This window comes from Salmo trutta, chromosome 15, assembly GCF_901001165.1.
Source record: "Salmo trutta chromosome 15, fSalTru1.1, whole genome shotgun sequence".
Lineage (NCBI taxonomy): Eukaryota > Metazoa > Chordata > Actinopteri > Salmoniformes > Salmonidae > Salmo > Salmo trutta.
In genome coordinates, this window is record NC_042971.1 from 37,521,544 (window position 1) to 37,593,632 (window position 72,089).

At 42.8% G+C, this 72,089-nt stretch overlaps 2 protein-coding genes and 2 pseudogenes across 3 annotated transcripts; all 4 read right to left on the reverse strand.

The window, feature by feature from the left end:
• Positions 1-433: 433 nt before the first annotated feature.
• Positions 434-14,637, reverse strand: LOC115148932 (olfactory receptor 5B17). 2 transcript variants are annotated; one of them, XM_029691262.1, is made up of 2 exons: positions 14,548-14,637; positions 434-2,133 (listed from the first exon to the last, which is right to left on the reverse strand). In XM_029691262.1, the coding sequence occupies exon 2, from the start codon at positions 2,105-2,107 to the stop codon at positions 1,169-1,171; it is 939 nt and encodes a 312-aa protein (XP_029547122.1). In that variant the 5' UTR covers positions 2,108-2,133; positions 14,548-14,637; the 3' UTR covers positions 434-1,168. The 2 variants fall into 2 exon arrangements, with proteins under 2 accessions (XP_029547122.1, XP_029547121.1); XM_029691261.1 differs by lacking the exon at positions 14,548-14,637 and adding an exon at positions 2,666-2,727.
• Positions 14,638-38,551: 23,914 nt separating this feature from the next.
• LOC115148285 (olfactory receptor 51I2-like) lies at positions 38,552-39,490 on the reverse strand. The gene has a single exon (XM_029690227.1). The coding sequence runs from the start codon at positions 39,488-39,490 to the stop codon at positions 38,552-38,554; it is 939 nt and encodes a 312-aa protein (XP_029546087.1).
• Positions 39,491-48,855: 9,365 nt separating this feature from the next.
• Positions 48,856-50,006, reverse strand: LOC115148286 (uncharacterized; annotated as a pseudogene).
• Positions 50,007-64,816: 14,810 nt separating this feature from the next.
• On the reverse strand, positions 64,817-69,807 carry LOC115148287 (olfactory receptor 11-like; annotated as a pseudogene).
• Positions 69,808-72,089: the final 2,282 nt, after the last annotated feature.

Below are 72,089 nucleotides of genomic sequence, written 5' to 3' on the forward strand. Positions count from 1 at the left end.
GTAGCCGCAACGCAGTGGTTTTTTATTCTCGCCAAACATAAACCTTAAAACAAAGGCTTTTACATTTTTTTACACTAAATGAGAGTGTCTTGTTCATTCTTGAAGTTTGTTTGCACAAAGGCTTTCCTGGCATTGTTTACTATTCAGCACCAACATTTTTTATATATATAGTATCCCTTGATCAAAGAGCACCTCATTGATTAACTATAAACCAAAGAAGTGCTCCTCTCCTGTGCCTCTACTTTTAAAATAGTTTAGTATGGGCTAAAAAAGGTAAACATTTTCAGATTCCAAAATAATACCAAGTCACTACTCTCAATTATTGATTGTTTTTTGGGAAGGCAGAAAAACTAAATGTTTAACGCTCTTAGAAACTAAACCGAACAACATTATTGTTCACCATTTGGTTCATGATGTACATTGCACAACTGTATACATTTGATTTAATAGTTTATTGATAAGGAACATAAAAAGAATAACAACTGTACATTCCTGTTAATTTGCATTGTACAGACTACCAGATACACAGTACTATATGTTTTGTAATTATACATGTTTTTAATTAATCTAAAAGAAACCAAAGAGTAATCGTTAGGTGATTTCTTGTGTACCTACAATCTGACAATGTTCTTTCTAAATATCAGGGAAATAGCACACTGTAAAATAAAGTATCCACACATTTCATTTTTGTGCCTCTGCCTTTTCTGTAAGCGTCACAAATGAAAATAAAACTTTGCACAATAAAAAAGACCTCTTGATGGAATAATTGAAAGTAATACTCGTGTATGATGGTTTGCATGTGGACATTTCATCTGTAAATGATTCATGGGACACTCCCCAAAAACCATGCGCCAGATAAAAATAAATGTCAATTTGAAAACCACATAGAGCTCTTCCTAGTTTTATATTTGCTTTATAGCAGGAATGAGGATATTTCTCAGTAGTACTAACACATACAAGGGTGGCTATATGTTATACATTTTAAAACATATTTTTAATGTGAAATATCATCGTAGAAATCATGGTTTTCAATTAATTTTAGCATCCAATTCAAGAAAACTGGTCCCTCAGGTGGTGGCTGAGAAGACACCCCACCCTTGTTTCATGAATGCCACACACAGTTCTCATCATATGATATATCATATATTTTCCTGTCAGATTTAACACATCATGTGGACACCTTGGCTCTGTGAAACACTCTAAATATCCTCTGTTTAATCTCTTTAGTCTGTAAACCATATATTATGGGGTTGAGACAAGTAGGGACCACACTACCCAGAACACTGCTCACTTTGCGCAGGTCTGCAAAGGCTGGGAAGCGGTGGAGGACGATAATGGTAAACCCACATCCCAGCACGATGAGGTAGACCAGTAAGTGTGTGCTGCAGGTTGTCAGGGCCTTGCTGTTTAAAGAGCTGTTTTTACTGCTCAGACATACAATGGCGATCTTGAGATAGGTGAGACTGATGCTGCCTATGGACGAGACAAATAGCACAACAGTAAAGATTAAGCCATATATGTTATTTATAAGCACACTCTCACAGGAGAGCTTGAATAAGGAGGGGTTGTCGCAGTAAGGGTTAAATATGTTAGACCTGCAGCGTGACAGGCGGATGGTGAGGCCCAGCAGAATCCCCACTAAGACTATGGCCACCCCCCAGGCAGACACAGACAGCCTGATAACCATTTTGTTTGTCATGATGGTAGCATACCGCAGGGGGTTGCAGATGGCCACATACCTGTCAAAGGCCATGATCATGAGAACGGTGTGTGATGTCGTAGCATAAACATGAGTATAGAAAGCCTGAATGACACACTCCATGTAAGTGATATATCGCTCAGGCGCTGCGGTCAAAATGTCCCATAACAGACGAGGTATCATCGCTGTAGCCCCGACTATGTCATTAAGAGGCAGGTTGCAGAAGAGGATGTACATGGGCTGGTGCAGGCTCCTCTCCATGGAGATCAATACTATGAGTCCGATGTTGGTCACCATTGTGAAGATGTAGATAATGAGGAAGAGGCTGAAGGCAGGGTACGAGGACTGTTGTGTGACCTTTAACCCCTCCAGGAGGAGAACGTGGTTAGGGTAGGTGTGGTTCTCCATTCGTCAGTCAGGGGGTAGCTCAGAATCTTGAGAGGAGAATTTGAAAAGATTAGTTGTACAACTTGGGGAATCAGTTTCAAAACACAAACTGTAAAAGCATCTAATGTTTTTGTGGTAGCAGTAGCAGATAAACAGTTTTCTTAAAGGGGCAGACTGTGGGGCAGCTGCCCTGCCAGTTCATTTGGAAAACAGCTGAGATATGGGGCTTTTCCGGGGTTAGCTTCTATCCAGCTCCACAGCTGGTAGCTGTATAGCTATCATCAGTCAGCGAGATGTAGCTAGCTTGCAAAGAAAGTTATACATTGTTATGGAAGGTTTACATGACACAAGTGATCTCAGCTATTTAGCTAAATAGCTATATTCTGCAAACAGCTGACCTAAGTAAGTTAATGTCCTTTCTTGATAGCCAGATAACTAAACATTACCCAAATAAGATTGTATGTACGGACATTTCATACATCAAAACATATTAAATTATATATATGAATCACTCGATTCCACACTAGATAGCAAAATAATAACTGTCCTTGACATGAAGAGTTGAAGTTAAGCACTAACATAAGCAAGTAGGTCTTCTACAGCTTTCTTCAGTGTTCCAAGTTGATTCCTGTGTTCTATCCCACCTCTCCAGACTTACTACAGAAACAACATCACAGCCTTTTATTTACAACAAAACCCACAATGTGATGACGAATATGTCAGTCAAGATGTAAACATGTACGTCATGACTCCATTGACACAAATTGCCAGTAGAAGCTAATGAGGAAAGTAACAAACATGGCTTGTGGGATGTTGTCCACTTGGGCTTTGCAAATTACAAAATATTACAAGGTAATTTGTCTTCAAGAGATTAAAAGGGGAAGTTCAGTAGTTTACAACTTGATGTTAGATGGTTCGTCACCCTGACCAGGAGGAACTGTAATCCATGGTTTAGTTTTCTTTAAACAGCCACAAATGTCAGCTAGCTTTAGCCACCACCATCTAACAATCAATCAAAGTAATAGGGGCATGTGTGAATTATTTTTATTTTTTAAGGTCCATTATGTAGCTTTGTGGGTGACCTCACCAAATTCACATAGAAGTGTGAGTTATAGATCTGTCATTCTTATTGAAAGCAAGTCTGATAAGTGGTAGATCCGTTCTCTGCCCCAGCAAACAGGGGACGTCTAAGGATATTAGGCAACGTTCCCTTTAGGTCCCTTTAAAGATTTTCTGAAACGTTCTGAAAATGATTTAGGAACATTAAGACATCATGTTAACCTCAGGATCATAAGAAGACATTCAGTACAGGTCCCGGTTTGGTCAAGGTATAATTTTATAATAAGGTATTTTGATGTCCATTAGGGAACCTTATGAAAAGGTTCCTCTTTGGTTCTGATAGGACGTTATCCATTGGACATTCAATGACCACAAGCGGAAATTTCATGATGGTCAAAGGGGACATCGCATGATGGTCCCATGGGAACATTCAGGACCTTTTTAGGACATTCTTTCACAAAATGTCCTTGGGGATGTCGCTGGAACAAACCAAGAATTAGATAAAAACCTCCAGGGGATCATGACACAATGTTCCGAGAATGTCCTAAAAACGTCCTTGGGGATGTTGCTGGAACAAACCGTAAACTAGAAAAGAACTCAAGGAGACCATGACACAATGTTCTGAGAACCTCCTAAGGATGTCACTGGAACAAACCGGGAACTAGAAAAAACCTCCAGGGGACCATGGCACAACGTCCTGACCACTTTAGGAAACCATTTCGTGAAGTTCCCGGTGATGTCCTAATGTCAAATTTAGGTTTGCAGGGGTGGTATTTCTATGCTTCTCCTTCTTAAGTCTCGCTTTTGTCTCTTTTTACTTTTGTTTTTTTCACCAGCAAGTATTGGATACAGCCTATTTTTTGATACTATGTTGAAATTGTTTCATACATAATGGCCCTGTGATTTGACATATTGCACTCTACACCGTGTTGCTTTTTGTACTGATTTACAGTACCAGTCAAAAGTTTGGACGCACCTGCTCATTCCAGGGTTTTCTTTATTTTTACTATTTTCTACATTGTATAATAATAGTGAAGACATCAAAACTATGAAATAACACATATGGAATCATGTACTAACCAAAAAAGGGTTAAACAAATCAAAATATATTTTATATTTGACATTCTTTAAAGTAGCCACCCTTTGCCTTGATGACAACTTGCACACACTTAGCATTCTCTCAACCAGCTTCATGAGGTAGTCACCTGGAATGCATTTCAATTAACAGGTGTGCCTTGTTAAAAGTACATTTGTGGAGCCAATTGGTTGTCTTGGGACAAGGTAGGGGTGGTATACAGAAGATAACCCTTTTTGGTAAAAGACCAAGCCCATATTATGGCAAGAACAGGTCAAATAAGCAAAGAGAAACAACAGTCCATTACATTTACATTTTACAATTAAGTCATTTAGCAGACGCTCTTATCCAGAGCGACTTACAAATTGGTGCATTCACCTTATGATATCCAGTGGAACAACCACTTTACAATAGTGCATCTAAATCTTTTAAGGGGGGGGGTTAGAAGGATTACTTTATGCTATCCTAGGTATTCCTTGAAGAGGTGGGGTTTCAGGTGTCTCCGGAAGGTGGTGATTGACTCCGCTTTCCTGGCGTCATGAGGGAGCTTGTTCCACCATTGGGGTGCCAGAGCAGCGAACAGTTTTGACTGGGCTGAGCGGGAACTGTGCTTCCTCAGAGGTAGGGAGGCGAGCAGGCCAGAGGTGGATGAACGCAGTGCCCTTGTTTGGGTGTAGGGCCTGATCAGAGTCCTTCATTACTTTAAGACATGAAGGTCAGTCAATCCGGAATATTTCAAGAACTTTTAAAGTTTCCTCAAGTGCAGTCGCATAAACCATCAAGCGCTATGATGAAACTGGCTCTCATGAGGACCGCCACAGGAAAGGAAGACCCAGAGTTACCTCTGCTGCAGAGGATACGTTCATTAGAGTTACAAGCCTCAGAAATTGCAGTCCAAATAAATGCTTCACAGAGTTCAAGTAACAGACACATCTCAAGAGCAACTGTTCAGAGGAGACTGTGTTAATCAAGCCTTCATGGTCAAATTGCTGCAAAGAAACCACTACTAAAGGACACCAATTAGAAGAAGAGACTTGCTTGGGCCAAGAAACACAAGCAACGGACATTTGACCGGTGGAAATCTTTCCTTTTGGTCTGATGAGTCCAAATTTGAGATTTTTGGTTCCAACTGCCATGTCTTTGTGAGAGGCAGAGTAGGTGAACGGATGATCTCTGCATGTGTGGTTGAAGCATGGAGGAGGAGGTGTGATGGTGTGGGGGTGCTTTGCTGGTGACACTGTCAGTGATTTATTTAGAATTTAAGGCACACTTTTAACCAGCATGGCTACCACAGCATTCTGCAGCGATACACAATCCCATCTGGTTTGGGCTTAGTAGGACTATCATTCGTTTTTTAACAGGACAATGAACCAACACATCTCCAGGCTGTGTAAGGGCTATTTGACCAAGAAGGAGAGTGATGGAGTGTTGCATCAGATGACCTGGCCTCCATAATTACTGACACACTGTGTACCGATACACACATGCAACATGGCGCCAACAGAGATGGTCGCCTTGATTCACGTTCTTAGGAAACTATTGTTGTGTCTTTGGCTATGCCGGATTAAGTGATATGACATACTATTCTATAAAATAATTTCTCTGTCATTAAAATTACTTGATTAAGCAAATAAGGTAAATGTAATTAACTAGAAAGTCGGGGAACCGTGAAAGAATGTTTATAGAGCTGTTATCTTCTGAATAAACTCTTAAAGACCTGGTAATCTTTTACCTCAATAGCAGTCAATATTTAAATCGTCACCTTATTTAGTCTCATCTGAAAGTTGTAAATTCTTGGTTATCTTCACGAACCCTGGCTAACAAGTTGAATCAGCAATACAAAATTTGGTTTAATTTATTTACTAAAAACCTACATAATCACACAGAATTACATCTACACAGAATGGATCATACATTGATTACAAATTATGTCATAAAGTAAAACATCCCTAGCGGACGGAACAGATATGATGGTTGGTTACACAAAGAAAGGGGGTTGGGTTTTGAATGAAAGAGCGGGAAGACTGAGGAACAAAAAGATTTGGTGTCTCTATCGGTCCGTAGGTAGCTACTCTATCGTAAATACAGAATCTTATGCATTCTAAATAACCTCCCATTTGGAAAAGAAAAATGCAATAAATATTTACTCTGAGCTGCACTTCGATCGGTTGGTCGTAGATGTAAGGGAACAAATGGACAAAACAACATGGCAACATATTGGCACCGCACGAATCATACACCCTAATGCCAATACCACCCAATTTGGTCCACATTTATCCAAATCATATTGCAAATTTCATATTGCAAATGCCAAGTGTAACACCCCAAAAATCCTATAGATGGCGAGCGCGCTCCACCGTGGATTTTCATATTGCAAATGTAACACAAGTCAACACCCAAGTGTCAAATTTTGATAAAATGAAAAAAAAAATGGAAAACTTATCACCCCCTTAAAAAAGTGCTTTCTGGACCGTTTTTCATTTTTTTTCAATTTTTATGTCAATTACACATGTATAAGAGCTGTATAAACATACTTTTGACATATTTTATTGACATAATTTTTGGGGTTGTTTTTGCTTGTGCATAAGGCATATGTTTTGTGCATTTGGAATATGATTTCATAGGAAGTCAAAAGTGACTTTTTTCTTTTTTTTGCCAAATGCCATTAGAAATGTCCAATTCTTTTTTTGTCAATTATGAAAGTATTGAATGTGCCAAATCACAGCAAATATCCAATAGATGGCGAACGCTCTCCACAGTGAATTTTCTTATTGCAAATGTAACACAAGTCAAGACCCAAGAGTCAAATTTTGAAAAAAATATTTTTTTCCCGAAAACTTATCACCCGCTTAAAAAAGTGCTTTCTGGACCGTTTTTCGATCAATTACACATGTATAAGAGCTGTATGAACATACTTTTGACATATTTTATTGACATAATGTTTTTGGTTGTTTTTGCTTGTTGTTTTTGCTGAGATACAGCACTCACTTTATTCTCTTTGAATTACATGGTGTCATGAAGACATCCATAATGTTTTTCCATACTAGTCCCAGTTCCAAAAAGTCAAATGTTTTGTGCATTTGGAATATGATTTCATAGGAAGTAAAAAGTTACTTTTTTTTCTTTTTTTGCCAAATGCCATTAGAAATGTCCTAATGAAATGTCCAATTGTTTTTTGTCAATTATGAAAGTATTGAATGTGCCAAATCACAGCAAATATCAAATAGATGGCGAGCGCTCTCCACAGTGAATTTTCTTATTGCAAATGTTACCATTTTTTTTGTCAATTATACATGTATGAAAGTATTGAATGTGCCAAATCAGGATGTTTGTCCGTTTGCCATGTACGATCATAGGAAGTTGGTTTCCAAACCCAAAAGTCAGTGAACCATGTCCAAATGGCATTTATACTGCCCAAATGATATATAGCCCTATGTTAAGCCATGAATCAACCTAGATGGTCTATTTGTCATGTATGATGAGGGAGAAGTGGGATTTTTTTGAAAAATGTCCAAAATGATCATTACCATCACGAATTTGACATGCTCAAAAATACTGCAGAAATGCAAAATTGACTGGCCCGATGAACTCAGGATGGCCGGGCAGTGACTGTGGTCCCTCTCCATCGCTTGTTGTGGTGTTTTCATCATGTCCATTTGGTGATGTTTTTCACTATTAAATCATATTGCAAATGTAACATATGTTGCAATTTGTTGCAATATTTTTCAATGGGCATTTACCACCACAAATTTGACATGCTCAAAAATACTGCAGAAATGCAAAATTGACTGGCCCAATGAACTCGGGATGGCCGGGCAGTGACTCTGGTTCCTCTCCATTGCTCGTCACCCAGCAAGTCAGCGTCCATCAGTCAATTAGATGTCATTCTGACACCAAACTGATACCATCTGACACCAAATCCACTTTTTCCAACTCGTTTAGAAGCCAACTATCACATATATCAGAGCAGGCCCATAATTCACAGCGCCTTCAGTTTTAACCATAAAAAAACCATAAAACACGTAGTTACGTTCTAGCTGCGGGTCCAGCTCTGACATTATGTGTAGGCCTATGTGAGGCAACCCCGAATCCCAAGTTTCAGCTTGATAGGTCATTCAGTGCCCGAGCAACGGCCTTAATTGGTGCTGAAAATCCACTTTTTCAGGGCGTTGCTACGGGGTCCTTGAATGACCTATCGGACAGAAACGTTGGGGTCCGTCTCTATGGGCCGAGGCAGTTTCAATGCACCTAGTCTTGCGACTCTGGGTCATTTCTAAATGTCACCATTTTCATGATGGTCAAAATGAATTGAAGATATTGCAAATGTACAAGGCTGTTTCTCGGTCTGAGAACCTTCTAGAGCCACATAACTCACCGTGGACTATCAACTTCAGCTCTAGGACAGGTTTCTAAAGTTTCAGAGCTCTACGTCTGACGGTTCTTGAATCGTTCGAATGAAGGTAACTATTGCAGGTACTGTAAGCCTCTCAGCCCCACACTATGTCACTATGTCCTAGCTGTGTGTGTGTGTGTTATTTTTTTTGCAAATCTGATGGGATAAATTACTGATTTACAGTTCATGAGGGTTACCTAGTCACACATATGAAGTTTTGGAAATATGTTACTTTTTTAACCCTTCAAAACAGCTACTGTGACCCCAATTTAACCTGTTGAGGATCTTATCCCGATCTTATCCCGGTATTGGGATTCATTGTCATGTGACCATGGCGGGGAATTCAAAACTGCAAGAGTAATCATTTCAAAAAATCAAATAATCAACTATTTTCCTCCATTTGAAAGATATATCTCCTAAATCTAACCACGCTGTCCGATTTTCAGAGGCATTACGGAGAATGCATAAAGTTAGGTTATGTGAGGAGAGTACATTGACAATAGCTGCGTGTAATGTTTAGCCAATTCAAAGAAGGGCATCAACAGACAGAAAACTAGCTAGAATTATGCACTTACCTTTGACAATCTGCATCAGATGACACTCATAGGACATTATGTTATACAATACATGCATTTTTAGTTCCATCAAGTTCATATTTATATCCAAAAACAGCATTTACAGTCGCGGTGAAATTCAGAATTTTTTTCGGCTCGAATGCACCCAGTGAATCCAGCATTACAAATCACGGAATTACTATTCGAAAACATTGGTAAATTATAATATTGTCATTCAAAGAATAATATATTATCATCTCGTAATTGCTACCGAAGGGCCAGATCTCAAAATAACTTTACTGGGAAATCACATTTTGTATAAACTGGGTACTATGCTAACAACAATAAGCTATATGCTAAGCTAAGCTAAGCTATACCGTTAGCATTAGCATCATCTAATATCGATAATAACATTCTAAATATCCCCTTACCTTTGATTATCTCCATCAGAAGGCGCTGCCAGAGATCCCAGGTCCAGAACAAATGTGGTTTCTTTTGACAAAGTTCATAATTTATGTCCAAATAGTTAGCGTTCAGTAGGCTCCCACAAAATGAGGTGGGCAGTGTAAAGTCACGTCGAAAAACTAAAGAAAACCTAGTAAATAATCTATTTACGTTTGTTTAAACATGTCAAACGTTGTTTAGCACTAATCTTTTGTTCCATTTTTAACGTGAAACATCAGTAAACATCAGTAATATTTTCACACAACCTATCAAGTGTCTAGAATAAACGATAATGACAAAGGCACTCTTCTCAGATTCATGCGCAGGCGCAAAAAATGAAGTGATGACGTGTCAACTTGTAAGCTTTCTAATTCGGTGTGTATTTATCACAGATGCTTCAAACAACTTTCTAAAGATCGTTGACATCTAGTGGAAGCAGTAGGAGTTGCGAACTGAATCCTTTCTCACTGTGGTATCTTTAAAACAATGACACTAAATAGTACAGTCACAAAATTCTCTTTTTTTTTTATCTATTTTTCACAGGTTTTTGCCTGCAATATGAGTTTTGTTATACTTACAGACACCATTCAAACTGTTTTAGAAAATTCAGAGTGTTTTCTATCCGAATGTGTTAATAATATGCATATCCTAGCTTCTGAGTTGGTGTAGGAGGCAGTTAAAACTGGGCACATATTTCTTTCAAAATTCTCAATACTGCCCCCGTGGCCCGTAGAGGTTAAGGCACTTCCGGTTGGCACAAGAATCTTAGAATCGACACACGTTGTCATTGGGGTAAGCTTTCACAGAATCCTGAGTTGTAAGTCTTTACGTTAAGAATTGACTGATTTACACAGGGTTGATTGAGTAATTTTCACAATCTGCAGGTTGGTTATATCAAAACAGCTTTAGGGTGTTTAACAACTTCCGGTTGCTCCAGGAAGCTTAAAATCGACACACCTTGTCATTGGGGTAGGCTTTCACAGAATCCTGAGAAAAGAAGGACACGCCCCCATTCTCATCGACTGGGCTGTAGTGGAGAAGGTTGAGAGCTTCAAGTTCCTTGGTGTCCACATCAACAACAAACTAGAATGGTCCAAACACACCAAGACAGTCGAGAAGAGGGCACGACAAAGCCTATTCCCCCTCAGGAAACTAAAAAGACTTGGCATGGGTCCTGAGATCCTCAAAAGGTTCTACAGCTGCAACATCGAGAGCATCCTGACTGATTGCATCACTGCCTGGTACGGCAATTGCTCAGCCTCTGACCGCAAGGCACTACAGATAGAAACCACTCTAAAGTTTCTAAAACTGTTTGAATGGTGTCTGAGTATAACAGAACTCATATGGCAGGCCAAAACCTGAGAAGATTCTATACAAGAAGTGCCCTGTCTGACCATTTCTTGTCCTTCTAGGGCATCTCTATCAAAAATACAGCATCTCTGCTGTAACGTGACATTTTCTAAGGCTTCCATTGGCTCTAGGAAGGCGCCAGAAAGTGGAATGATAGCTCTGCAGTCTCTGGGCGAAAAACAGCAGGGGTTTTTGTGAGTGGTCCTTCTGAGGACAATGACACTGGTGCGCGCATGTACGAGATGACTCCATTTTTTTCTTTCACTGTTTGAACGAATACAACGTCTCCCGGTTGGAATATTATCGCTATTTTACGAGAAAAATCGCATCAAAATTTATTTTAAACAGCGTTTGACATGCTTCGAAGTACGGTAATGGAATATTTTGAATTTTTTTGTCATGAAACACGCTGGCGCGTCACCCTTCGGATAGTTACCTGAACGCATGAACAAAACAGAGCTATTTGAATATAACTATGGATTATTTCGAACCAAAACAACATTTGTTGTTGAAGTAGAAGTCCTGGGAGTGCATTCTGATGAAGAACAGCAAAGGTAATCCAATTTTTCTTATAGTAAATCTGAGTTTGGTGAGTGCCAAACTTGATGGGTGTCAAAATAGCTAGCCGAGATGGCCGGGCTATGTACTCAGAATATTGCAAAATGTGCTTTCACCGAAAAGCTATTTTAAAATCGGACACCGCGATTGCATAAAGGAGTTTTGTATCTATAATTCTTAAAATAATTGTTATGTATTTTGTGAACGTTAATCGTGAGTAATTTAGTAAATTCACTGGAAGTTTGCGGTGGGTATGCTAGTTCTGAGCATCACATGCTAATGTAAAAAGCTGGTTTTTGATAGAAATATGAACTTGATTGAACAAAACATGCATGTATTCTATAACATAATGTCCTAGGAGTGTCATCTGATGAAGATCATCAAAGGCTAGTGCTGCATTTAGCTGTGGTTTTGGTTTTTGTGACATATATGCTTGCTTTGAAAATGGCTGTATGATTATTTTTGGGAGGGTACTCTCCTGACATAATCTAATGTTTTGCTTTCGCTGTGAAGCCTTTTTGAAATCGGACAGTGTGGTTAGATTAACGAGAGTCTTATCTTTAAAATGGTGTAAAATTGTCATATGTTTGAGAAATTGAAGTTATAGCATTTTTTAGGTGTTTGTATTTCGCGCCACGCTGTACTATTGGATATTGGTGAGGTGTTCCGCTAGCGGAACATCTGTCCCTAACAGGTTTTAACCAACATAGAGCATTGCCAAATTCACAGGCTGTTTCGTTATGCAGTCTCATCTTAGCCAGGAAGTTCCCATTGTGACTGTCACAAGGGTCAAAACATTTCCCCATAGCATTTTTCAAGTGTGTGTAGTCACTTCCACCCTCAATGTAGAGAACGCTATAAATGTTCGAGCCCGCCCTGTTAGCAACAAAGACATAATTTTGAACTTGAGCCCATCATTCCAATTGTTTACCTCTGTGGTCATTTCAAACTGTCCAGCCGAATCAGACCATTCCTGCCTCATACCGATAAAGGTTTCTGGCATAAAGACAGAGAACACAGACGGAATATTGAAAGGGGCGGGGGCTGCCATCTGGGCCGCACTTGTGCCGAAGTTTGGTGAGTCCTCATCGTTTGACATCCCACCGCTGCCACCAGTGTAATAAAGCTAGCTAGACCACCAGAGAGGTGGGGAAAGTACTGGATTGAGCAGAGTAGCGTGACGCTGCCACCACCTTTGTTTGACTGGTATGGTCCGGCATCAGAGGATAAGGCACCAAAACTCATCACAGCTATAGCAAACAATCATCTTTATTAACTACACAATTAACTACACTAGACAGAGTGCATGCAATACTAGGCCACCTACTAAATTCCTGCAGTCTCTGTGACCTAATCAGAAGTGCTGCAATGATCCGAAGGTGTAAGGCACACAAGCTATTAAGTGCGATAAAACGCTAAAACGTGACACTACACACACTAGTTAGGTATACAGTTAAGGAGAACTGATCATCCAAGGTTCTACTACTACTTCTCTGCAAACCGGGCCTCGCCCAATGAAATGCAATTCTACAAACATGCAAATTAGAAGTACACTTAGCTCTCCCAGCTGACTGGATTCCGCCCATGGGGTCTGGGCGTGTGCACCACTGTTGGGCCAGTTGGCATGGCTAAAGGCAGACCGGCAGTGGATACATATCCACGGTGTACTGAATAGGCTTCAAACTGGACAGGAACAACAACTAGGCTATACTCAAATTCAGGTTGATCAATGTACGTTTTAGCCTGATTAATTACGTAGAATTGAGGAGCGCACTACACTTGCAGCGTGCTCTGTTTACAAACATTGATAAAGCCTAGCTAAATAATTTGCATGTCCAAGAACACACTACAACACGCAGTGTGGTCTGTTCCCAAAAGCCGGGGAGATGGCTCACACTCCTAGCAACCCCACTATCTTATCTGGTTCTCTAAATTCCCCCTCACTACCTGTCTCCGTTGCCAGCTGCCCGAGCCAGCAGCGAACGTCAACCTCTCCCTGTTAAAACCTCTTAGATGCAAAGTCCCCTGTTTTGAGGACCTGCATGGTTCTGGTACTGGTTCCGACATTTTCACTTAGAAATTGATATGTAGACACCATAGATCGAGCGGTAGCCCTGATTCTCACGAACACAGGAGTATGTATCTTCTGCCTGTGTGAAGCAGGATGTGAAATCTGACACTACTTTAAGATGGCATATCCATCCTACCATTTCATTTGCTCTTCCGACTTTCCATCAACTCCTGGGGGAACCCTACTTCACAGCCACTAACAACGCATTTGCCTGGGGGTGATTACGGTCATCTATTGTATTTCATGAACATGTGTACATGTCTAGACGATAGTGACACATCCACTTAGCTAGATGTGGCTAGGGGGTGGTTATAGAATTTATTTCACATGACCCATCAATTTAGACAAGTGTGTCTGGGTAAGAATCATCTAATTATTCTAAAATATTTATCTGGACACTTTCTATTTTGCTACTATTGCAAGTAACCATTTTACTGTACTGTTTCCACCTTCTGTATCCTGTGCATGTGACAAATAAACATTGATTTTATTTAATATAGTGTGTGTTTACCAGAGAAGGTTATGTGAAGAACAACATGCAACCTGAACCAAAGTCAGATTAGGATATAGGCCAAGGACTAGATAAAGTGTATTTTTGCTACTACTTTCACCACTTCTAGTATTAAAATCTTTGGTTGTTTACTACATTACCTTACACACTCTGTTGAGCACATGGCCTCATTTGTAAATCCTTAAAGAGATGGGTGGGGATAAGGATTAAGAGGTTGTGAATGATTCTGAATTGGTGTAGACAAAGAAGAGCTCTCCAGTAGGTACCAAATCATTGAAGGAAAGTTCTCAAAAGTGGGGCTACAAGTTTATCAACTGTTTAAGCAGAATTATTTTCCCATGGTTCCTGCAGTGTGTGCCCCTACAACCCCTCTTTTTACGCTGCTGCTACTCTCTGTTTATCATATATGCATAGTCACTTTAACTATACATTCATGTACATACTACCTCAATTGGGCCGACCAACCAGTGCTCCTGCACATTGGCTAACCGGACTATCTGCAGTGTTGTGACGGTCGTCGTAAAGAGGAGACCAAGGTGCAGCGTGGTGAGTGCTCATGATAAATGTATTTTAACTCAGAACACTAAATCAAAACAGGAAACAAACGTCACGTTCTGCAGGCTAAACTGAGCTGTACAAAAACAAGATCCCATAACTGAAAGTGGGAAAAAGGGCTGCCTAAATATGATTCCCAATCAGAGACAACGATAGACAGCTGCCTCTGATTAGGAACCATACTGGCCAAACAACAAAGAAATAGAAAGCATAGAATGGAACATAGAACTACAAAATCTAGAATGCCCACCCAAATCACACCATGACCTAACCAAAATAGAGAAATAAAAGGGCTCTCTATGGTCAGGGCGTGACAAGTGTATGATATTCAATTTTCTAGCTCAGAGTCTCTACTTTTATCCACTGCAAAAAACACAATTTCAAATTTTGCTACATAGAGCTGAATCAAGCGGGTAGGTCACATACGGGGCTGCCCGCTGGCCAGTCGATCATCTCTGTGAGTGGCCCACGTAGGCCAGTGGAAAAATATTGTAATAATTCTATTTTTAATCTAGGCTATATAATTGATTTTTTTTTTTAAGTACATTCAGTCTAGGCAGTTTGTCCTTGAAAAGTCCTTGAAGTTATGGTAGCCGATTTAGAAGTTCTACTGCTCCAATATAATTATTCTTGGTTTTCCATGCAAAGGGTTCCATTACAAAGGAAACCCAGTTTACAAAGGGAAAACTTTCTTCTCCTTCTGTGTTCCTCCTCATTAACATCCCCTGGACACCTTACCTCTTTCAATTTCTACTGTACCCATGTTAAAACACTTAAAATGAGTTTATATGGTCGCTGACAGTGTACTATAATGGTCTCCCACCATTGAAAAGTACAATTAAGTGCTCAAAAAAGTCCTTGAAAGTCCTTCAACCCTGTATAGTCTACTTGCTCAGCCTGCTAATTAACGATAAAATATCACTGACATCAACTTTACATAGTGGCAATTTGGTGGCCAATGATGGTTGCAATTGAGATCAACTGTGCGGGTGATTTACGCATGTTGATGGTTTAACAAGAGATCAGCTGACAATAATCTGGTGGCCCTTGATGGTTGTAATAGACCCCTTATGTTTACTTATCTTGCTTTTAGAACCTACTGTAAGCCGAACAACATTCTTCTTTAACATTTGGTTCATGGTGTGCGTTGCACAACTGTACACATTTGATTTCAGTTTGAGGATAATTGATAAGGAACACAAAAATAAATGTATTTGCCTTTCACGCCAGTGACTTGGGTTTGCTTCCCTGAATCCCTGTCCCTCTGTTTGCTACATTGGTGTTAGAAGTGGGATGGTGGCTGTGAGGCCATCAAAACACACAGCCTGGATGTGTGAGGGGGCTGATGTGGTCGAAGCACTGGGACATGCCTTCCCATTCTGAGAGGACAGTGTAAGTAATTTTTTCTTATTTATAATTTTTATTTTAGATTTACATTACACAAACAACAGCACAGTGACAAACCAACATTGAAACATGATAACAACACAATATAAGGGGGAGGGGTAGCCTGGGTCCTATAGTAACAGGACACACAGGACACACAGAGAGCCCTGCCAAAGCATCCCAGGCATCCTGTGTGACCTGGCAGGAGTCAAGTCTTGGGGGGAGAGGGAGGGGAGGTACTGTACATAAATGAATACAGACAAATTGATACATTAGGCTATGCTCTACGGTTTACATGTGTTCTTATAGTGTCCCAGAGACCCTCTAGTCCATTTTCATCTCCCTGTAGGGCTAATGCTGCTCGTTCCATAGTCAATAAGCATGAAGCCCCTGAACCAGAGGTTTACGCACTTTCTAATTCACAAGTATTGTCCATTTTGACTGATAGAAAGGCCAATGCAATGATGCGTTCTAGGTTGGATATTGGCACACAAAGGACAAAGTGGGATACATACTGCTTCAGTTTAAAATCTGACAGTTCCAGAAAAGATGCATTAGTGTACTGACCAAACAGTGATTGAACAGTGATTATATTATTAGCCTAAATTATGACTATCCAATCTATTCATCACATTAACCTGTTTGGTATAGGGGGCAGTATTGAGAATTTTGGAAAAAATATGTTCCCATTTTTAACTGCCTCCTACACCAACTCAGAAGCTAGAATATGCATATTATTGTTCAGGTTTGGATAGAAAACACTCTGAATTTTCTAAAACTGTTTGAATGGTGTCTGTGAGTATAACAGAACTCCTATGGCAGGCAAAAACCTGACAAGGCTTCAAGCAGGAAGTACCCTGTCTGACAAGGAGTCGTGCGTCTTACCTCTTTTTATTGAAAAGTAAGGATCTTAGCTGTAACGTGACAATTCCCAGGGCTCCAATAGGCTCTCAGAGCCCGCGAAATAACTGAAGGTTTACGAGGGAGCCTCAGGTTGAAACATATTATCGCCTTTTGTAAGTGGATGCTCGGAGGACCTTTCAATGATGCGCGTGCATGAGTCGCTTCTGAGGAGAAATTTTATTCGGCTGTTTAGGCTCAATGCATACTCCCGGTCGGAATATTATCACTTCTCTACGACATAAATGGCATAAAAATTGGTTTTAAACAGCGGTTGACATGCTTCGAAGTACGGTAATGGAATATTTAGACATTTTTGACAAGCCAACGCGCCATGCGCGGGACCGTGAGGAAGCATTCTGATAGTGTCTAGAACTCACGAACAAAACGTCGCTGTTGGAATATAACGATGGATTATTTGGGACCAAACCAACATTTGTTATTGAAGTAGAAGTCCTGGCAGTGTATTCTGATGAAGAACAAGCAAGGTAAGAACATTTTTCTTATAGGAAATGTGATTTTGGTGGAGGCTGAACTGGGTGGGTATCTAAATAGCTAGCCCTGTAATGCCGGGCTATGTACTTAGATTATTGCAAAATGTGCTTCATCCGAAAAGCTATTTTAAAATCGGACATATCGAGTGCATAGAGGGGTAATGTATCTATAATTCTTAAAATAATTGTTATGCTTTTTGTGAACGTTTATCGTGAGTAATTTAGCAAACTGTTAGTAAATTCACCGGAAGTTTGCGGTGGTTATGCTTTTTCTGAACGTCACATGCTAATGTAAAAAGCTGGTTTTTGATATAAATATGAACTTGATTGAACAGACATGCATGTATTGTATAACACAATGTCCTAGGTGTGTCATCTGATGAAGATCATAAAAGGTTAGTGCTGCATTTAGCTGTGGTTTGGGTTTATGTGACATGATATGCTAGCTTGAAAAATGGGTGTCAGATTTTTTCTGGCTGGGTACTCTGCTAACATAATCTAATGTTTTGCTTTTGTTGTAAAGCCTTTTTGAAATCGGACAGTGGGGTTAGATTAACGAGATTCTTGTCTTTAAATAGCTGTGAAATAGTCATATGTTTGAGAAATTGAAGTTATAGCATTTCTAACGATTCAAAAATCGCGCCACTGGATTGAAGTGGCTGTTACGTAGGTGGGACGAAATCGTCCCACATACCCCAGAGAGGAATAGTAGGCTATCTTACATACGTCTGCAAATGCCATGATGCATGGAAAGCTTTATTATAAATGTGCATTTTCATGGTGAAAATTTGCTTCCACAAACTTGAAATGTATGCCAGGTGGGCTGCACCGGTTGCAAATCAGATTAATGTGCTTAACTTTAAGAATTGACCAATAAATATGGCAGCATGAGAAAGCTGGGATCCTCTTTTAAATAGTGGCCAGGAAAAACTCTGTTTTCGCACGCGATTGAGTGGCCTTATAAGAACATGTTTCACTAGGCTCTGTAGGCTATGTGCTCTCTAACCGTCTTCCAGAGCTCCTAGGCCTGTAGGCTATGTGCTCTCTAACCGTCTTCCAGAGCTCCTAGGCCTGTAGGCTACGTTTGGAGTTATTTGGCCACTTTAGTTGTGATACAAACCTTATCAAAACATATAAGCCCATGGTTTGGCTACATGGTGTGTGCAACTATAATTTGAAAAAAGTCACAAAAAAAAGGCATGAGCTGTTTCTTGGCTTGGACTGCACCATCAGACTATTCTTAATTTAATCTTGTCTTCACATATACTAAATCATATAGGCTATGTGTGAAGTTAGTTTGATTTAGAATGGACTATTATCATGCACCTATCAGAACAGGGGCAAGGGGAAAAAATACATGTCATGTATGCACTTAAATAGCGAATGGAGGACACTTTTTCCGGAGTTCATTTTCATGCCAGCCAGGTTGGCTATACACCTGTAGTAAAACGAAGCAATGTGCTTAATATTAGGAAAGTTGATAAATAAATATACTAGGCCTAGCCCATAGAAAGCTGATTGGATCCTCCTTTTTTTAATAGAGGCAATACAAACTCTGTTTTCTCACGCAATTGCATAGCCTATAGAAATATTGCGCAACATGACCTCATGGGCTCTCTCTCATGATTTTAGTTTGTCAGAGTGATTAGAGGGACAATAGAGAACTGAGTACCAGGCCATTAGTGGCTGGCAGTTAACAAGTTTGGTAGGCTTATTAGCTACTAAAGACCATTAGCAGCATCAGAGCACTGTTTTGGAAAAGCCTAGTTACCATGACTAAATGGTACGCTAGGTGAAATTTGACTGCCTCATGACTCATGACCGCCTGTGGGGCAGAAAATACGGTCACCATAACAGCCCCAATACAGTACATGTGATGTATTCCCATATTGGATGTCTCCATTCTATGAAGACAACATCAAATCTGTCTGTGTGATCTTATCCTGTTGTTACATGGTACCAGCTTCACACTTACAGGGTACATGTAACTGCCAAAATAATAATAACACTTGAGTAAATAATGGACACAAAGTATATTGAAAGCAGGTGCTTCCACACAGGTGTTGTTTCTGAGTTATTTAGACAATTAACCTTTCTGGAGAAGTACCTGAGGCAGCGTTTTCAACACCATCAACAAAACATAAAATGTTGTAATTTCTCATGGAAGAATGGTGTCGCATCCCTCCTAAAGAGTTCCAGACACTATCTATGCCAAGGTGAATTGAAGCTGTTCTGGCTCCTGGTGGACCAACACCCTATTAGGACACTTTATGTTAATGTTTCCTTTTTTTTGACAGTTACCTGGAGATACGAGGTAAGAGTGCTATAAAATGAAGCTGTAGCTAATACCATGTAAATACTAGATACTTTCAAGTTTACTAGAGTACAATATAACAAAGTGATCCAGTTTGTCAAAGTAGGAAACATTTTCACAATTTAAGACAGGCACACTATGTGAATATGTGAAAATAATTTTTACATTAATTACAGTGCCTTGACTTTTTCCACATTTTGTTGTGTTACAGCCTTCATTTTAAATGAATGAAATAGAGATTTTTTTGTGTCACTGGCCTACACACAATACCCCATAATGTCAAAGTGGAATTATGCTTTTTGAAATTTTTACAAATGAATTAAAAATGAAAAGCTGAAATGTCTTGAGTCAGTAAGTATTCAACCCCTTTGTTATGGCAAGCCTAAATAAGTTCAGGAGTAAACATGTGCGTAACAAGTCACATAATAAGTTGCATGGACTCACTCCGTGTACAATAATAGTGTTTATCATGATTTTTGAATGATTGCCTCATCTATGTACCACACACATACAATTATCTGTAAGGTCCCTCAGTCAAGCAGTGAATTTTAAACACAGATTCAACCACAAAGACCAGGGAGGTTTTTCAATGCCTCGCAAAGAAGGGCGCCAATTGGTAGATATGTAAATAAAATAAAAAAACAGACATTGAATATCCCACAATACTAACCTAAATAACAGAGTGAAAAGAAGGAAGCTTGTACAGAATAAAAATATTCCAAAACATGCATCCTGAGTACAAAGCGTTATGTTTGGGGCACTGTTCATATTTTAAAGCATGGTGGTGGCTGCATCATGTTATGGATATGCTTGTCATCGGCAAGGACTAGGGATTGTTTTAGGGTAAAAAGAAACGTAATACAGCTATGAGCACAGTCAAAATCCTAGAGGAAAACCTGGTTCAGTCTGTTTTCCAACAGAAACTAGGAGACAAATTCACCTTTCAGCAGGATAACCTAAAACACAAGGCCAAATCTACACTTAAATTGGCTTGAAAAACTATGACAAGACTTGAAAATGTCTGTCTAGCAATGATCAACAATCAACTTGACAGTGCTTGAAGAATTTTTCAGAGTAATGGGCAAATATTGTACAATCCAGGTGTGCAAAGCTCTTAGAGACCAACCAAAAAGCTTATAGCTGTAATCTCCACCAAAGGTGCTTTTACAAAGTATTGACTCAGGCAAGGGCTGTCCCCCTCACATTCTGAAATTGCATTTTTGTCCCCCCCAGTTTTATAATTGGAAGGTGATATAAAACGAGGCAACGAGTGGTCGGCAGGCTGTTTGAAGTGTTTATCCGAATAGATAAAAAATTTAAAAGTATAATAAAAAAATATGTCCCCCCCTTCTAAAACCAAAGTTTCACCCCTGTACTCAGTGGTGTGAATACTTATGTAAATTAGTGTTTCTATATTTCATTTTCAATAAATTAGCAAACATTTCTAAAAACAAGTTTTACTTTGTCATTATGGGGTATTGTGTGTAGATGGGTGAGAATTTTTATTTATTTATTCTATTTGGAATCCAGGGTGGCCGACTCCAACCACGGTGAAGGAGGTGCAGCGATTTTTAGAGTTTGCCAATTACTACCAGAGGTTTATCCGGAGTTTTGGTCAGGTAGCGGCTCCCAATACCTCACTATTGAAGGGGGGTCCGGTGCGTTTGCAATGGTCGGCTGGGGCAGACAGGGCTTTTAGGAAACTGAAGGCTCTGTTTACCTCGGTTCCTGTGTTGGCTCATCCGGATCTGTCTTTGCAATTCACAGTGGAGGTGGACCCGTCTGAGGCTGAGATAGGAGCTGTGCTCTCTCAGCGCTTGGGTACGCCATCTAAGCTCCGCCCCTGTGCCTTCTTTTCTAAGAAGCTCTGCACGGCGGAGCGAAACTATGATGTGGGGGACCGGGAGTTGTTGGCTGTCGTCAAGGCTTTGAAGGTGTGGAGACATTGGCTTGAGGGGGCTAAACACCCTTTTCTCATCTGGACTGACCACCGCAATCTGGAGTACATCTGGGAAGCGAGGAGACTGAATCCTCGCCAGGCAAGGTGGGCCATGTTTTTCACCCGTTTTGTGTTTACCCTCTCTTACAGACCAGGTTCCCAGAACGTTAAGGCAGACACATTGTCCCGGCTGTATGACACAGAGGAGCGGTCCATGGATCCCATAATTCCAGCTTCTTGTTTGGCGGCACCGGTAGTGTGGGAGCTGGACGCGGACATTGAACGGGCGTCACGTGCAGAGCCTGTTCCCCCTGAGTGTCCAGCTGGGCGTCGGTACGTTCCGTCTGCTGTCCGAGACCGATTGATCACCGGACTCACACGTCACCCTCTTCTGGTCATCCTGGGATTGATCGGACGATGCGCTCTTAGTGAGAGGTACTGGTGGCCCACTTTAGCTAAAGACGTGAGGGTTTATGTTTCCTCCTGCTCAGTGTGCGCTCAGTGCAAGGCTCCTAGACACCTACCCAGGGGTAAGTTACAACCCTTACCCATTCCACAACGGCCGTGGTCGCACTTGTCAGTGGATTTTATAACCAATCTTCCACCTTCACAAGGTAACACCACGATCCTGGTCGTTGTGGATCGTTTTTCTTAGTCCTGTTGTCTCCTCCCTTTGCCCGGTCTCCCTACGGCCCTACAAACGGCGGAGGCTCTGTTTACACACGTCTTCCGGCACTACAGGGTGCCTGAGGATATAGTGTCTGATCGAGGTCCCCAGTTCGCTTCTAGAGTCTGGAAGGCGTTCATGGAACATCTGGGGGTCTTCGTCAGCCTTACCTCTGTTTTTCACCCTGAGAGTAATGGGCAGGTGGAGAGAGTTAACCAGGATGTGGGTAGGTTTCTGAGGTCTTATTGCCAGAACCGGCCGGGGAAGTGGGCGGAGTTTGTGCCCTGGGCAGAGATGGCTCAGAACTCGCTCCGCCACTCCTCCACTAACCTCTCTCTCCGTTTCAGTGTGTGTTGGGGTATCAGCCGGTTCTGGCCCCTTGGCATCAGAGTCAGACCGAGGCTCCTGTGGTGGATGACTGGTACCGGCAGCGTGGAGGAAATCTGGGACGCCGCTCATGTCTGCCTTCAGCGTGCCGTGCGGCGCCAGAAAATTGCCGTAGACCGTCGCCGCAGTGAGGCCCCGGTGTTCGCACCGGGGGACAGGGTCTGGCTCTCGACCAGAAACCTGCCCCTCCGCCTGCCCTGCCGAAAGCTGGGTCCGCGGTTTGTGGGGCCATTTAAAGTCCTGAGGAGAGTGAACGAGGTATGTTATAGGTTAAAGCTCCCCTCCTATTATCGCATTAACCCCTCATTCCATGTGTCTCTCCTCAGGCTGGTGGTGGCTGGCCCAATCCAGGAGGCTGAGGTGCGGGAGGTTCCTCTGCCCCCTCTGGACATTGAGGGGGCCCCGGCGTACTCCGTTTGATCCATCCTGGATTCGAGAGGTCGGGCGAGGGGTCTTCAGTATCTTGTGGACTGGGAGGGGTACGGTCCGGAGGAGAGATGTTGGGTTCTGGTGGAGGATGTGTTAGATCTTTCCCTGCTTCAAGAGTTCCATCGTCTCCATCTGGATCGCCCTGCACCTCATCCTCCGGGTCGTCCCCGAGGCCGGTGTCGACGCGCAGCTGGAGCCGCGCGTCGGGGGGGGGGGGGGGGGGGGGGGGGTACTGTCATGAGTTCTGCCGAAGTCCATGCCCCTCCTTGCTCGGGTGGTGCTCGGCGGTCGACAAGCCATCATTGATCAGTTTTTCATTTTGGTCTTGTCTTGTTTTCCTACACACCTGTTTCCAATCCCATTAATTACATGTTGTGTATTTAACCCTGATTGTTTGATTGTTTTTGTGATGTTATGTTACGTGTGTATTTGTATCGGTGTGCGACGGGTATATGTTACCCATGTTATTTTGTACTTTGGTTTTGGAGTTTGTTTTTTAATTAAATACTCCAGATTAACCAATTTGGTTTCTCCTGCGCCTGACTTCCCTGCCACCTACATACACGAATATGACAGAAAAGAGTGGTTCCATGACATCAATGTAATGTCTATTCTCACATGGGCGTGGCCATTGATTTTGTTAACTTTATATGAAAAACCAATACTCTCATTTAGAAGGTTAACATCACATTACATCTTTTGACAAATAGTTTCATGTTTAATCACATAATTTCACAATATTTAGATGTAAACCTGATAGCTGGGAAATATTGTTTAATTCTCCCATTTTGGAATTAGGAGTTTGGCCAAGGGAGGTTATTTGTTCTCTCTCCCTCAACACTGCATGGCAGTTTCTACCAGGTATTTATGACCTGTCATAAAGTCATACAACTGTGGAGAGAGAGGAAGAGAGAGGGGGCTATGATCCTCCCCCCAGGGCTCATCATGACAGTGTCTTAGGTATTACTTTGAAAGAGAGTGGCGTGACTACATATTTACATAGTAATAAGCTGGTTCTTACTTGTACTTACCTTTGGGACAAAAATGTTTTACTATATAATTACATTTAGTGACTATGTTCCTTGGTGTTTCTTATATTTTACATTGAAATAGTGTGGCTATGTATTCACATAGTTTTTAGCTGGTGTTTAGTTGTACCTAGCTTCTTACTTATTTATTTTAACTTAGAGTGCATTCGGAAACTAATCAGACCCCTTGACTTTTTCCACAATTTGTTACGTTACAGCCTCATTCTAAAATTGATGAGGATTTAATTTTATTTAATCAATCTACACACAATACCCCGTAATGACAAATCGAAAACAACGTTTTAAGAATCTTTTGCAAATCTATGAAAAAAACTCGGAAATACCTTATTTTCACAAGTATTCAGACCCTTTGTATGAGACTCAAAATTGAGCTCAGGTGTATCTTGTTTCCATTGATCATCTTTGAGATGTTTCTACAACTTCATTGGAGTCCACCTGTGGTAAATTCAATTGATTGGAAATGATTTGAAATGGCACACATGGTCTATATAAGGTCCCACAGTTGACAATGCATGTCAGAGCAAAAACCAAGTCATGAGGTCGAAGGAATTGTCTGCAGAGCTCTGAAACAGGATTCTGTCGAGGCACAGATCTGGGGAAGGGTACCAAAAAAATTCTGCAGCATTGAAGGTCCCCAAGAACACTGTGGCCTCCATCATTCTTAAATGGAAGAAGTTTGGAACCACCAAGACTCTTCCTAGAGCTGGCCCGCCTGCCAAACTGAGCAATTGTGGGAGAAGTGCCTTGGTCAGGGAGGTGACCAAGAACCCGATGATCACTCTGACAGAGCTCCAAGGTTCCTCTGTGGAGATGGGAGAACATTACAGAAGGACTCCACCAATCAGGCCTTTATGGTAGTGTCCAGATGGAAGCCACTCCTCAGTGAAAGGCCCAAGACAGCCCACTTGGAGTTTACCAAAAGGCACCTACAGGACCCTCAGACCATGAGAAACAAGATTCTCTGGTCTGATGAAACCAATATTAAACTCTGGCCTGAATGCCAAGCGTAACGTGTGGAGAAAACCTGGCACCATCCCTACGGGGAAGCATGGTGGTGCCATCATCACGCTGTGGGAATGTTTTTCAGTGGCAGGAACTGGGAGACTAGTCAGGATCGAGGGAAAGATGAACAGAGAAAAGTACAGAGAGATCCTTGATGAAAACCTGCTCCAGAGCACTCAGGACCTCAGACTGGGGCGAAGGTTCACCTTTCAACAGGACAACAACCCTAAGAACACAGCCAAGACAACGCACCAGTGGCTTCGGGACAAGTCTCTGAATGTCCTTGAGTGGCCCAGCCAGAGCCCGGACTTGAACCCGATCTAACATCTCTGGTGAGACCGGAAAAAACTGTGCAGCGATGCTCCCCATCCAACCTGACAGAACTTGAGAGGATCTGCAGAGAAGAATAGGAGAAACTCCCCAAATACAGGTGTGCCAAGCATGTAGCATCATACCCAAGAAGACGTGAGGCTGTATTTGCTTGCAAAGGTGCTTCAACAAAGTACTGAGTAAAGGGTCTGAATACTTATGTAAATGTGATATTTCCGTTTATTTATTTGTTTATACATTTGCAAACATTCTAAAAACCTGTTTTTGCTTTGTCATTATGGGCTATTTGTATGTAGATTGATGAGAGAAAAAAACAATTTAATACATTTTAGAATAAGACTGTAATGTAACAAAATGTGGTCAAGGGGTCTGAATACTTTCCAAATGCTCTGTACCTACTGTATATAATTACCTTTCAATTTTAGACATTAAGTATGTAGTACTTACTTGTTTGGTTCCTAGTAAGTATGTTTAAGTTTAGTTTGTTACTATGTACTTACATTAAAGGTCTGTAACATGAAAGGTTACCCAATATTCTCCTCCAGCCACTTCCAGCTGCCTACTGTTCTCACATTTTTATAGCCCCATGAAAATGCTTATCTTGCAGTATATGATAAGTAATAAAGATAAACATCAGGAACATGGGCAGTTTTTTATGGTAAATTCTTGTGTCTTTCCACAAGAAGCCTGAAAATATTCAGTATATCTCTTTAAATCAATGCTGAGGGAATTGAAGTGATATAACTGACATGAGAAAAGAAAGTCTATGGAGTATGTTCATCTTTATCACCTCTGCTCTACCGCATAGTGATAAAGGTAAAACTGTCCATCTCTTAATGTCAATCATTCCTGATGTTTTTTAAAATATCTTATTGATTAGTGACCTGATATTTATCCCAAGGTATTTCAAACCATTTGATTTCAATACGAAATGAGCAGTACCAAGTTGGGCTGGAAAAGTGTGGTGGGTCAGAGGAATAGCCTCTCTTACTCCAACCCAGCTGACAACAAACGTTCCCACACCATTATAGAACATTCTCTTAAGTCTCATTTGGTCATTACCTAATGTTTTCATAGCAATGTTACAGTGATCTGCAAGGACTGTTTCCAAGAGACCATTCCCTTAATGTCAAACAGAACTTACCCGTGGTTACCATGTTCTCTGAATATTCAATATTCATGTTCTAGACATGTTTTGTTGTTACGTTTCAAGAATATTCCTGTTTCCAGTTTTCTAAGGGTTAGGAGAATATTCTGTCAACCTCATACCAAATATACACAGACCATTTCTTTGGGAAAGTCAGGTGACATCCTGACGACTGATACACAAGAATGTTCTTGCAAAGTTTCCATGAAACGTTTTTGGAACATTAATATCTTATATTCTGAGAACATGGTAACCAAGTTCTGGGTAAGTTTTATATGATCTCCTAACTGATCCCCTTTTTAAATTTTTAAATTTTTTAAAATTTAATTTCTTTATTTTTATTTATTTTTGTAAAAAAAAAATTGACTTCCGGTTTGGAGCGAGCAGTCGCACTTTGCTTCGCTCCACAGGTAATATTACACTTCATTACATTACAACGGTTTGATTTGTTTGATCTGAGCAATTTTTCTTAGCTAGCTACATAGCCGTCTTTGTATCAAAGATAATTGTGTAGTTTAGAGTAATTAGAGTATTATCGAGGTTAGCTATTTTCGTCCTAACGTAGTCAACACTGCTAGCTAGCTAGTCAACACTGCTAGCTAGCTAACTTCTACCGACCAGCAGCACTGTAGAAACTATTACATTACAACGGAACGACTTGATTAGTTTAGTGTTAGTGTTAGTGTTAGTTAGCTAGCTACATAGTTGTCTTTGCTGTCTTTGTATCTAAGATAATTGTGTAGTTTAGAGTAATTATCGAGGTTAGCTAGCCAGCCGCGACGCCGTTGTCCAGACTCCAGACTTAGTCATCATCAAACCCACTGCTAGCTAGCCAACCGTTACCGACTAGCAGCGCTGTAGATACTAATACATTACAACGGAACGATTTGACTAGTGCAGTGTCAGCTAGCTAGCTACATAGTTGTCTTTGTCATAGCTTGATAATTGTGTAGTTTAGTAATTATCGAGGTTAGCTAGCCAGCTATTTCCGTCCCCTGCGACGCCATTTTTCCAAAAGTAGCCAACTATTACCGACGAGCAGCACTGTAGAAACTAAATACATTACAAAGGAACGTCTTGATTAGTGTTATGTTAGCTAGCTACAAAGTTGCTTTTGTATCATGACAAGGTGTAGTACTGAAACTATCGAGGTTACCTAGCCAGCTACACGTTCTAACAAAGTCAACAACGCAGCCACTGCTAGCTAGCCTACTCCACCATCCAGCAGTACTGTATCATTTTCGTCATTTTAGTCAATAAGATTTTTGCAACGTAAGCTTAACTTTCTGAACATTCGAGACGTGTAGTCCACTTGTCATTCCAATCTCCTTTGCATTAGCGTAGCCTCTTCTGTAGCTTGTCAACTATGTGTCTGTCTATCCCTGTTCTCTCCCCTCTGCACAGGCCATACATACGCTTCACACCGCGTGGCCGCTGCCACTCTAACCTGGTGGTCCCAGTGCGCACGACCCACGTGGAGTTCCAGGTCTCCGGCAGCCTCTGGAACTGCCGGTCTGCGGCCAACAAGGCTGAGTTCATCTCAGCCTATGCTACCCTCCAGTCCCTAGACTTCCTGGCGCTGACGGAAACATGGATTACCACAGATAACACTGCTACTCCTACTGCTCTCTCCTCGTCTGCCCACGTGTTCTCGCATACCCCTAGAGCATCGAGCCAGCGGGGTGGTGGCACTGGAATCCTCATCTCTCCCAAGTGGACATTCTCTCTTTCTCCCCTGACCCATCTGTCTATCTCCTCATTTAAATTCCATGCTGTCACAGTTACCAGCCCTTTCAAGCTTAACATCCTTATCATTTATCGCCCTCCAGGTTCCCTTGGAGAGTTCATCAATGAGCTTGACACCTTGATAAGTTCCTTTCCTGAGGATGGCTCACCTCTCACAGTTCTGGGTGACTTTAACCTCCCCACGTCTACCTTTGACTCATTCCTCTCTGCCTCCTTTCCACTCCTCTCCTCTTTTGACCTCACCCTCTCACCTTCCCCCCCTACTCACAAGGCAGGCAATACGCTTGACCTCATCTTTACTAGATGCTGTTCTTCCACTAATCTCATTGCAACTCCCCGCCAAGTCTCCGACCACTACCTTGTATCCTTTTCCCTCTCGCTCTCATCCAACACTTCTCACTCTGCCCCTACTCGGATGTTATTGCGCCGTCCCAACCTTCGCTCTCTCTCTCCCGCTACTCTCTCCTCTTCCATCCTATCATCTCTTCCCTCTGCTCAAACCTTCTCCAACCTATCTCCTGATTCTGCCTCCTCAACCCTCCTCTCCTCCCTTTCTGCATCCTTTGATTTTCTCTGTCCCCTATCCTCCAGGCCGGCTCGGTCCTCCCCTCCTGCTCCGTGGCTCGACGACTCACTGCGAGCTCACAGAACAGGGCTCCGGGCAGCCGAGCGGAAATGGAGGAAAACTCGCCTCCCTGCGGACCTGGCATCCTTTCACTCCCTCCTCTCTACATTCTCCTCTTCTGTCTCTGCTGCTAAAGCCACTTTCTACCACTCTAAATTCCAAGCATCTGCCTCTAACCCTAGGAAGCTCTTTGCTACCTTCTTCCTCCTGAATCCTCCTCCCCCCCCTCCCCCCTCTCTGCGGATGACTTCGTCAACCATTTTGAAAAGAAGGTTGACGATATCCGATCCTCGTTTGCTAAGTCAAACGACACCGCTGGTCCTGCTCACACTGGCCTACCCTGTGCTTTGACCTCTTTCTCCCCTCTCTCTCCAGATGAAATCTCGCGTCTTGTGACGGCCGGCCGCCCAACAACCTGCCCACTTGACCCTATCCCCTCCTCTCTTCTCCAGACCATTTCCGGAGACCTTCTCCCCTACCTCACCTCGCTCATCAACTCATCCTTGACCGCTGGCTACGTCCCTTCCGTCTTCAAGAGAGCGAGAGTTGCACCCCTTCTGAAAAAACCTACACTCGATCCCTCCGATGTCAACAACTACAGACCACTATCCCTTCTTTCTTTTCTCTCCAAAACTCTTGAACGTGCCGTCCTTGGCCAGCTCTCCTGCTATCTCTCTCAGAATGACCTTCTTGATCCTAATCAGTCAGGTTTCAAGACTGGGCATTCAACTGAGACTGCTCTTCTCTGTGTCACGGAGGCTCTCCGCACTGCTAAAGCTAACTCTCTCTCCTCTGCTCTCATCCTTCTAGACCTATCTGCTGCCTTTGATACTGTGAACCATCAGATCCTCCTCTCCACCCTCTCCGAGTTGGGCATCTCCGGCGCGGCCCACGCTTGGATTGCGTCCTACCTGACAGGTCGCTCCTACCAGGTGGCGTGGCGAGAATCTGTCTCCGCACCACGCGCTCTCACCACTGGTGTCCCCCAGGGCTCTGTTCTAGGCCCTCTCCTATTCTCGCTATACACCAAGTCACTTGGCTCTGTCATATCCTCACATGGTCGTCTCTCCTATCATTGCTATGCAGACGACACACAATTAATCTTCTCCTTTCCCACTTCTGATAACCAGGCGGCGAATCGCATCTCTGCATGTCTGGCAGACATATCAGTGTGGATGACGGATCACCACCTCAAGCTGAACCTCGGCAAGACGGAGCTGCTCTTCCTCCCGGGGAAGGACTGCCCGTTCCATGATCTCGCCATCACGGTTGACAACTCCCTTGTGTCCTCCTCCCAGAGTGCTAAAAACCTTGGCGTGATCCTGGACAACACCCTGTCGTTCTCCACTAACATCAAGGCGGTGACCCGATCCTGTAGGTTCATGTTCTACAACATTCGCAGAGTACGACCCTGCCTCACACAGGAAGCGGCGCAGGTCCTAATCCAGGCACTTGTCATCTCCCGTCTGGATTACTGCAACTCGCTGTTGGCTGGGCTCCCTGCCTGTGCCATTAAACCCCTACAACTCATCCAGAACGCCGCAGCCCGTCTGGTGTTCAACCTTCCCAAGTTCTCTCACGTCACCCCGCTCCTCCGCTCTCTCCACTGGCTTCCAGTTGAAGCTCGCATCCGCTACAAGACCATGGTGCTTGCCTACGGAGCTGTGAGGGGAACGGCACCTCCGTACCTTCAGGCTCTGATCAGGCCCTACACCCAAACAAGGGCACTGCGTTCATCCACCTCTGGCCTGCTCGCCTCCCTACCTCTGAGGAAGCACAGTTCCCGCTCAGCCCAGTCAAAACTGTTCGCTGCTCTGGCACCCCAATGGTGGAACAAGCTCCCTCACGACGCCAGGACAGCGGAGTCAATCACCACCTTCCGGAGACACCTGAAACCCCACCTCTTTAAGGAATACCTGGGATAGGATAAAGTAATCCTTCTAACCCCCCCCCCCTTAAAAGATTTAGATGCACTATTGTAAAGTGGTTGTTCCACTGGATATCATAAGGTGAATGCACCAATTTGTAAATCGCTCTGGATAAGAGCGTCTGCTAAATGACTTAAATGGAAATGGAAATGGAAAACTGGACACTCAAACGTCAGGGGAACTTTACGGGTAACATAAAAAAAATATTCTCTCTCCCTTGTACTGTTAGCTGGGAATTCACTTTATATCCAGAAAAAATTGTCAAATGTTCTTATGCGCTTTAGCAGACTTGGTATTTAACAGCTGGGATATGACAGTGTTAGTAAGGTCAGCGTATAGGTTGTGGCCATTGTTATTAATTAAGTAATACTCTTGTATGATACACTTGTATGAGTCAGCATGTCAAAATCTATAAATTATTCATAGAACCCCCCCCCCCCCCAATACATTTCAGTTTGAAAACCACAAAGACTTATTCCTAGTTTGGTCTTTTAGATTTTCTTTATGGCAGGAATGAGGACATTTTCCAGTCTGCAGGAGTACTAACACAAACCAGGGCGACTGTATGTTTTAAATGTTAAAACATGTTTTTAATGTGGAACATGGTCAATTTTTTAGGGGGTTTTAATGTATTGTTAGTGTCCAGTTCAAGAGAACCCTCACGTGGTGGCTTGTTTCATAAGCGCCACATACATACAATGCAGTTCTCATCATATGATACACTGCCTTCAGAAGGTATTCATACCCCTTGACTTATTCCACATTTTGTTGTGTTAAATCCTGAATTGAAAATGGTTTAAAAATAAAACATTTGTCACCCATCTGGACAGAAGACCCCATAATGACAAAGTGAAAACATGTTTTTAGAAATTCTTGCAAATTGAATGAAAATGAAATACAGAAATATCTATTCAACCCCCTGAGTCAATACATGTTAGAATCACCTTTGGCAGCGATTACAGCTGTGAGTCTTCCTGGGTATGTCACAACGTCTACGGACGGTGGCACCTCTCCCCGTTCGGGCGGCGCTCGGCGGTCGTCGTCACCGGTCTACTAGCTGCCACCGATCTCCTTTTTATTTTAATTTGGTGATGTCTGTTTTGTGTTAGCACCTGTTTTGAGTTACTTCGTTAGTGGGGGTATTGAGTCTGTCTGTTTCGGTTTAGGGTTGTGCGGGATTATTTTGTGTCTATATTTGTCAGGTTGGGGATTGGTTTTTCTCTGCCTTTCATTCCTTTTGGCATACGGGTTTCCTGGGCTGTGTCCCGACTCAGGTTGGGTGTTTTTGCCTATTGTTGGATTCCTTGTTCCCTGCCTTGTGTTCGGCATTTTGGACTGTTGTCTATTAAACGTGTTTTCACGTACCTTGGTCTCCTGCGCCTGACTTCACCCCTCCTGCATTTATAGAGTTCCTGACAGAATCCCGCACCAAGATATGGAGTCAGCAGGAGCGGAAGCGCCACCCCCGTCCATGGAGGAACGGGTCGCCCAACACTCCACCATCCTCCATCGCCTGGGTACAGCCATGGACCAGGTGTTGGCGCGTATGGAGAGCTGGGAGAGAAGCGCTCCCCCCACCACACCTGCAGCTGTCTGACAACCTGCGCCCCTACCAGCGCCGACGGCGTCCAGCCCCAGCGGAATTAAACTCGCGCTCCCAAGGGAGTACAATGGGACGGCCGCTGGGTGTAAGGGGTTCCTACTCCAGCTGGAGCTTTACCTAGCGACCGTTCGTCCCACTCCCTCGGGAGAGGAGAGCGTCAGCGTCCTCGTCTCTTGTCTCACGGGTAAAGCCCTAGAATGGGCCAACGCCGTCTGGGAGGGTCCGGACTCTGCTAGGGACCATTACCCTAAGTTCACCCGCCGCTTCCGTGCTGTGTTCGATCATCCGCCGGAGGGCAAAGCGGCGGGTGAGCAGCTGTTCCATCTGAGACAGGAGACGAGGAGTGCACAGAACTTTGCACTGGAGTTCCGGACCCTGGCCGCTGGAGCGGGGTGGAATGAAAGGGCCCTGATGGATCATTTTCGCTGTAGTCTGAGAGAGGACGTCCGCCGGGAGCTGGCATGTAGGGACACCACCCTAACCCTGGACCAGCTCATTGATCTGTCCATCACACTGGACAACTTGCTGGCAGCCCGCGGGCGTCCCTATCGGGCCCTGTTCATTCCACCTCCCAGCCCTCCTGCTCCAACGCCCGTGGAGATAGGGGGGACTGCAGCCAGGAAGACTGGAGGGGGAGTCTTCTCCTGCGCCCACTGTGGTCGCAGAGGACACACTGCCAACCGGTGCTGGAGAAGCTCGTCCGGGAGTCAAGAGGGCAGGCAGAGCACTACTTCGACACCTCAGGTGAGTCAGCACCAGCCTCACCCAGAGCCCCCTGTCGGCCACATGCATGCATTAGTTTCTTTACCTGAGTTTTCCCCTCATTCCCAGCATAAGCGCTAGTCGATTCAGGTGCGGCTGGGTGTTTTATGGACCGTGGGGTCGCAAATAAGTTAGGGATTCCTCTGGTCCAGTTGGACCAACCCTTCCCCGTGCACGTCTTAGACAGTCAACCACTTGGGTCAGGGCTGGTCAGGGAGGTCACAGTGCCACTGGTCATGGTAATGCGGGGGGGGGTCATGAGGAGCTTATTAGCCTCTTCCTCATTGATTCCCCGGCGTTTCCGGTGGTACTGGGGATTCCCTAGCTGGCCAATCACAATCCTAAGATTTTGTGGAGACAGAGGGCTCTTAAGGGGTGGTCGAAGGAGTGCTTGGGCAGATGTATAGGGGTTTCCATCGGTGCGACTATGGTGGAGAGTCCAGACCAAGTCTGTACCGTGCGCATTCCCTCAGAATATGCCGATTTGGCTATCGCCTTCAGTAAAACGAAGGCGACTCAATTACCACCTCATCGATGAGGAGATTGTGCGATAAACCTCCAGGTTAACGCTGCACTTCCCAGGAGTCACGTGTATCCCCTGTCTCAGGAGGAGACAGTGGCTATGGAGACATACATCACTGAGTCCTTGAGGCAGGGATACATTCGGCCATCCAAATCATCTGTCTCCTCGAGCTTCTTTTTTGTGAAGAAGAAGGATGGAGGTTTGCGTCCGTGCATTGACTATAGAGGTCTAAATTCCACCACGGTGGGTTTCAGTTACCCGCTACCTCTCATCGCTACGGCGGTGGAGTCATTTCACGGGGCACGCTTCTTCACAAAACTGGATCTCAGGAGCGCATACAATGGGGTGCGTATCCGAGATGGGGACGAATGGAAAACCGCATTTAGTACCAAATCTGGCCATTATGAGTACCTCGTCATGCCGTATGGGTTGAAGAATGCTCCAGCCGTCTTCCAATCCTTTGTAGACGAGATTCTCCGTGACCTGCTCAGTTAGGGTGTGGTGGTGTACATCGATGACATTCTGATCTACTCCGCCACACGCGCCGCGCATGTGTCTCTAGTGCGTGAAGTGCTTGGGCGACTGTTGGAGCATGACCTGTACGTCAAGGCCGAGAAATGTGTGTTCTCCAAACAAACCGTCTCTTTTTTGGGGTATCGCATTTCCACATCCCGGGTGGTGATGGAATGTGACCGCATTTCGGCCGTGCGTAATTGGTCGACTCCGACCATGGTTAAGGGGGTGCAGCGGTTCTTAGGGTTTGCCAATTACTACCGGAGGTTCATCCGGGGCTTTGGGCAGGTGGCGGCTCCCATTACCTCACTGATGAAGGGGGGGCCAGTGCGCCTGCGGTGATCGGCGGACAGAGCCTTTTGTCGGCTGAAGACTCTGTTTACCGATGCTCCAGTGCTGGCGCATCCGGACCCCTCTTAGCCATTCATAGTGGAGGTGGACGTGTCCGAGGCTGGGGTTGGAGTCGTGCTGTCACAGCGCTCGAGCGCGCCCCCGAAGCTTCGCCCCTGTGCTTTCTTTTCTAAGAAGCTGAGTCCGGCGGAGCGTAACTATGATTTGGGGGACAGGGAGTTGCTGGCTGTGGTAAGGGCCCTGAAGGTGTGGAGACATTGGCTCGAGGGGGCGCAACACCCTCTTCTCATCTGGACTGACCACCGTAACCTGGAGTACATCCGTGCGGCGAGGAGACTGAACCCTCGTCAAGCCAGGTGGGCTATGTTTTTCAACGAGATTCCAGTTCACTATCTCGTACATAACAGGTTCCCGGAACACCAAGGTCGACGCACTGTCTCGTCTCTACGACACCGAGGAACGGTCCGTCGACCCCACTCCCATACTTCCGGCCTCCTGTCTGGTGGCACCGGTGGTCTGGGAGGTGGATGCGGACATCGAGCGGGCATTAAAGTCAGAACCTACTCCACCTCAGTGTCCCGCGGGTCGGAAGTACGTCCCGCTCGGTGTCCGCGATCGGTTGATCAGGTGGTCGCACACGCTACCCTCCTCGGGTCATCTAGGGATTGAACGGACGGTGCGGGGTCTTAGAGGGAAGTACTGGTGGCCCACATTGGTGAAGGACGTGAGGCTCTATGTCTCCTCCTGTTCGGTGTGCGCCCAGTGTAAGGCTCCTAGACACCTGCCTAGAAGGAAACTACAGCCCCTCCCCGTTCCACAGCGACCATGGTCCCACCTGTCGGTGGATTTCCTCACCGATCTCCCGCCGTCTCAGGAGAACACCACGATCCTGGTCATTGTGGATCGGTTCTCTAAGTCCTGCCAACTACTCCCTTTTCCTGGTCTTCCTACGGCCCTACAGACCGCGGAGGCCCTGTTTACTCACGTCTTCCGGCACTACGGGGTGCCTGAGGACATCGTCTCTGATCGGGGTCCCCAGTTTATGTCCCGGGTGTGGAGGGTGTTTATGGAGCGACTAGGGGTTTCGGTCAGTTTGACCTCAGGTTTTTACCCCGAGAGTAATGGGCAGGTGGAGAGAATTAACCAGGATGTGGGCAGGTTTCTGTGGTCCTATTGCCAGGACCGGCCGGGAGAGTGGGCGAGGTTCGTGCCATGGGCCGAGATGGCGCAGAACTCTCTCCGCCACTCCTCTACTAACCTGTCGCCCTTCCAGTGTGTGTTGGGTTACCAGCCGGTCCTGGTGCCCTGGCATCAGAGCCAGACTGAGGCTCCTGCGGTGGAGGACTTGGTACGGCGCTCAAATGAGACCTGGAGCGCCGTCCAGGAATCCCTTAAACGGGCTGGTGGACGGCAAAAGGAGAGCGCTGACCGCCGGCGCAGTGAGGCCCATGTGTTCACACCGGGGGACAGGGTCTGGCTCTCAACCCGGAACCTGCCCCTCCGCCTGCCTTGCCGGAAGTTGGGTCCGTGATTTGTGGGGCCATTTAAAGCCCTGAGGAGAATAAACAAGGTGTGTTATTGGTTACAGCTTCCTTCTTATTACCGTATTAACCCCTCGTTTCATGTGTCTCTCCTCAGGCCGGTGGTAGCTGGTCCACTGCAGGACACTGAGGTGCAGGAGGGCCCCGGCGTACACAGTCCGTGCCATCTTGGACTCCAGGCGCCAGGTAGGGGGCCTGCAGTACATCGTGGACTGGGAGGGGTACGGTCCGGAGGAGAGGTGCTGGGTACCGGTGGAGGACATCTTGGACCCATCACTGTTGCGGGAGTTCCACAGCCTCCATCCGGATCGCCCTGCGCCTTGCCCTCCGGGTCATCCTCGAGGCCGGCGTCGGACTGCTGCGGGAGCCGCGCATCGGGGGGGGGGGGGGGGGGGGTACTGTCACAACGTCTACGGAAGGTTGTGCCTCTCCCCGTTCGGGCGGTGCTCGGCGGTCGTTGTCGCCGGTCTACTAGCTGCCACCGATCTCCTTTTCATTTTCATTTGGTGATGTCTGTTTTGTGTTAGCACCTGTTTTGAGTTAGTTCGTTAGTGGGGTATTTAGTCTGTCTGTTTCGGTTTAGGGTTGTGTGGGATTATTTTGTGTCTATATTTGTCAGGTTGGGGATTGGTTTTTCTCTGCCTTTCATTCCTTTTGGCATACGGGTTTCCTGGGCTGTGTCCCGACTCGGGTTGGGTGTTTTTGCCTATTGTTGGATTCCTTGTTCCCTGCCTTGTGTTCGGCATTTTGGACTGGTGTCTATTAAACGTGTTTTCACGTACCTTGGTCTCCTGAGCCTGACTTCCCCCCTCCTGCATTTATAGAGTTCCTGACAGGGTAAGTCTGGATTGTGCAACATTTGCCCATTATTCTTTGTAAAATTCTTCAAGTTCTCTCAAATTGTTTATTAATCATTGCTAAACAACCATTTTCAGCTCTTGCCATAGATTTTCAAGTAGATTTAAGTCAAAACTGTAACTTGGCCACTCAGGAACATTCATTGTCTTCTTGGTAAGCAACTCCAGAGTAGATTTGGCCTTGTATTTTAGGTTATTGTCATGCTTAAAGGTGAATTCATCTCCCAGTGTCTGGTGGAAAGCAGACTGAAAGTTTCCCTCTAGGATTTTGCCTGTGCTTAGCTCCATTCTGTTTCTTTTTCATCCTGAAAAACTACTCAACGATTACAATAACATGATGCAGCCACCACTATGCTTGAAAATATGGAGAGTGGTACTCAGTAATGTGTTGTATTGGATTTGCCCCAAACATAGCACTTTGTATTCAGGACAAAAATTGAATTGCTTTACTACATTTTCTGCAGTATTACTGTAGTGTCTTGTTGCAAACATGATGTATGTTTTGGAATATTTTTATTCTGCACGGGCTTCCTTCTTTTCCCTCTATCAATTAAGTATTGTGGAGTAACGACAATGCTGCTGATCCATCCTCAATTTTCTCTTATCACAGCCATTAAAATCTGTAACTGTTTAAAAGTCACCATTGGCCTCATGGTGAAATCCCTGAGCGGTTTCCCTCCTCTCCGGCAACTGATTTAGGAAGGACACCTTGATGCATTGGATGCATTGATACACCATCCAAAGTGTAATTAATAACTTCACCATGCTCAAAGTCATATTCAATGTCTACTTTTTTATTTTTACCCATCTACCAATTGGTGCCCTTCTTTTTTACTTCCCATTTATTTATTTTTAAAAAACTGCCTATAAAAATCCCAATGTCAACATAACCCTTCAAAATACAGTTCAGCATTGTATTTCAAAACAGTTTACACAGGTATTTTTCCTAATTGGTGTTCTGATATTTTTCCTAATTGGTCATTTTACCAACCACATCAGATCTTTTTCAGAGCTGATCTGATAGATAATTGTATGTGCGGGGTACAGAGATGAGGTAGTCATTCAGAAATTATGCTAAACACTAGTCCATCCAATGTGACTTATTAAGCATATTTTTTACTCCTGAACTTATTTTGTCTTGCCATAACAAAGGTGTTGAGTACTTATTGGCTCAAGACATTTCACCACACATTTTTTATTCATTTGTTAAAATTTCGAAAAACATAATTCCACTTTGACATTATGGGGTATTGTGTGTGGGCCAGTGACAAAAGTTTCAATTTAATCAATTTTAAATGCAGGCTTTGTTGTAACACAACAAAATGTGGAACAAGTCAAGGGATGTGAATACTCTCTGAAGGCACTGTATATAATATATTTTTGTTAAAGATTTAACACAACATCATGCAGCCACCTTGGCTCTGTGAAACATTCTAAAGATCCTCTGTTTAATCTCTTTAGTCTGTAAACCATATATTATGGGGTTGAGACAATTAGGGATCACGAGGAACAGCACACTACACATTTGGCCAAGTTCTGCATATTTTGGGAAGCGATGGAGGATGATAATGGTGACTCCAAATCCAATCACAATGAGGTAGACCAGTAAGTGTGTGCTGCAGGTTGTCAGGGCCTTGCTGTTTAAAGAGCTGTTTTTACTGCTCAGACACACAATGGCGATCTTGAGATAGGTGAGACTGATGCTGCCTATGGACGAGACAAACAGCACAACAGTAAAGGCGAAGCCGTATATGTTATTTATAAGCACACTCTCACAGGAGAGCTTGAATAAGGAGGGGTTGTCGCAGTAAGGGTTAAATATGTTAGACCTGCAGCGTGACAGGCGGATGGTGAGGCCCAGCAGAATCCCCACTAAGACTATGGCCACCCCCCAGGCAGACACAGACAGCCTGATAACCATTTTGTTTGTCATGATGGTAGCATACCGCAAGGGGTTGCAGATGGCCACATACCTGTCAAAGGCCATGATCATGAGAACGGTGTGTGATGTTGTACCAAATAAATGAGCACAGAAAGCCTGAATGACACACTCTATGTAAGTGATATATCGCTCAGGCGCTGCGGTCAAAATGTCCCATAACAGACGAGGTATCATCGCTGTAGCCCCGACTATGTCATTAAGAGGCAGGTTGCAGAAGAGGATGTACATGGGCTGGTGCAGGCTCCTCTCCATGGAGATCAATACTATGAGTCCAATGTTGGCCACCATGATAAAGATGTAGATGATGAGGAGGAGGGTGAAGGCAGCGTACGTGGACTGTTGAGTGACCTTTAACCCCTCCAGAAGGAGAACGTGGTCATTGTATGTACGGTTTTCCATTCCCCAGTGAGTGGGCAGCTCAGAACCTTGAGAAGAGAATTTAAAAAGATTAGTAGTAAAAACCTGGGAAGTCAGTTTCAAAACACAAAGTAGGTGTGCTTAAAAAAGAAATCTACTGATGTTTGTGGTAGCAGTAGCAGAGAAACAGGGTTTCTTAGAGGGGCCGTCTGCCCCGCCACGTCATTTGGTAAACAGCTGAGGGATAGGGCTGGAGAAATGTTTGTTTTCTATCCAACTCCTGCTTGCAGCTGTAACATTAGCTATCATCAGTCAGATGAGAGCTGGATAGCTAGCTAGCCAGCAAAGAAAGCCATATATTGTTTTGGAAGGTTCACATTTCACATACCATAGGTAGCTAGACAACATTAGCCTAACAAAACTGAATGGACATTGTGTGCACCAAAACACATTACATTTGTCATTAGAATCACCACATTCCACACTATATAACAAAATATGAATTGTCCTTGATGTGAAGAGTTGGAGTTCAGCACTAACATAGGCAATTAAGGCTTCTACAGCTTTTTTCAGTGTTCCACGTTGATTCCTATGTTCTCTTTCACCCCTCCAGACTGTGTGCACAAACAACATCACAGCCTTTTATTTACAACAAAACCAACAACAGGAAGATGAGTCTGTCAATCAAGATGTAAACATGGACATCATGACTCTAGTGACACAGTTCCAGGAGAAGCTAATGAGGAAAGCAACAAGTTAGAGCCTGTGGGATGTGGTCCATTTGGGCTTTGAGATTAAATAGAATGTGTGAGTTCCTTTCTCCATGCTACTGCAGTTTTGCTCATGTCATGTACTTCAGCTAAATTGCACCTCCATAAGCAATAGGAAGTGTCTTCCTTGATCACCGTGTAGCTGGTTTGAAAAGCCGTAATGAACTATGAATGGAAACTACTTTTTAGTCCGCGTCAAGCCGTATTCTGTGTCTGGTGACTAACAATGTCGGAAATATATTTTACCTCCCTTTTCATATCTACCCAATGTAAATTGCTCTTCAAAATGTTAAAAGTAATCTTACTAATGAACTAGAAATCATCTTTGTTTACATTCAAATGCATTAAAGTGGCAATATGTAGTTCAAACAATAACAGAGGGCAACCTCTCCAGTTCATAAAAGGAAATCAGTCAATTGAAATTAAAATTCATTAGGCCATAATCTATGGATTTCACGACTCAGAATACAGATATGAATCTGTTGCTCACAGATATCATTAAAAAAAGGTAGGAACGTGGATCAGAAAACCAGTCAGTATTTGGATATTGGCGGGAACTGGAAAACGCTGTCGTATACGTCAATCCAGAGCATCCCACATATGTCTGGTGAGTATGCAGGCCATGGAAGAACTGGGACATTTTCAGCTTCCAGGAATTGTGTACAGATGCTTGCGACATGGGACCGTGCATTATCATGCTGAAACATGAGGTGATGGTAGCGGATGAATTGCACAACAACGGGCCTCAGGATCTCGTCACGGTATCTCTGTGCATTCAAATTGCCATCAATAAAATGCAATTGTGTTCGTTGTCCATAGCTTATGCCTGCCCATACCAAACCCCACCACCACCTTGGGAACTCTGTTCGCAACATTGACATCGGAAAACCGCTCACCACACGACAACACACATGCTGTCTGCCATCTACCCGGTACAGTTGAAACCGGGATTAATCCGTGAAGGGCACACTTCTCCAGCGTGCCAGAGGCCATTGAAGGTAAGCACTTGCCCACTGAATTTGGTTATGACCCCGAACTGCAGTCAGTCAGGTCAAGACTCTGGTGATGACGACAAGCATGCAGATGAGCTTTCCTGAGATGGTTTCTGACAGTTTGTGGAGAAATTCTTTGGTTGTGCAAACCCTAGCTTTCATCAGCTGTCCGGGTTGCTGGTCTTAGACGATCACGCAGGTGAAGAAGCCGGATGTGGAGGTTCTGGGCTGGCGTGGTTACACGTGTTCTGCGGTTGTGAGGTTGGTTGGATGTACTGCCAAATTCTCTAAAACAATGTTGGAGGCGGCTTATGGTAGAGAAATGAACATGAAATTATCTGGCAACAGCTCTGGTGGACATTCCTGCAGTCAGCATGCCAATTGCACGCTCTCTCAACTTGAGACGTCTGTGGCATTGTGTTGTGTGACAAAAATTTAGAGTGGCCTTTAATTGTCACCAGCACAAGGTGCACCTGTGTAATGATCATGCTGTTTAATCAGCTTCTTGATATGCCACACCTGTCAGGTGGATGGATTATCTTGGCAAATGAGAAATGCTCACTAACAGGGATGTAAACAAATTTGTGCACAAAATTTGAGAGAAACAAGCTTTTTGTGGGTATGGAAAATTTCGGGGATCTTTTATTCAGCTCATGAAACATGGGACCAACACTTTACAATTGCGCTCATATTATATATTTTTTTAATGGATTGGTAGCAAGCTTTTTTCTTGTTTGTAATACGTTTTTGGAGGCTATTGTCCAAGTCATTGTTATTAAGAGTTTGTAACTCTAGTGTTGTAGTCTGATACTAGCTACCTAAATCTTTTAGGTAACGTAATTTTGCAAGCTATTCTTAAGCTAGCTAGCTAGTTAGCTAATGTTAGCTTGATTATGTATGGAGCCATAGCTAGCAAGCTAGCATAGTCATTAGAAAATTAATCATTCGTCTGCTAATAATACTTACAAAAGTAAGTCTGTACTGCCCTCTCTGTGACTCATGTAGCGTTAGTGATAACTGGGCACCAGTCCAATTATACCTTTCTATTCTAATGTTGCTGACAGTGGCTTGAACTACAGTAGTTGCATAACACAATTTGGACTGGTGCCCAGATATCATTGATGCTACATGACAAGATTGTGTCCCTCCTCACCTGGTTCCTCAATTAATACTTACAAAAGTATATACTGCCCTCTCTGTGACTCATATATAGGCCCCTGTGTTTTGGTTTATCACGTCACATGACCTTGATTTTAAACTTTTATTTAAAGGTATTCTCAGCAAAGTGACGTTGCAGCATCACAGATATTGCGACGAGCGAGATGCAAGACTTCGCTCTCCCACAGAGTATCTGCCCATCTGCATGAGTTTTCTTCACACAGTTACGTGGTACATAAGGGACCAAAACAGCAGAGAAGTTGAACCTCCCACTTCAAAGCTCTTAGTAGTTGTGGAAATTGACCAACTCGGCTGTTTACTTTCAGCATCTACGTCATATCTACCTTTAAAGACGGATCTTAGTGAAACATTCATTATTGGTTTCAGGTGTGTTAGGCCAAGGCCAAAGTGACAACCAACAGTATGTCTGACCCCCAGGGCCAGGACTGAGCAGCCCAGCAGCTAGGGATTGCCTAAATAGTTATCTCCCCTGACGTGGGCATGTTTTCAACACACACTACTTTTGTCGTTCTGTATTCCCTATAAGGCATCCAGAACTTACGGTATGAAAGTTGCACATTACATGCCATTAATCTTGTGATGAATCAAATCAAGTGATATATAACTTGACATGTCTTCCATCCATTGTGGGAGGATAACCAACCTTCCAATTAATGGCAATGAATTTCTTAGCAACTATAAATGCTAGGTTACACAGATTCTTCTGATAACAGTCTTCAGTATCAACATTTCCAAGCAAACAAAACAGGGAGAAGGGAGAATCTGTAGACATGCTGAGATAGAAGAACATACTTTTCACAAGACAATATCATATGCAAATATGTTCTGTTTTGTGTTTTACACCTCCAGCAGAATAATTACATTTCTGAGTGCATGATATTCAGTTTCACTGGCATATAGTACATTCTATGGATGGTCTAAAACTGCAGTCATTTATGTCTGAGATTATATGAACATCACAGAGCATTCTAACATATCTTTATCCATTCATCAGTATCAATAACGTCTCCCAGGTCTTCCTCACATTTTTGTTTTACATGTTTTGTGTCATCAGGAAAAGCCTCTATCAACCTTTGATACAGTTTGGAAATCAACTTTAGAGGTTTGTCAGACTGCCCTAAAATAGTTTCAATATTTTAAATGTCTTGCTTGTCCAGTGTTTGTTGCACAGAGAAAATAGTGTTGTATCTGCAAAAATTCACCTCAGCTCCATCACAGACTGGTCTTCCCTGGCTACCTGACCCTGATGAGACCACTATCACCATATGATCTTGCTCAGATGTGGCATGACAAAGAATGACAATGGTGTACATTTATACATGATATTATCCATGATTAGAATCAATGGTTCAACAATTGAAATTACCATTATTTCCAGCTCCCAGACTGTAGCCTACCCATCAACTCAATATGGAACTTTGTATCCATTCACTGATTGTTATAATATACAGCAAAATGTTCCTGAGCCCTGTAGACTGGTCTTCCCTGGCTGTCTGACCCTGCAGGGGAACCTGTCCTGCTAAGACATGATGAGCATAGTGTTATGCAATGACTGTGCACCATGACAGTGAAGCTTGTAAAGCTGTGTATATCGTGTACGTGTGAAAAGTAAGGAATTAGCTAGGGAAACTGACAGATCAATAATGTTAGATTGCTATACTGACTAATAAAAACTCACACTGTGCTGAAAAAATGTCAGAATATTGGTCTTCAATGGTTTGGCTGCTGGTTTCATCGTTTGATTCAGGGCTAGTGAAATTGAGGCAAAAATAAAAGCTAATTTTAGTTGGCTAGCTCTGCTAACTAATGGTACAATGGTACATCATCAAATGTACTTCTGTTGAAATGGGACAAAACATTTCCATACACACAACAGCTGTTAGATACTGCTACCTGACAGATAGATATAGGCTAGCTAGAGCTGAACTGGCTGTGGTAGCTACTAGCTAGCTAACTAGCTGCTAGTAGTTCATTCACTTCAGCCGAAGGGGGTGAAACATTAGCTCACGTAAAATTTCAGTTACACTACTAGCTCAGCACTGGAAATATATTTTCTTCTTTCTGTCAAACAGAAGTTACCTTGCCAGCTAGATCAGTCAACTAAAGAGTAGCCAGTCTCTGCTCTCCTTGCTCTTACAACTTGGACTAAAAGCACAACACAGACAGCAGCTCTGTTCATCTCTCCCGTGCTGGTCCTATACACCACCCTTTCAGAAGCTTTGCCTTCACACAGCCTGTCTACATGCTCTGTGGTCTCTGTGCAGTCCTAAATCCAGCCGGCTCAAACCAAAAAACAGCCTACCCGACCGCTCTGAGGCGTCCGCATGGTCCTAAAGCACACCGGAGCTGTGTTTTTTGTATCACAGTGCAATGATAAAACTGGGAGTAACAAAAATGCAATTTTAGAATGTGGGGGGGTCAACTTTCACCCATGCGCAGTGAAAGTTGCACCCCTGTATTATAATGACGGCATACCAAACATCTTAGAGGAATGGGTCAAAATGGCCTAATTGTCATGGTGTACAGATGGTGAAAATGAGGATTCGTTACAAGTGAATGCTCTGTTCTGTGTCAGGTTCTCCAAATTGCTTTATTTGATCAACTTGCACAGATTAACTGCACTGAACCCTGTTTGTGTTGATATTAGTACAATTATAATACTAGCACACCTATCATTTTAGGTGAATGTATCAAAATGGCCCAATTCTCATTGTATACAGCAGGCTGCTCACTTCATCAAGAAACTTTTGGAAATAACTTGTTGTCACGTCCTGACCAGCAGATGGAGCTGTTGTAGTAGTTTGGGGGTCTGGACGTGGCAGTCTTGTGTGTGTGTTTGATTGTTCTGTGTGTCTTGTGACTCCTGATCAGGAACAGCTGGGGATCGTTGTTCCTGATTGGGAGTCATATATGTAGGAGTATGTTTGTCACTGGGGTTTGTGGGTGGTTGTTTTGCACTGCGTTTTCAAGCCTGCAAACTGTTGCTGCTGCTGTCGTGTTTTTTTGTTTCCTGTGGATGCTTTACTCCTTTTGTTGGATAATTAAAGATGAGTATTCACATACCTGCTGAGCCTTGGTCCATTTATGAAGACAGCCGTGACACTTGTTCAAAATCAAATAAAATCAAATGTTATTTGTCCCATGCACTTAATAAAACAGGTGTAGACCGTACAGTGAAATGCTTACTTACAAGCCCTTAACCAACAATGCAGTTTTAAGAAGAAGAAAAAAAGTGTTAAGAAAGTATACTGCTCAAAAAAATAAAGGGAACACTTAAACAACACAATGTAACTCCAAGTCAATCACACTTCTGTGAAATCAAACTGTCCACTTAGGAAGCAACACTGATTGACAATAAATTTCACATGCTGTTGTGCAAATGGAATAGACAACAGGTGGAAATTATAGGCAATAAGCAACACACCCCCAATAAAGGAGTGGTTCAGCAGGTGGTGACCACAGACCACTTCTCAGTTCCTATGCTTCCTGGCTGATGTTTTGGTCACTTTTGAATGCTGGCGGTGCTTTCACTCTAGTGGTAGCATGAGACGGAGTCTACAACCCACACAAGTGGCTCAGGTAGTGCAGCTCATCCAGGATGGCACATCAATGTGAGCTGTGGCAAAAAGGTTTGCTGTGTCTGTCAGCGTAGTGTCCAGAGCATAGAGGCGCTACCAGGAGACAGGCCAGTACATCAGGAGATGTGGAGGAGGCCGTAGGAGGGCAACAACCCAGCAGCAGGACCGCTACCTCCGCCTTTGTGCAAGGAGGAGCAGGAGGAGCACTGCCAGAGCCCTGCAAAATGACCTCCAGCAGGCCACAAATGTGCATGTGTCTGCTCAAACGGTCAGAAACAGACTCCATGAGGGTGGTATGAGGGCCCGACGTCCACAGCTGGGGTTTGTGCTTACAGCCCAACACCGTGCAGGACGTTTGGCATTTGCCAGAGAACACCAAGATTGGCAAATTCTCCACTGGCGCCCTGTGCTCTTCACAGATGAAAGCAGGTTCACACTGAGCACGTGACAGACGTGACAGAGTCTGGAGACGCCGTGGAGAACGTTCTGCTGCCTGCAACATCCTCCAGCATGACCGGTTTGGCAGTGGGTCAGTCATGGTGTGGGGTGGCATTTTTTTGGGGGGCCGCACAGCCCTCCATGTGCTCGCCAGAGGTAGCCTGACTGCCATTAGGTACCGAGATGAGATCCTCAGACCCCTTGTGAGACCATATGCTGGTGCGGTTGGCCCTGGGTTCCTCCTAATGCAAGACAATGCTAGACCTCATGTGGCTGGAGTGTGTCAGCAGTTCCTGCAAGAGGAAGGCATTGATGCTATGGACTGGCTCGCCCATTCCACAGACCTGAATCCTATTGAGCACATCTGGGACATCATGTCTCGCTCCATCCACCAACGCCACGTTGCACCACAGACTGTCCAGGAGTTGGCGGATGCTTTAGTCCAGGTCTGGGAGGAGATCTCTCAGGAGACCATGCACCACCTCATCAGGAGCATGCCCAGGCATTGTAGGGAGGTCATACAGGCACGTGGAGGCCACACACACTACTGAGCCTCATTTTGACTTGTTTTAAGGACATTACATCAAAGTTGGATCAGCCTGTAGTGTGGTTTTCCACTTTAATTTTGAGTGTGACTCCAAATCCAGACCTCCATGGGTTGATAAATTGGATTTCCATTGATTATTTTTGTGTGAATTTGTTGTCAGCACATTCAACTATGTAAAGAAAAAAGTATTTAATAAGATTATTTCTTTCATTCAGATCTAGGATGTGTTGTTTAAGTGTTCCCTTTATTTTTTTGAGCAGTGTATTTACTAAAAGTTCAAATAAACTGAGCATGCACCCCTGAGGGGCCCCATGTTGAGGATCAGCGTGGTAGATGTGTTGTTACCTACCCTTACCAACTGAGGGCGGCCCGTCAGGAAGTCCAGGATCCAGTTGCAGAGGGAGGTGTTTAGTCCCAGGGTCCTTAGCTTGTTGAACATGTTGAACACTGAGCTGTAGTCAATAAATAGCATTCTCACATAGATGTTCCTTTTGTCCAGGTGTGAAAGGGTAGTGTGGATTGCAATAGAGATTGCATCATCTGGGGCGGCAGCGTAGCCTAGTGGTTAGAGCGTTGGACTAGTAACCAAAAGGTTGCAAAATCAAATCCCTGAGCTGACAAGGTACACATCTGTCGTTCTGCCCCTGAACAAGGCAGTTAACCCACTGTTCCTAGGCCATCATTGAAAATAAGAATTTGTTCTTAACTGACTTGCCTAGTTAAATAAAGGTAAAATAAAAATCTGTAGATCTGTTGGGGCTGTATGCAAATTGCAGTGGGGCTAGGGTGTTGTGTGTTGATGTGAGCCATGACCAGCCTTTCAAAGCACTTCATGGCTACAGATGTGAAAATATAGATTTGACACTGAAAAACAATAGTTTTAAAAGAATCTACGGATTCATTCATTGTGTTTTAGGATAAAATCTTTATTTCACAATAACAGTGAGGAATTCATAGCAGATTTCTCATACAAGTATAGTTCTACTACTAAAATCCTGCATGAGTGATTGCAAATGACAATTTGCGAAAAACATACACTATTGGTAAAATTCATTTGGTCTATGCAACATTCACTATGTTGGGTAATTGCAACACATTTTAGCAGCAAGTTGGTGATTTAGATGTGAATTAGATGTTCCACTCAAAAATAGTTTCCCTACTTACCTTCGCTGCATTCAATATGTCTGCATCAGATTTTTGACAAGTTCATTTAGGTTTTAGAGGTGATGTTCCTCTCAAAATACAAAGAGATCACCTGGTTCGAGTGAATGGCACAGCACTCCGTTTAGGCAAGGAGGTAGAACATAAACAGTGACTGCAGCAGATTGCAGTCAGGTCTGATTTTGAACACCTCGGCTATGGCAGTGAAGGAGTCACACAGCCGGTCAGTCCCCTCAGCCTGGAGGAGAGCATAGATAGGACAGACAAACTGTAATAGCAGTATACATTACAATACACACCAGTAACAGTATCAGCGGAAATAGCAGTGAAAAGGTGACTTAATTACATCAGAAATAATACGTTTGGCTGAAATTGACTGAATAGTTAGATCAAGAGGTGTGCATTTTCTGATGAAGATCTCCTTGGGGAAAAATACTCTAATATATTACATTTACAGCAGTGAGTGTCCGGAAGAGGAAGTGCTCTCTCTTTCCTCTCGTTTGCGTTTTTAAATGTGACCCTTTTCTGCATCACGGTTTTGATGCACTCAATCACCAATCTGCGATGGGCTTTGCTGGTAATTTCCTATTTCAAAAATAAATCTTGGGATGTACTTGGACACATCATCAGTGATCAGTAACCTGAGGTCATCGGGTGTTCCATGTCTTTCAACATCATACACCCTCGCCCAGGCGACCCAGCCATGGTTGATCAAGCCCCGACTTGTGTCCAAGTAGCTTGTCTATTTAACCCACGGATCATTCCTCTTGGTCCACAGCCACCTAGATTCTCTTTCAGCTGCCTCTGTGGCGGTCTTGATAGTCTTCCTCATGTTTGCCCCAGTGATGCCCAGTATTGCTGTTGAGGGATTGACCAGCGAACCCTCTGCAGCCCACTTCGATAGGCTCACACCTTGCTCTCCACCCCTGCCTGTGGCACTGCTCCACTAGGTCCTTGTACTTCGCCCTCTTTCTTTCGTTGGCTTCCTCAATGTGGTCCTCCCAAGGGACGGTGAGCTTCAGTAAGATTACCTGCTTCGAGGTTTCGGAAAGCAGCACAATATCTGGCCTCAGTGTAGCCGCTGGAATGGTGTTTGAGAACTTGAGCTGCTTTCCCAGGTTGACTTTCAGCTCCCAGTCTTGAGCTATTGCGAGAATATCTGTGGAGGTTCTTGTAGCTGGTGTTGACTTTTCCCCGGCTCTGACAAATGTGATGGCCTGCTTCACTAGTCGGAGGCACTTGCAGTGGCTGATTCCACTGCAGCTGAGGATGTGCTTGAGTGTTCCTCTCTTCAGGTGCAGAGGGCATGATGGTGAATGGACCTTTCCTCAGCAGAGCAGGTTAGATGGGCTTGGTAGAACATAATAAACTGCCTGGATAAAGAACTTGATTTGATGGGTCTCGGCCTTCCACTGCTCTGACCATGTGACCTTATGCTACACCACTTGCTCTCATCTTGTCCAGGCTCCTTGTTTCGCCACATTCTGACCATCTTGCTGGCTCCCTCCTCCTCAACTGCAGCTTGCACTTCCTCCTGCACCAGCATCTGCTTGTCTTTCCCTTTGGCCTTGTCATAGCATGGTGTTGTAATACCACCAAGTACAGCACTTCCGAGAGTCACTTAACCCACCACTACACTGTGCCGTACCCATGACTCAACCACTGCTTCTTGAACCCTCCACGACCTTCCTGTCCTCACCTCTATACCGGTCTGGGAGACATTTGGGTCATTTGACTCCCTATATTGTAGCACCTCCCTTGTACAGGTCACCATGAATTCCTCATTCAGGCTGCTGATGGGTGGCTTCAGTTTGTTCATCTGACTGTACAGGCAATGTTGCTCAGGCTTCGAGGTAATCCCAGCTATTTGCGGAGGTAAGGGAAGACCCCCATGAAATGGACAAAAATGAATGGCAACTTATTGGCATTGGGCGAACCATATACACAATTGCAAATACCACTCAAATGGATGGCAGTTCATCAAAAGCATATTGCAAGCAGAACATGGCAAATGCCAAGTGTCCTACTGCAAAAATCCCAAAAATGGCAAGTGCGCTCCACCGTAGATTTTCATATGGCAAATGGTCACATAGTCAGGTCCCAAGGGTGAAATTGAGAAAATCTCATTTATTTCAACATTTTAAAACCTCATTAAAAGTGCTTTTTGGACCGTATTTTGTTTTTTGTTTTTGATTTTTGTTTGATGTTTTGGATTTTTTTGGTCAATTATACATATGTAATAATCATATGGACATACATTTGTATTATTTTATTGAGTTTGTCCATAAGGCCTATGTTTTGTCCATTTGCAATATATGATCATAGGAAGTCGGCTTCCAAACCCAAAAGTCAGTGAACCATGTTGTCACGCCCTGACTTTAGATATCTTATTTATTCTCTGTTTGGTTAGGTCAGGGTGTGACTCGGGTGGGAATATCTGTTTTCTATTTCTTTGTTTTTGAGCCGAGTGTGGTTCCCAATCAGAGGCAGCTGTCTATCATTGTCTCTGATTGGGAATCATACTTAGGCAGCCTGTTTTCCACCTGAGTTTTGTGGGAGGTTATTTTCTGTTTAGTGTATGTGCCTGACGGAACTGTGCATTTGAGTTTTTCCCTTTTGTTATTTTGTTTGAGTGTTTCTTGAAAATAAATAATCATGAGCACTTACCACGCTGCGCTTTGGTCCACTTCTTCAACTACAAACGACGAGCGATACACATGTCCAAATGGCATAAGAAATGTCCAAATGGCATATATAAGTATTGAAAGTACCAAATCAGGATGTTAAGTCTATTTGCCATATATGATCATAGGAAGTCAGCTTCCGAACCCAAAAGTCAGTGAACCATGTCCAAATGGCATAAGAAATGTCCAAATGGCATATATACTGACCAAATGATATATATCACTATGTTAACCTGTTGAGGACAGATGTTCTGCTAGCGGAACCCTGTTCCGCCTGCGGAACCCCTAGCCAACAGCCAATGGCATCGCACGGCGCGAAATACAAAACCAACTAAAATACCAAAAATTCAATTTTCTCAAACAATCAACTATTTTACACCATTTTAAAGACTCTCGTTAATCTAACCACATTGTCTGATTTCAAAAAGCTTTGACGATCTTCATCAGATGACACTCCTAGGACATTATGTTATACAATACATGCATGTTTTGTTCAATCAAGTTCATATTTATATCAAAAACCAGCTTTTTACATTAGCATGTGATGTTCAGAACTAGCATAGCCACCGAAAACTTCCGGTGAATTTACTAAATTACTCATGATAAACGTTGACAAAATACATAACAATTATTTTAAGAATTATAGATACAGAACTCCTTTATGCAATCGCTATGTCAGATTTTAAAATAGCTTTTCGGCGAAAGCACATTTTGCAATATTCTGAGTACATAGCTAGCCGTGATGGCCGAGCTATTTTGACATCCGCCAACTTCGGGGTCACCTAAACTCAGAATTACTATTAGAAAACTTGGATTACCTTTGCTGCTCTTTCGTCAGAATGCACTCCTAGGACTTCTACTTCAACAACAAATGTTGTTTTGGTTCCAAATAATCCATAGTTATATCCAAATACCTCCATTTTGTTCATGCGTTCAGGTCACTATCCGAAGGGTAATGCGCGAGCGCATTTCGTGACAAGAAATTTCAAAATATTCCATTACCGTACTTAGAAGCATGTCAAACGCTGTTTATGCTATTTTTCTCGTAAAATAGCGATAATATTCCAACCGGGCAACGTTGGATTCATTCAAAGAGAGAAAGAAAAACATGGTGCGTTCTCGTGACCGCGCATCTCCAGTCTCACTGTCCCCAGGCTGACCACTTACAAACTCTGCTCCTATACTTTGCCCAGAGACAGCAGACACCCCATTCCACTTTCTGGCGGCTTTAGAGAACCAATGGAAGCCTTAGAAAGTGTCACGTTACAGCACAGATGCTGTAATTTCGATAGAGATGTAACAGAAGGACAACAAATTGTCAGACAGGGCACTTCCTGCATGGAATCTTCTCAGGTTTTGGCCTGCCACATGAGTTCTGTTATTAAACTCACAGACACCATTCAAACAGTTTTAGAAACTATTACAGATGGACTATGCAGCTGTACATAGTCCATCTGTAAATAGCTCACCCTATCTACCTACCTCATCCCCATATTGTTTTTATTTACTTTTCTGCTCTTTTGCACACCAGTATCTCTACTTGCACATCACCATCTGCTCATTTATCACTCCAGTGTTAATCTGCTATATTTTAATTACTTCGCAACTATGGCCTATTTATTGCCTACCTCCTCACGCCATTTGCACACACTGTGTATAGACTTTATTTTGTTCTACTGTGTTATTGATTGTACACTTGTTTATTCCATGAGTAACTGTGTTGTTGTTTGTGTCGCACTGCTTTGCTTTATCTTGGCCAGGTTGCAGTTGTAAATGAGAAGTTGTTCTCAACTAGCTTACCTGGTTAACCTCTCTGGCGCATGTGGGACGAACTCGTCCCACCTACGTAACAGCCACTGAAATCCAGTGGCGCGATTTTTGAATCGTTAGAAATACTATTACTTCAATTTCTCAAACATATGACTATTTTACAGCTATTTAAAGACAAGAATCTCGTTAATCTAACCCCACTGTCCGATTTCAAAAAGGCTTTACAACGAAAGCAAAACATTAGATTATGTCAGCAGAGTGCCCAGCCAGAAATAATCAGACACCCATTTTTCAAGCTAGCATATCATGTCACATAAACCCAAACCACAGCTAAATGCAGCACTAACCTTTTATGATCTTCATCAGATGACACACCTAGGACATTGTGTTATACAATACATGCATGTCTGTTCAATCAAGTTCATATTTATATCAAAAAACAGCTTTTTACATTAGCATGTGACGTTCAGAAAAAGCATAACCCCCGCAAACTTCCGGGGAATTTACTAACAGTTTGCTAAATTACTCACGATAAACGTTCACAAAAAGCATAAGAATTATAGATACATTACTCCTCTATGCACTCGATATGTCCGATTTTAAAATAGCTTTTCGGATGAAGCACATTTTGCAATAATCTAAGTACATAGCCCGGCATCACAGGGCTAGCTATTTAGACACCCACCCAGGTCAGCCTCCACCAAAATCACATTTCCTATAAGAAAAATGTTCTTACCTTGCTTGTTCTTCGTCAGAATACACTGCCAGGACTTCTACTTCAATAACAAATGTTGGTTTGGTCCCAAATAATCCATCGTTATATCCAAACAGCGACGTTTTGTTCGTGAGTTCTAGACACTATCAGAATGCTTCATCACGGTCTCGCGCATGGCGCATTGGCGTGACAAAAAATGTCTAAATATTCCATTACCGTACTTCGAAGCATGTCAACCGCTGTTTAAAACCAATTTTTATGCCATTTATCTCGTAGAAAAGTGATAATATTCCGACCGGGAATATGCATTGAGCCTAAACAGCCGAATTAAATTTCTCCTCAGGAGCGAATCGTGCACGCACCTCATTCAAAGGTCCTCTGAGCCGCCACTTACCAAAGCCGATAATGTGTTTCAGCTTGAGGCTGCCTCGTCAACCTTCAGGTATTTCCCGGGTTCTGAGAGCCTATCGGAGCCCTGGGAATTGTCACGTTACAGCTAAGATCCTTACTTTTCAATAAACAGATGCAAGACGCACGACTCCTTGTCAGACAGGGTACTTCCTGCTTGAAACCTTGTCAGGTTTTTGCCTGCCATAGGAGTTCTGTTATACTCACAGACACCATTCAAACAGTTTTAGAAAATTCAGAGTGTTTTCTATCCAAACCTGAACAATAATATGCATATTCCAGCTTCTGAGTTGGTGTAGGAGGCAGTTAAAAATGGGCACATATTTTTTCCAAAATTCTCAATACTGCCCCCTATCCCAAACAGGTTAAATAAAGGTGAAAAAATATATATATTAAATAGATTGGAAATGTATATTGTCTATTTGCAATGTCGTACAATGGGCATTTACCAACACGAATTGAATATGCTCTAATATACTGCAGAAATTGCCAATTGACTGGCACGTTGAACTTGGGATGTCCGAGCAGTGATAGTGGTTCCTCTCCATTGCTGTTTGGTGTTGATTGTAGCCTGTCCATTTGGTGATGGTATAACCCTCATAAAATACATTGGAAATGTACACTGTCCATTTGCAATATAAAATGGACAGTGCCAATATATACTGCTCAAAAAAATAAAGGGAACATTTAAACAACACATCTTAGATCTGAATGAAATAAATAATCTTATTAAAACCTTTTTTCTTTACATAGTTGAATGTGCTGACAACAAAATCACACAAAAATAATCAATGGAAATCCAATTTATCAACGCATGGAGGTCTGGATTTGGAGTCCCACTCAAAATTAAAGCGGAAAACCACACTACAGGCTGATCCAACTTTGATGTAATGTCCTTAAAACAAGTCAAAATGAGGCTCAGTAGTGTGTGTGGCCTCCACGTGCTTGTATGACCTCCCTACAACGCCCTACAAACCTACAAACCGGTCATGCTGGAGGATGTTGCAGGCAGCAGAACGTTCTCCATGGCGTCTCCAGACTCTGTCACGTCTGTCACGTGCTCGGTGTGAACCTGCTTTCATCTGTGAAGAGCACAGGGCGCCAGTGGCGAATTTGCCAATCTTGGCAAATCTTGGCAAAAAACCCCACCTGTGGACGTTGGGCCCTCATACCACCCTCATGGAGTCTGTTTCTGACCGTTTGAGCAGACACATGCACATTTGTGGCCTGCTGGAGGTCATTTTCCAGGGCTCTGGAGTGCTTCTCCTGCTCCTCCTTGCACAAAAGCGGAGGTAGCGGTCCTGCTGCTGGGTTGTTGCCCTCCTATGGCCTCCTCCACGTCTCCTGATGTACTGGCCTGTCTCCTGGTAGCGCCTCCATGCTCTGGACACTACGCTGACAGACACAGCAAACCTTCTTGCCACAGCTTGCATTGATGTGCCATCCTGGATGAGCTGCACTACCTGAGCCACTTGTGGGTTGTAGACTCCATCTCATGCTACCACTAGAGTGAAAGCACCGCCAGCATTCAAAAGTGACCAAAACATCAGCCAGGAAGCATAGGAATTGAGAAGTGGTCTGTGGTCCCCACCTGCAGAACCACTCCTTTATTGGGGGTGTCTTGCTAATTGCCTATATTTTCCACCTGTTGTCTATTCTATTTGCACAACAGCATGTGAAATTTATTGTCAATCAGTGTTGCTTCCTAAGTGGACAGTTTGATTTCACAGAAGTGTGATTGACTTGGAGTTACATTGTGTTGTTTAAGTGTTCCCTTTATTTTTTTGAGCAGTGTATTATACTACCATCAAGTCAGCCATCAGTCAATAAGATATCACGCCGACACCAAACTTATAGATACTGACACCAATCTCACTTTGTCCAACTCTTTTAGAAGCCAAATGTCACATATTTCAGAGCTGACCCACAATTCATAGCGTCTTCTGTTAAAACCATAAAAAAACGTCAAAAACTGTTTCTTTCGAGCTGCGGGTCTAGTTCTGACATTAGGCCTAGCTTAGGCAACCCCGAATCCCGAGTTTCGGGTCTATAGGTCATTCGAATCCCGAGCAGCGACCTTAATAAGTACTGAAAATTCACCTCTTTTGGGGGTTGTGACGGGGTCCCTGGACGAACTATCGGCCAGAAAATTTAGGGTCAGTCTCTATGGGCCGAGGTGGTTTCAAGTCTTGTGATTCTGGGACTTTTATAAATGTTGTAATTTTCACGACGTTCAAAATTAATTGAAGTTATTGCAAATGGACGAGGAAGTTTCTCAGCCTGAGAACCTTCTAGAGCCACATAACTCACCGTGCACTATCGACTTAAGCTCTTGAACAGATTTATAACATTTCAGAGCTCTAGGTCTGACGGTTCTTTGATGGTGCGAACGCTGGTATCTATTGCAGGCTCTGTGTGTCTGTAAGCCCCACATTGTGTCACTCCATCCTGGCTGTGTGTGTGTGTGTGAGAGTTTTTTTTCTTGGACATCTGATGGGAAAACTGACTGATTTACAGTTCATGAGGGTTGCCTAATCACACATATGACATTTTGGAAAGATGTGACTTTTTTAACCCTTCAAAACAGCCCCTATGACCCCAATTTAAGGCACTTAACCTTTCTGGTGCAGGGGTCCCGCTAGCAACCCACCACGACAACATCCGGTGAAATTGCAGAGCGCCAAATTCCAAATACAGAAAACGTAATATTAAACCTTCATGATAATACAAATGTCATACATGATTCTTTAGCTTAATCTTGGCAATCTAACCGCATCGTCGGATTTCAAAAAGGCTTTACGGCGAAAGCACAGCATTCAATTATCTGAGGTCAGTGCTCCACAACAGCATATTATCCAAACAAGCACAGGTGTCGCAAAATCCCAAATAGCTATAAAATAAGTGACTTACCTTTGAAGATCTTCCTCTGATCGCAATCACAAGAGTCCCAGGAACACAATGAATAGTCGTTTTGTTCTATAAATTCCTTCTTTATATCCCAAATAGTCCATTTAGTAGGCGTCATTGAGTTCAGTAAACCACCCGTTCAGAATGCAGACATAGGAGTTCCAAAAGTTACCAGTAAAGTTTATCCAAAACAAATGAAACGACGTTTCTAATTCATTATTAGGTACTCTAATATCTAAATAAACGCTAATATTTCATACGGAGCGAACTATTTTCAATAGGAAAGGAAAAGAACACAGCGCGCTCCCTCGGTCACGCGCGCAATGAGATTAGTTTTGCCATGGGACTTCCTGAGGATAAACAACTATTCCTCATTGGTTTTTCAGAATACATGCCCGAAACCATGTATAAAGACTGACATCTAGTGGAAACCATAGGAACTTCAATTTGGGAGGCGGAAGTCTTTGGTTTCAATAGCTTAATTTTGGAATTGGCTGGCAGGTCAACAGAAAAAAAAATTGGTCCTCGGATTCTTGCCTGCCAAATCAGTTCTGTTATACTCACAGACATAATTTCAACAGTTTTAGAAACTTTAGAGTGTTTTCTATCCAATACTACCATGCATATGCATATCCTAGCATCTGGGCCTGAGTAACAGGCAGTTTACTTTGGACACCTCAGTCATCCAAAATTCCGATTACTGCCCCCTATCCCTAACAATTTTTAAGGCACATATCCTCATTGGGGCAGGCTTTTACAGAATCCTGAGTTTCAAGTATTTACGTTCAGAACTGACTGATTTACAGAGGGTTGAATGCATTGTTTTTCACTAACTGTAGGTTGTGAAATCAAAACCACTTTTAGGGTCAATTTAACTTGTTATGGATAGGGGGCAGTATTTTCACGGCCGGATAAAAAAACGTACCCGATTTAATCTGATTATTACTCCTGCCCAGAAACTAGAATATGCATAGCTTTGGATAGAAAACACTCCAAAGTTTCTAAAACTGTTTGAATGGTGTCTGTGAGTATAACAGAACTCATTTGGAAGGCCAAAACATGAGAAGATTCTGTTCAGGAAGTACCCTGTCTGACCATTTCTTGCCCTTCTTGATTATCTCTATCCATTACAGAGGATCTCTGCTGTTACGTGACACTTCCTACGGCTCCCATGGGCTCTCAGAAGGCGGCAAAAAGCTGAATGACGTAATTCCAAGCCCTGGCTGAAACACACGAGCGCTTTTGCTTAGTGGTCTATCAGTGGACAAAGGGACTCATGCTCGTGCACGAGACGACACCATGTTTTTATTCTATCGTCTCTGAACGGATTCAACGACTCCCGGTTGGAATATTATCGCTTTTTTCCGAGAATTTTTTTTGATTTTAAACAGCGGTTGACATGCTTCGAAGTACGGTAATGGAAAATTTAGAATTGTTTTGTCACGAAATGCGTCATGCGTGTGACCCTTATTTACACTTTGGATAGTGTCTTGAACGCACGAACAAAACGCCGCCATTTGGATATAACTATGGATTATTTTGGACCAAACCAACATTTGTTATTGAAGTAGAAGTCCTGGGAGTGCATTCTGATGAAGAACACCAAAGGTAATCAAACTTTTCTGATAGTAAATCGGAGTTTGGTGAAGGCTAACTTCTTGAGCCTATCATCCCGTTAGCGGGATCATTTTCCAGCGAAAACTCCTAGTGACATTAGCATAACGAAATTCAACATTTTTTTTTTTCAAATATAGGGCTGTCTCATATCGTTTTATAGATACACCTCTCTTGAATCGACCCTCGTTGTCCGATTTCAAAAAGGTTTTACAGGAAAAGCACAATATTAGATTATGTTAGAGGAGTACATGGTAAAAGTCGCATCATATGAATTTTCCGAGCAAGCACACCCATCACATATAACCAAAAAACAGCTAAATGCAGCACTAACCTTTTACAAACTTCATCAGATGACACACCTAGGACATCATGTTACACACAGCATGCAATCTTTTGTTCAATAAAGGTCATATTTCTATATAAAAACAGCATTTTACATCGGCACCTGAGGTTGACTAACAATTTCCCATAAAATGCGTCCCGGGAAACAGTGCTACAATTTTATAAATAACTATTTCAAAACGATTTTTTTTTTTATATTGTCAATCTAAGATTTATAGATGAATATCTCTTGAAAACACCAGTCAAAACAGATTTTAAATTAACTTTACAGGGTAATCACACTTTGAGATCAAATGGGATGCGATACCCAGAAATTGAGCTCGAAAACCTAGCTCGGCGCCACCTGTGAACAATAGCACGTAACATCTGATATTGTATAATATCGCCAATAATCCCTCACCTTTAGTTGTCTTCATCAGAAATCACTTCCCGATGTCCCAGGTCCATGACAAATGTATTTTCGGTCGAAAAAGTCCATGCTTTATGTTCCATTAGCTTCCTCTTGTTAGCGCGTCCTAAGGCTGTAATCAAATGTTGATCCGTGGGCGGCAGCTGTCTAACGCAAAATGACTGTTTACGGTAAGTTAGGGTCGTTCAAACATGTCAAACGTTGTATCAAGTAATCGTCAGGGCCTGTTTCAACAAGAGAGCCAATCAGATTCGAGTGGGACGATTTCATTGTGTTTCAAAAAACTTCCAAAGGTGGGGGCAGACACGGCCGCCAACGTCACAATGCTCATGGCCCTCCGACTGTGACCAATTGCCACATCGTCTCTTTCACTGAGTTTCCACCGCAGAACCCTCAAAACACTTTGTAAAGACTGGGGACATCTAGTGGAAGCAATTATCATTTTTTTACGTTGTGATTTATAGGTAAGGCAGTGAAGTCGAGTCGACAATTCAGATTTCCACTTCCTGGTTCAATCGGTCTCGGGGTTTTGACTGCCATACGAGTTCTGTTATACTCACAGACACCATTCAAACAGTTTTAGAAAATGTAGGGTGTTTTCTATCCATATAAAATAAGTATATGCATGTCCTAGCTTCTGACTTTGATTAGTAGGCCGTTGAAAATGGGAACGATTTTTTTCCAAAATGCGCTGTGGCGCCCCCTATCCTAGGGTAAGTCCAACAGGCTAAACTTGCTGGGTGTCTAAATAGCTAGCCCTGTGATGCCGGGCTATCTACTGAGAATATTGTAAAATGTGCTTTCACCGAAAAGCTATTTTAAAATCGGACATATCGAGTGCATAGAGGAGTTCTGTATCTATAATTCTTAAAATAATTGTTGTTAATTGTTGTTAATTGAAACTTTGGAGTGTTTTCTATCCAAAGCTAATCATTATATGCATATTCTAGTTTCTGGGCAGGAGTAATAATCAGATTAAATCGGGTACGTTTTTTATCCGGCCGTGAAAATACTGCCCCCTATCCATAACAAGTTAAGACACTAACAGCTTACAGACGGTAGGCAATTAAGGTCACAGTTATGAAAACTTAGGACATTAAAGAGGCCTTTCTACTGACTCTGAAAAACACCAAAAGAAAGATGCCCAGGGTCCCTGCTCATCTGCATGAATGTGCCTTAGGCATGCTGCAAAGAGGCATGAGGACTGCAGATGTGGCCAGGGCAACAAATTGCAATGTCCGTACTGTGAGAAAGCGCTACATGGAGACAGGACGGATAGCTGATTGTCCTCGCAGTGGCAGAGCACGTGTAACAACACCTGCACAGGATTGGTACATCCGAACATCACACCTGCGGGACAGGTACAGGATGGCAACAACAACTGCCCGAGTTACACCAGGAATGCACAATCCCTCCATCAGTGCTCAGACTGTCCGCAATAGGCTGAGAGAGTCTGGACTGAGGGCCTGTTGTAAGGCAGGTCCTCACCAGATATCACCGGCAATAATGTTGCCTATGGGAACAAACCCACCGTCTCTGGACCAGACAGGACTGGCAAAAAGTGCTCTTCTCTGACGAGTCGTGGTTTTGTCTCACTAGGGGTGATGGTCGAATTCACGTTTATCGTCGAAGGAATGAGCGTTACACCGAGGCCTGTACTCTGGAGCTGGATCGATTTGGAGGTGGATGGTCCGTCATGATCTGGGGCGGTGTGTCACAGCATCATCGGACTGAGCTTGTTGTCATTGCAGGCAATCTCAACGCTGTGCGTTACAGGGAAGACATCCTCCTCCCTCATGTGGTACCCTTCCTGCAGGCTCATCCTGACATGACCCTCCAGCATGACATTGTCACCAGCCATACTGCTCGTTCTGTGTGTGATTTCCTGCAACACAGGAATGTCAGTGTTCTGGGATCTGTTGGATAGGAGGGTGAGGGCTAGGGCCATTCCCCCCCAGAAATGTCCGGGAACTTGCAGTTGCATTAGTGGAAGTGTGGGGTAACATCTCACAGCAAGAACTGGCAAATCTGGTGCAGTCCATGAGGAAGAGATGCACTGCAGTACTTAATGCAGCTGGTTGCCACACCAGAAACTGACTGTTACTTTTGAATTTGACCACCCCTTTGTTCAGGGAAACATTATTCCATTTCTGTTAGTCACATGGAACTTGTTCAGTTTATGTCTCAGTTGTTCTTGTTAAATATTTACACATGTGAAATTAAGTTTTTTGAAAATAAATGCAGTTGACAGTGGACGTTTCTTTTTTTGCTGAGTTTGTATTACCAAAAGTTTGTGGACACCTGCTCGTCGAACATCTCATTCCAAAATCATGGGCATTAATATGGAGTTGGTCCACCCTTTGCTGCCATAACATCCTCCACTCTTCTGGGAAGGCGTTCCACTAGACGTTGGAACATTGCTGTGGGGACTTGCTTCCATTCAGCCACAAGAGCATTAGTGAGGTCGGGCACTGATGTTGGGCGATGAGGCCTGGCTCGCAGTCGGCATTCCAATTAATCCCAAACGTGTTCGATGGGGTTGAGGTCAGGGCTCTACGCAGGCCAGTCAAGTTCTTCCACGCTGATCTCGAAAAATAAAAAATAAATTCTTCACTGGAACTAAGGGGCCTATTATGCCAGGATAGCAAAACTAAGATTTGTCCATCGGACTGCCAGACGGTTAATCGTGATTCATCATGCCAGAGAACGCATTTCCACTGCTCCAGAGTCCAATGGCAGCGAGCTTTACACCATTCCAGCTGACGTTTGGCATTGCGCATGGTGATCTTAGGCTTGTGTGTGGCTGTTCAACCATGGAAACCCAGATCATGAAGCTGCAGACAAACAGTTCTTGTGCTGACGTTGCTTCCAGAGGCAGTTTGGAACTCGGTAGTGAATGTTGCTTCAGCACTCGGCGGTCCCATTCTGTGACCTTGTATGTCCTACCACTTCGTGGCTGACCAATTGTTGTTCCTAGAAGTTTCCACTTCACAATAACAGCACATACAGTTGACCGGGGCAGCTCTAGCAGGGCAGAAATTTGAGGAACTGACTTGTTGGAAAGGTGGCATCCTATTACAGTGCCACATTGAAAGTCACAGAGCTCTTCAATAAGGATATTCTACTGCCAATGTTTGTCTATGGAGATTGCATGGCTGAGTGCTTGATTTAATACACCTGTCAGCAATGGGTGTGGCTGAAATAGCCAAATCCACAAATTTGAAGGAGTATTCACATACTTTTGAATATACAGTACCAGTCAAAAGTTTGGACACCAACTCATTCCAGGGTTTTTCTTTATTTTCACTATTTTCTACATTGTAGAATAATAGTGAAGACATCAAAACTATAGTAACACACATGGAATCACGCAGTAACCAAAAAAGTTAAACAAATCAAAATATATTTTATATTTGAGATTCTTCAAAGTAGTCAACCTTTGCCTTGATGACAGCTTTGCAAGCCCTTGCCATTCTCTCAACAAGCTTCATGAGATAGTTACCTCGAATGCATTTCAATTAAAAGGTGTGCCTTGTTTGTATCCCACTGGAGAAAATCACTTACTGCTTGAGGAATAAGTTAAAGACATTTTACAGAATTTGGCAACCTTTTATTGACTATATGGAGAATCTCCCCTCACATCACATTGATTGAATCTCTATATAATTCTTATATAATGTTTCACACGTAATGTATAATATGTAGCTTACAGCAGGTGACCATATGAATCAATGTCTCACTATTATTATTTTTATTTCTTTTATTATGATTTATGTATCATGTATGTTTTTTATGTATTATGTATGCCCGTATATATAATTTTTATTTTTTATTACGCTCGTCTGTTACCGTCACTTTGTCCTTTGTTTTCTAACATATTTTCACTTTTGTTTTGAATGTTCTTAATTGGAAAATGCAAAAATAAAATATATATAAAAAAAAAGTGTGCCTTGTTAAAAGTTTGTGGAATTTCTTTCTAAATGCGTTTCAGCCAATCAGTTGTGTTGTGACAAGGTAGAGGTGGTATGCAGAAGATAGCCCTATTTGGTAAAAGACCAAGTCCATATTATGGCAAGAACAGCTCAAATAAGCAAAGAGAAAAGATAGTCGATCATTATTTTAAGACATGATGGTCAGTCAATCCTGAAAATGTCAAGAACTTTGAAAGTTTCTTCAAAGGCAGTCGCAAAAACCATCAAGCACTATGATGAAACTGGCTCTCAAGAGGACCGCCACAGGAAAGGAAGACCCAGAGTTACCTCTGTTGCAGAGCATAAGTTCAATAGTGTTACCAGCCTCATAAATTGCAGCCCAAATAAATGCTTCAGAGTTGAAGTAACAGACACATCTCAACATCAACTGTTCAGAGGAGACTGTGTGAATCAGGCCTTCATGATCGAATTGCTGCAAAGAAACTATTACTAAAGGACACCAATAATAAGAAGAGACTTGCTTGGGTCAAGAAACACGAGCAATGGACATTAGACTGTGGAAATCTGTCCTTTGGTCTGAGTCCAAATTTGAGATTTTTGGTTCTAACCCCTATGTCTTTGTGAGATGCAGAGTAGGTGAACGGATGGTCTCCGCATGTGTAGTTCCCACCTTGAAGAATGGAGGAGGAGGTGCTTTTCTGGTGACACTGTCGGTGATTTATTTAGAATTCAAGGCATACTTAACCAGCATGGCTACCACAGAATTTTGCAGCGATACGCCTTCCCATTTGGTTGCGCTAAGTGGGACTATGATTTGTTTTTCAACAGGACAATGACCCAACACATCTCCAAGCTGTGTAAGGGCTATTTGACCAAGAAGGAGAGTGAGTGATGGAGTGCTGCATCAGATGACCTGGCCTCCACAATCACCCGACCTCAACCCAATTGAGATGGTTTGGGTTGAGTTGGACCGCAGAGTGAAGGAAAAGCAGCCAACAAGTGCTCAGCATATGTGGGAACTCCTTCAAGACTGTTGTAAAAGCCTTCCAGGTGAATCTACTTGAGAGAATGCTAAGCTTGTGCAATGCTGTCATCAAGGCAAAGGGTGGCTACTTTGAAGAATCTCAAATATATTTTGATTTGTTTAACACTTTTTTGGTTGCTACATGATTCCATATGTGTTATCTCATAGTTTGATGTCTTCACTATTATTATATAATGTAGAAAATAGTACCTATAATGAAAAACCCTGGAATGAGTAGGTGTGTCCAAACTTTTGACTGGTACTTTATTGTGTATGTCATGCCTATGATCTTCGCTGCTCAGGGTTTGGGTTTTGAGCTGCACTGTTTTGTTGCCAAACCAAGTAACAACGCTGTAGCATTAGATCGACTTAATTGTGGTTCTACAGAAGAGAAGCATGATGTACTTGTTGACGCCATAGACTGAGTCAACGCAGGAAGAGCAGGCGCTGTTGGATGCGTGAGCACATGTTCTCCACATGGGTGAGCGTTAACAGCCTGCTGTCAATGTAGACCCCGAGATACAAGATACCTCTATGAGCTCACCTGCTTGGGCTCAATGACACAAAGGAAAACATTCCTCCTATTCACCATTAGGCCTCAGTAAACCACACTGGTGCTTTGACTACAACCATTTCTAAGGTCAAACATGACAAATTAGGAGAAATAATGTACATTTTTCTCTCCTCTTGGCATACAATTTCATTTAAACATACATACATACATACATACATACATACATACATACATACATACATACATACATACATACATACATACATACATACATACATACATACATACATACATACATACATACATTACATACATACATACATACATACAATAGAATTTGTGTTTAATTCAAAGAGACACTTTCTTGGACTGGAGGATATTTTACCACCAGTTTGCGAATGTCTTTTGACTAATAGGGTTCAATGTAGGACGAACCACGAAAAACATAATTGACACCAGTTTCCTATGGTTTGACTACTATGGGTACTGATGGACGAAGATGATGACGAAACCTGTCATCAGCATAATGAGGTATACAGCCAGGTGTGTGAAACAGGTGTGCAGGGCCTTGCTGTTTAGCGACTTCTTCTTATTTCTCACACACACCATGGTGATTCGAATTTATGTCATAGCCACACTCCACATGGAGGAGGTGAAGAAGATGGTGGTGAAAAAGAGTCTGTATATGTTATTTATAAGCACACTATCACAGGAAAGCTTGAATAATGACGTACTGTCACACCAAGCGTTGATGATTTCCGACCTGCAGCGTGACAAGCGGATGGTGAGGCCCATGAGGACTGATTCAAAAACAAGGGACACCACCCAGGCAAACATATACAGCTTCACCAGAATTTTGTTGTTCATGATGGTGGCATATCACAGGTGCATTGCAGATGACCATATACCTGTCAAAGGCCATGATCATCAGTATTGCATGAAAGTTAGAAGCAAACCAGTGACCCAAGAATACTTGGGAGAAACACTCACTGTAGGTAATATATGTCTGAAGTAGGTGTTAAAACCTGTTTGGGATAGGGGGCGGTATTTTCAAGTCCGGATGAAAAGTGTGCCCAAAATAAACTGCCTGCTACTCAGGCCCAGAAGCTAGGATATGCATATAATTGGTAGATTTGGATAGAAAACACTTAACGTTTCTAAAACTATTAAAACTATGTCTGTGAGTATAACAGAACTTATTTGGCAGGCGAAACCCCGAGGACAAACCATTCAGGATTTTTTTTGAGGTGACAGTGTTTTCAATGGGTTTTCTATGTGGATCTAGGTTTCTAAGGCACTTGCTTGTAGTTCCTATCACTTCCACTGGATATCAACAGTCTTTAGAAATTGGTTGATGTTTTTCTTTTGAGTAATGAAGAAGTATGGCTGTTCAGAACGAGGGTCGAGTCTAATGTACTGTTGTGGTTGGGGCGCGTGACCTGAAAGCTCGCTCTACTTTGTTTTCGTCCTGTATTGAACACAGTTTATCCCGTATTAAATTGTATCTATTATTTACGTTAAACAATACCTAAAGTTGGATTAGGAAAGTTGTTAGAAATGTTTCGATCAAGATTACAGGTAACTTATTCGATATTTTGTAGTCATTTGGGCGAGTTGGAACTGGTGTTTTTCTGAATAAAACGCGCCAAATAAATGGACATTTTGGAGATATAACGACGGAATTTATCGAACGAAAAGGACCATTTATGATGTTTATGGGACATATTGGAGTGCCAACAGAAGAAGATCTTCAATGGTAAGGCATGAATTATATCGTTATTTCTGAGTTTTGTGTCGCGCCTGGCAGGTTGAATTATGATTGTCATGTGTTTGTTTGATGGGGTGCTGTCCTCAGATAATAGCATGGTTTGCTTTCGCCGTAAAGCCTTTCTGAAATCTGACATGGTGGCTAGATTAACAAGAAGTTAAGCTTTAATTTGGTGTATTGCACTTGTGAATGTATGAAAGTAAAAAAATTTAAAAAAATAAAAATTAATTTCGCGCTCTGCAGTTTCAGCGGATGTTGTCAATGTTCCGCTAGCGGAACCCCTATCCCAAACAGGTTAAAATGTTGAACAGCACTTGAGGTATGACGGAGGTGATACTGAGAGCATGGGTTAAAATACATGTTGTAAAGGAGGATGTACATGGGCTGATGCAGGATTCTCTCCATGCAAATGAGCACTGTGAAGTCAATGTTAGCCAACATTAAGAAGATGTAGATCAGAGTTTCCCAACCCTCCCCTCGACACCCCACTGACTTTTGACATTTTTGTTTTAACCCTAAACTTGCACAGCTGATTCATTTCGTCAACTAACCATCAAGTCTTTGACTAATTGAATCAGGTGTGACAGTTTAGGGTTAAAACAAAAATGTGAAAAGTCTGGGGGGTCTCGAGGAGAGGGTGGGAAACCCTGATGTACAATGCATTCAGAAAGTATTAAGACCCCTTGATTTTTCCACATTTTGTTATGTTACAGCCTTTATTCTAAAATTGATTAAAATGTTTTTTCCCTCATCAATCTACACAAAACATCACATAATGACAAAGCAAAACTGTTAAAATAAATAAATAATTGGTAATCACAGGTACTCAGACCTTTACTCAGTACTTTGTTTAACCTGTTATGACTAGGGGGCAGTATTTTCACAGCCGGATAAAAAATGTACCCGATTGAATCTGATTATTACTCCTGCCCAGAAACTAGAATATGCATATAATTATTAGCTTTGGATAGAAAACACTCCAAAGTTTCTAAAACTGTTTGAATGGTGTCTGTGAGTATAACAGAACTCATTTGGCAGGCCAAAACCTGAGAAGATTCCAAACAGGAAGTACCCTGTCTGACCATTTCTTGGCCTTCTTGATTATCTCTATCCAATACAGGGGATCTCTGCTGTTACGTGACACTTCCTACGGCTCCCATGGGCTCTCAGAAGGCGGCAAAAAGCTGAATCGTGGCTTTGCAGGCCCTGGCTGAAAAACATTAGCGCGTTTGGATAGTGGCCGGTCAGAGTACTATGAGACTGAGGCTCGTGCACGAGTCGACTCCATGTTTACTTTCTCTCTCTTTGAACGAAAACCACCACTCCCGGTCGGAATATTATCGCTTTTTTACGAGAAAAATGGCATAAAAATTGATTTTAAACAGCGTTTGACATGCTTCGAAGTACGGTAATGGAATATTTAGAATTTTTTTGTCACGAAACACGTCGGGCGCGTAACCCTTCGTCACCCTTGGATAGTGTCTTGAACGCACGAACAAAACGCCGCTATTTGGATATAACTATGGATTATTTTGAACCAAACCAACATTTGTTATTGAAGTAGCAGTCCTGGGAGTGCATTCTGACGAAGAACACCAAAGGTAAATCAAACTTTTCTAATAGTAAATCGGAGTTTGGTGAGGGTCAAACTTGGTGGGTGTCAAAATAGCTAGCCGTGATGGCTGGGCTATCTACTCCGAATATTGTAAAATGTGCTTTCACCGAAAAGCTATTTTAAAATCGGACACCTCGATTTCACAAAGGAGTTCTGTATCTATAATTCTTAAAATAATTGTTATGTTTTTTGTGAACATTTATCGTGAGTAATTTAGTAAATTCACCGGAAGTTTGCGGGGGGTATGCTAGTTCTGAACGTCACATGCTAATGTAAAAAGCTGGTTTTTGATATAAATATGAACTTGATTGAACAAAACATGCATGTATTGTATAACATAATGTCCTAGGCGTGTCATCTGATGAAGATCAAAGGTTAGTGCTGCATTTAGCTGTGGTTTTGTTTTTTGTGACATTATATGCTAGCTTGAAACATGGGTGTGTGATTATTTCTGTCTGGGTACTCTGCTGACATAATCTAATGTTTTGCTTTCGCTGTAAAGCCTTTTTGAAATCGGACAGTGTGGTTAGATAAAGGAGAGTCTTGTCTTCAAAATGGTGTAAAATAGTCATATGTTTGAAAAATGGAAGTTTGGTTTTTTTTGAGGAATTTGTAATCCGCGCCACGCCTATCATTGGATATTGGAGCAGGTGTTCCGCTAGCGGAACGTCTAGATGTAAGAGGTTTTAAGCACCTTTGGCAGCAATTATAGCCTCTAGTCTTCTTGGGTATGACGCTACAAGCTTGGCACACCTGTATTTTGGGAGTTTCTCCCATTCCTTTCTGCAGATCCTCTCAAGCTCTGTCAAGTTGGATGGGGAGCGTTGCTGCACAGCTATTTTCAGGTCTCTCCAGAGATGTTTGATCGGGTTCATATCCGGGCTCTGGCTGGGAAGGTGAACTTTCACCCTAGTATGAGGTCCTCAGCACTCTGGGGCAGGTTTTCATCAAGGATCGCTCTGTACTTTGCTCCCTTCATCTTTCCCTCGATCCTGACTAGTCTCGCAGACCCTGCCACTGAAAAACATGATGCTAACACCACCATTCTTCACCGTAGGGGTGGTGCCAGGTTTCCTCCAGATGTGACACTTGGCATTCAGGCCAAAGAGTTCAATCTTGGCTTCATAAGACCAGATAATCTTGTTTCTCATGGTCTGAGAAACTTTAGGTACCTTTTGGCAAACTCCAAGCGGGCTGTCATGTGTCTTTTACTGAGGAGTGGCTTCTGTCTGCCCACTCTACCATAAAGGCCTGATTGGGGGACTGCTGCTGTGATGGTTGTCCTTCTGGAAGGTTCTCCCATCTCCACAGAGGAACTCTAGAGTTCTGTCAGAGTGGCCATCGGGTTCTTGGTCACCCCCCTGACCAAGGCCCTTCTCCCTTGATTGCCCAGTTTGGCCGGGCGGCCAGCTCTAGGAATAGTCTTGGTGGTTCTGAACTTCTTCCATTTAAGAATGATGGAGGCCACAGCGTTCTTGGGGACCTTCAATGCTGCAGACATTTTTGGTACCCTTCCCCAGATCTGTGCCTCGACACAATCTTGTCTCGGAGCTCTATGGAAAATTCCTTCGACCTCATGGCTTGATTTTTGCTCTGACATGCATTGTCAACTGTGGGACCTTATATAGACAGATGTGTGCCTTTCTTGTCCAATCAATTGAATTTACCACAGGTGGACTCCAATCAAATTGTCGAAACATCTCAAGGATCATCAATGGAAACAAGATGCACCTGAACTCAATTCTAAAATTCAAAAAACCTGTTTTGGCTTTGTCATTATGAGATATTGTGTGTAGATTGATGAGGATTTTTTTTCATTTAATCCATTTTGGAATAAGGTTGTATATAACAAAATGTTCATTTGTTAGGCTATTGGTTAAAGGTACAAACAATATTTATTATTGAATTATCATTGATATAGTTCAGTCTTATCAATCACTTAAACATATTTAATAATGATCTCTTACCTAGCTTGATGACTGTGGTCATGTTTGCTTACTTTTGGTTTTTCTAAATAGAGACAGCTAGAAGGGCCATCTTTTTTATTAGATTGTGTATAAATGCAGGAAATGAGTGTTAGATGCCCCAAAAAATGGGTGGATCTCCAGACAACCCGCCAATTTACATCCCCCCACTTCAAAAACCAACGTTGTGCCCCTGCTTCTCTCATTGATTGAGACATGTGTCTGTCATCATGACATGCGGCACTTTGGGATGGACACACCTGTCTCGATCAATGAGAGGACTTGAAATAGGTATGCGTGCACTATTGGATTACTTAATGGAGCAAAAAATGATTTATTTTAATAAGGAAGCCTTTTCTAAACTCAAGCTAAGGTTGGTTGAAGATTTTCTGTGCTACACCAAGCAGTACCTATCATGTAACTCCCAGTAATGGATACCAAAAATCTTTGGTTAAATCCCATTATCTGTTGTAACAATCTGTAGCTATAGTTCTCAACACTTTACTACACCTGAGACACACTGAACTGTATTTTTTTGTATCTTACTTTTATCGTATGACATTCTTGTTGAATACCCGGGTCTATTTTTGAGATAGCATTAAATATTGTACACTCCCCTGTATTTTTGATTTTGACTGACATTCCGCTGAATAAAAAAAATCAACTCACTGCCTACCAGAAGACAAATAATGTATACAAAACGCTCCAGTCTGGTTTTAGACCCCATCATAGTACTGAAACTGCACTCAGGGAGGTGGTAAATTACCTTTTAATGGCGTCAGACCAAGGCTCTGCATCTGTTCTCGTGCTCCTTGACCTTAGTGCTGCTTTTGACACCATCGATCACCACATTCTTTAGGAAAAATTTAAAATCCTATATTAGACCTTATCTGTCAGAAAGATATCAGTTCCTCTCTGTGAATGGTTTGTCCTCTGACAAATCAGTTATACGTTTCGGTGTTCCTCAAAGTTCCATTTTAGGACCGCTATTGTTTTCACTATATATTCGACCTCTTGGTGACATCATTAAGGAACACAATGTCAACATTCACTGCTACGTGGACGACACACAGCTGTACATTTCGATGAAACATGGTGAAGCCCCAAAATTGCCTACCCTGGAAGCCTGTGTTTCAGACATAAGGAAGTGGATGGCGGATAATTGTTTACTTTTAAACTCGGACAAAACAGAGATGCTAGTCCTAGGTCCCAAGAAAAAAAAACGATCTGCTGTTTTATATGACCATTACTTTTGATGGCTGTACAGTCGCTGCAAATAAAACTGTGAAGAACCTTGGCATTACTCTAGACCCTGATCTCTCTTTTGACGAACATATCAAGAATATTTCAAGGGGAACTTTTTTTCATCTTCGTTACATTGCAAAAATCTGAAACTTTTTGTCCAAAAATGATACAGAAAAGCAAATCCATGCTTTTGTCACTTGTAGATTAGACTACTGCAATGCTCTACTCTGTGGCTACCCAGATAAAACACTAAATAAACTTCAGTTAGTGCTAAATATGGCTGCTAGAATCTTGACTAGAACCCAAAAATGTTATGAAATTACTTCAGTGCTAGCTTCTCTACACTGGTTTCCTATTAAGGAATAGGACTGATTTCAACGTTTTACTGCTAACCTACGAAGCATTACATGGACTTGCTTCTACCTATCTCTCCAATTTGGTCCTCCTATACATACCTACACGTACGCCTCGGTCACAAGAAAAAGGCCTCCTTATTGTCCCTAGAATTTCTAAGCAAACAGCTGGAGGCAGGGTTTCTCCTATAGAGCTCCATTTTTATGGAATGGTCTGCCTATCGATGTTAGAGACGCAGACTCGGTCTCAACCTTTTTAAGTCTTTTCTGAAGACAAAGTTAATTATATACTTCAGTTGTTGTTTTTTTATTATCAATGGCCACTTATTATTTGAAAATATTTAATGGTATAGACTTTTGTTGATGTTTTATCCCTATAGTGAAGCTCCTCTGAAACGGCCTTTTTAGCTACAGTTGAAGTCGGAAGTTTACATACACCTTAGCCAAATACATTTAAACTCAGTTTTTCACAATTCCTGACATTTAATCCTAGTAAAAAAATTCCCTGTCTTAGGTCAGTTAGTTTACATACACTCAATTGGTAATTGGTAGCATTGCCTTTAAATTGCTTAAACTTGGGTCAAATAATTCGGGTAGCCTTCCACAAGCTTCCCACAATAAGCTGGGTGAATTTTGTCCCATTCCTCCTGACAGAGCTGGTGTACCTGAGTCAGGTTTGTAGGCCTCCTTGGTCACACACTTTTTCAGT

Coding starts and splice junctions, on each gene's coding strand:
- LOC115148285 (XM_029690227.1), bottom strand. CDS start 39,490: ATGGAAAACCGTACATACAATGACCACGTTCTCCTTCTGGAGGGGTTA.
- LOC115148932 (XM_029691262.1), bottom strand. CDS start 2,107: ATGGAGAACCACACCTACCCTAACCACGTTCTCCTCCTGGAGGGGTTA.